Here is a 71,982-nt window from a genome sequence, read left to right on the forward strand (position 1 = left end):
ACGAAGGAGACCAATGGAAGTACTACTAGCAACCCATGATTTAACTACTCGCATGCGCGCAATGGAGTAGTAATGTCTTTCTTCCGCCATCACGTCCACTCAATTTGCATGCACTGTATTAATTGACCATCAATGAAGTGAACGACATTACACGCGTCAAATTATCACATGGGGTGGATCTTGGTACAAAATTGCATCCGCTCATGTACCCGCGTGTGCATGCGAGGGAATGAGTGCGTGCGTGGCGTGCGTGCACATCTTCGCTTCGTGCATGTACCGACAGTATGGCTCAGGGAGGACGAGTACATTCTTCTGGAACCAGCAGCACGTCGCTGTGATCAATCCACACAAGGAGGTCGCGACAATGCCTCTATATGTGCCACGTGGCTTCATGAACTGTAAAAGAGACACTGTGTAGCATGCCATTGGAATTCTAATTTACATGTTTTGCACATACTCGAAGTACTAGTAAGGTACACGTGCATTGCACACATTCGATTTTGCAACCAAATTATGAATAAATACCACACTATAGCATGTAAGCTTTGAGTCATATATGCCAGATGTGGACCTTCGTTTAATTCTTATAGTTCATCTCATTCAAAATCAATTAGTTTTTATAAAAAAGCTAGGGCCTCTTGGATTCGTAGGATTTCCAAAAGGCGGGAATAGGAAAAACATGGGATTATAGTGGAATGTCGTCTTGAATCCTACAGGATTGTACGAGTGTTTGATTGTGCATAGAAAAAACGCAGAATTCATTCAAAGAGGTTTGAGTGGGTGGGATGTTTCCTATGAAATCTAGTGCAAATGAATCATATGAAAAAATTCCTATGGTTTACAATCCTACGAGTCAAACAACCAAGATAGGAAAAATTCCTAAGGATTAGAATCCTCCAAAATTCCTTTGAGAATCCTTTGAGTCAAAGAAGCCCTTAATCTATTTTATGATTCATGGAATTGTGCATTGTAAAGCATAAAGTAAAAACAAATAATGGCAATTCAACTAGAAAAAAAAGTTTGGGTAGTTATGATACGGAAGATTCTAGAACAAAGGAGAACCACTGTTTTTTTTGAGGTTTGTGCATTATGCTTAAGTTCAACCATGGAGTCTGCTAGATTGTACATGTGACAAAATCCGGTGGGGGGCTAGAAGATGGTGTGAGAGGCCGAGTTGAGGGAGACTATGAAGGAGTGCACAAGTGCGAGATCGATATTTAGAGAGAGGGGGCGAGAACGTGTGTTGTTGCGTGCAGTGGCGGAGCCATGAATAATAAATGAGCTAGGGGGCCAAGCATTGCTAATCCTTTATGAGGAGGGCCAATTCATGAACTTAAACCATTTTTAGCAGCAATTGTCTAATGATCACATTCATATTAGCCTCGATATATAGTGATGTTAGGGGGGTAGGGCCCTTGCTGCCCCCTGTCTTCGCCATTGTGCGCGCGTCTGAGAGATGAAGCGGAAGGCATGGATGATGAGAGGGGGACGTTGGATATATAATTAATGTGGGTGTATTAGCTATATATGTAGGGTTGTTTGGTTCTAGGCCTAGGAGTGCCACACTTTGCCATACAATGTTGCCAAACTTGCCTAAGGTTAGTTCTTCAAAATGAGAGCCACAAGTTGGCAAGCCTAAGGGAATCTTGCCACACTTGTTGTGTGTATGTGATGTGGGACCATAGTGTGGCTTGCCTAAGATGTGGCTTGAACCAAACACACACCTAAGTTGGTCAAATTTGCCTAACCTTAGGTGTGGCAAGCTTTGGCAAACTTAGTCTCAAACCAAACAAGCCTATATAGAGAGGTATAGATTGATCGATATGGACGTGGGAAAGAGGGTGAGACCTCACTGGATATATTGATTGATCAGTTTGTGTGGAAAACTATGAAAGACCTAGCTATATACACACACATAGAGGAATATCGATCGTTGCGCATGCACGCGTGAGAGATGTCGTTGGATGAGGTGAATCCGATCGATCGTTGGATAAGGTTGGCTATAAGTGTATTTTTTTGCTTCTCTCTATCTCTTTCTTCGTACTACCTCTGTCCCATAATATAAGAACATTTTTGACACTAGTGTAGTGCCAAAAACATTCTTATATTATGGGACAGAGGGAGTAGTATTTATTGCATTTGCCAAGGAGTGACCTCTTCCAATGAAATGGTGCTTAGATGAGGTGCTAAGGGCATTAAATGGCTTAGCAATCAAGTCCCCAATGCATAGGTGCTTATTAGTTTTTTGTTGCTAAGTTTGCTTCATTTAATTAGTTATAGACTCAAAATTGTCTTTTCACCTAGGTACACGCACGGGTAACTTTAACTTTGAAAGATGGACGTTGGATGAGGCAAATTCGATGGTGCAGAGATGGCAAATTTGAGCACTACTGGCCGTTGGATATCATCTAGATGCCACCAGAGCTCGCCACATGTACAATCTAGAAGACTCCATGGTTGAACTTAAGCATAATGCACAAACCTCAAAACACAAGAACTTCTTCTTTGTTCTAGAATCTTCCATATCAGAATTGCCCAAATGTTTTTCTACATGATTTGCCATTATTTGTTTTTTACTTTATGTCTTACAACGCACAATTCCATGAATCTTAAAATATATTAGCTTTCTTATAAAAACTAGATGATTTTGAATGAAATGAACTATAAGAATTAAACGAACATCTACATCATGCATATATGACTCAAAGCTTACATGCTATAATGTGGGATTTATTCATAATTTGGTTGCCAAATCTCATGCGTGCAATACACGTGTACCTTACTATCTAAATGGTGTTTGTGTGTGTTGTGCGTGTTGAGGTGCAATTTTTTTGGGTACATGTTAAGCTTGTTCTCCCAAAATTTCAAGCCGCGCCTTGTTATGCCGAAATTTCAAGCTAGCGTCTCTGTCTATCGTGCTGCGAAACTCCCGCCTCTTCAACCCGCGCCTTGTTACCCCGAAATATTCAAGATATATCTTTGTCTCATTGTGCTCCGACAACACCCTCCATCTCAACCCGTGCCTTGCTATTCCAAAATTACAACACGCGCGAAAACTCCCACCTCCTGTGAAATCCCGACACGAGAAATGCCCGTGGTACCCCTGAACCGAAAGAATCGCCTCAAATCGGTGGGGGTACTTTTGTAACTTACCCCACATTTCGGACAAGCGCGTCCCTAAGCCATGGTTCCCCACTCCCATCCCATCCGCCCACCCATTCGTACATCGAGGTCGCGAAAACCCGCGAAGCCCCACACGCTCCTCTATCTGCCACCCAGCCGGAGCCTCTTCCCCGACGATGTCGTCCACAACAACACCTCGACGTCCCTCATCCACCACCGTACTGGATGAGGATGCGTCATCGATCTCATCGTCTCGCCGGTTCAGCCACCCCGTCCTCCACCTCCAAGGAGCTGCCCCGACGTTCCCCTCATCTTTTACGCCACCTCCATTCCCACACCGCCGTCTTCACCTGCACCACCGGAAGAGCATCATCATCACCGTTTCCTCGGATGAAGCTGCGGCCTAATCAGTGCCACCAAAGAGGTTGTACACTAATCGCCGCATTTTCTTCTTGATTCGATCTCATGGTGTTGCCGACACTTGGTCCCGAGCCGACACGGCGTGGCTCCATCCACGGCGGCGTTGCCGACCACTTCCTCCATGGCGTCGCTCCCTCGGCGGCGACGTCCACATCAGTAAGAGCTGCTACTGCTTTAGCTCTCGCTCGCACTGCTTCTCTGCTCTTGCTCTCGGTCCCCTGCCTGGTCTGATCTTGCTATTGCTCTTGCTCGCGTTGTTGCTCTCGCTCTTGCTCTTGCTTGTGATGCTGCTCCGATTTGGCTACACTTGAGTTGACTTAATCGACTTTTGGGTCAGTTTATTTTCAGGGGGTGGTGGTGGTGGGGGGGGGGGCTCGCCGGAGTGAAGGAAGAACTAGCCGCAGCGGGGAGGGGGGCTCGCCGGAGAGGTACCCCACTATCTATCATAGGGTTTAGGGTGGGGGCGGTTGTCGCCGGCAGTGGTGGGGTGGTGGCGTGGGGATCACCGAAGAAAAAGCTCGGCATGGGGGGGCCTAGAGGGATGGCCGGGGCGCCGGCGGACCGGAGGTGGGGAGTGTTTTCGAGGCGGGCGGGGCGGCGCACCGCCTGCCGCGGGCGGCGGGGGGCTGCTGTTTGGCCGGTGGTGGCTGGCGGCTCAGGGGCTGGAGGTTGAAGATAAACTACAGGACCTTGATTTCGTAGCAAATGGCTGCAAAATCGACTGACCAGAGATGAAAAAGTCAGTCAACTGACGTGTAGCCTCACCTTGCTAGCGCGTTCAATTTCGATAGTAAAATTCAGTTTCGACAGCAAAATTCAGTTTCGACAATTAAGTTCAGTTTCGACAGTTAAATTCAGTTTCGACAGTTAAGTTCAAAGATGAGCGGCTGATGTATTTTACATCTAGCACTTTGTGGTTATGTATTTTACATCATCTATTGGAGATGCTATTAGAATTCCACTCAGGTTAACGTTGTCTCTCTTGTCCTGCTTCAGCCTCGGCATCGTACAACTCACCGGAGGTGCTCCAATGATGAAACCCTCCATCACAGTGGAGCAGTACCTCGGGCTCCATCTCCAGACGCCTAAGATCTTCTTCCCCTCCTCCGACAGCCAAGTCAGCCGGAGCATCCTCACCGGCCAACCAAATCACGCTGAGATCGACTTGGCTTCGCCAAAGAGGTTGTACACTTGTTGCATCTCTTTTTTACTCTACATGTTATATATATTGTCCACTGAGCACATGTAGTAACGTGAAATACGATTATTTTATCCTACTATATGACAAGCAGTGAGGTACCGGGCAACTTAGCTATCCGTGATGGACTCTCTTGAACACCATCATTATTTATCTCTGCGCGTTTGAGCTGTGCATTTGTCGATGGGCCTGGGAGTTGAGCTAGTAGGGTAGTGGCCTAGGTCCAAAGTAATAGAAGTAGCACAAAAACATTTTTTTAGTGTAGGATTTTCCTTGCTCAAGCCTGCCAACTAGAATCGCCAGTGCTTGAAAAGAAAAGTGAATGAAAAACATAGGAATTGGAAAGTTTCCTATGGTACTACTTTTCATAAATTTGGTGCAAAGGAATGGAGCAAAGGAAAACTGTAGAATTTGTTCCTTTAGTGTCTCCTTGAAAGAAAAACCGTAGGAATTCTAATTTCCACTTGTCCTCCTTTTCTTATTCCTATTCAATAAGCACAAGACTAAGAGATAGTAGCATAATAGCATTATAACCGTACATTTTCTTGTGGTTTGACTTAATCTCACCATGCTTTTTGGCATCCTGTGATCTTCCAATTCTTGTGAATCAAACACCCAGATTGGCAGAAATCCTGTGTTCTTAAATTCTCTGTTTTGCACGTGCATTCCTATCCTATTCCTGTCTATTTCCTATCCCTGCATTGTTAGAATCCTCAAATTCAAACAAGCCCTTACACAATTACTTCTGTTATAGATATGTGTCAAAGAAAACCTTGTGTGGTTTGTCCTGCTCCTGCGGCGCTGTGTTCCACCCCAGCTCAGCTGCTCCAACGACGGAAGGTTCACCACAACAGGGATCCGCTCTCCAGACTGTCTTTCGCCGCCTCAGATCTTCTTCCCCGCCGCCGGCAGCCACGACAACTGCATTACCATCATCAACTGAGCAGATGACCTTGAGGACTACACGGGTCCGCAAGAGAGGTCGCACTCTTCCGTGTCTGCTTACATTATGCATCGCTTAACATGATAACATGCTACATTATCATCGTGTTCACCTATTAGACTCCGAGTCAGGTCCAAACTAATGCTGAAACTTGAGTTTTTAAATGGTTGTGGGGTACATATTGGGGCAGCAACCAGTACTATCTGTCTACTATCTGGTTAATCTCGGGTATCTACTATGAGTTTCATGCTGGGTGCAAACAAACATTAAAGGAGCCATTATCTGTATTTTTTAACTAAAGCTATTATCTGCCTGCTATCATTGGTTTTGGGTCTATCCACAGTTTTCTACCATCACTCTGGATTTGTGCATGCACTCCTTACATAATCTCACTATGTTTTATTCCTATGCATTCCAGTTATTGTACACAATGGAACTGATCATGTAGAGCAAAAGAGACGAGCCTTGCATGGCAATAAAATTTCATGCAGACGTCGCTCCATGGTGGGCGCAAAGGTAGCCCCCCTCCACCCATTTCGGATCGTAATCAAGAGGAAGATAACTGTTCTGAGGGGGATTCAGAAGGAGAAGACAACTCCTATTTACCCCATGAGGTCTTCGCTCTTACTTGGCATGCTGATGTTGGTAATATCATGCATATGGTGCCTTGCATTGCTTACTGTATACATCAAAGATGTCATCTGCTTAGTTTAGACATGCTTTGTGTCAATGCCATCTGTTTAGTTTCTTTATCGTATATGTGAATCATGCAATGCCATCTTGTTTAGCCAGGTATCATATATGTGAATTTTGCAATGCCACCCTGGTTAGCCAGTCATCTTATATGTGAATTATATCATGCCATCATTTTTTTATTACGTGCTAAATTTGTCAACAATTTTAGTACATTCAATTACTCTTCCTGTGCATCAGCCATTCGACACAGTCGTGGAAAAATCTGGAGTGGAAACAAGGTCTTCAGAGCAGACGGCTATCTGACAAAGCGCATGTCTTGCTGGTTACCGATAGCTCCTCAAAGGAGGATTCAGAGACAGATGGCCAGTCCTATCCCCCCCGAGGTGCATGCTCTAACTTGGCAGGGTTATGTTGCTCATATCGTGTATATGGTATCTTGCATTGCTATGTGATTTGCTTAGTTTAGACATGCTTTGTGTGAATGCCACCTGTTTAGTGTCTAATTACCATATATGTGAATTATGCAATGCCATCTTGTTGCAAGACATTATATATGTGAATTATGCAATGTTATATTGTTGCAAGGCATTATATATGTGAATTAGGCAATGCCATGCTGTTTAGGCAAGCGTCATATATGTGAATTATATCATGCCGTCTTTTTTTATTTATCATTGCTTTTGTCGACAATGTTTGTATATTCAACTGCTCTTCCTGTGCATCAGCAATTTGAATTGGTGATGGAGAAATCTGGAGTGAAAACAAGGTCTTCAGAGCAGACAATGCTACCTGCTAAAGCAGATATCTTGCTGGTTATAGATAGCTCTTCAGAGGAGGATTCAGAGGCAGATGACCAGTCCTATTATCCCCCTGAGGTGTATGCTCAAACTTGGCAGGGTTATATTACTCATATTTGAAGGAAATATGCCCTAGAGGCAATAATAAAGTTATTATTTATTTCCTTATTTCATGATAAATGTTTATTATTCATGTTAGAATTGTATTAACCGGAAACATAATACATGTGTGAATACATAGACAAACATAGTGTCACTAGTATGCCTCTACTTGACTAGCTCGTTAATCAAAGATGGTTAAGTTTCCTAATCATAGACATGAGTTGTCATTTGATTAAAGGGATCACATCATTAGGAGAATGATGTGATTGACTTGACCCATTCCGTTAGCTTAACACTTGATCGTTTAGTATGTTGCTATTGCTTTCTTCATGACTTATACATGTTCCTATGACTATGAGATTATGCAACTCCCGAATACCGGAGGAACACTTTGTGTGCTACCAAACGTCACAACGTAACTGGGTGATTATAAAGGTGCTCTACAGGTGTCTCCGAAGGTACTTGTTGAGTGGGCATATTTTGAGATTAGGATTTGTCACTCCGATTGTCGGAGAGGTATCTCTGGGCCCTCTCGGTAATGCACATCACTATAAGCCTGGCAAGCAATGTGACTAATGAGTTAGTTGCGGGATGATGCATTACATAACGAGTAAAGAGACTCGCCGGTAATGAGATTGAACTAGGTATTGAGATACCGACGATCAAATCTCGGGCAAGTAACATACCGATGACAAAGGGAACAACGTATGTTGTTATGCGGTTTGACCGATAAAGATCTTCGTAGAATATGTAGGAGTCAATATGAGCATCCAGGTTCCGCTATTGGTTATTGACCGGAGACATGTCTCAGTCATGTCTACATAGTTCTCGAACCCGTAGGGTCCGCACGCTTAACATTCGGTGACGATTTATATTATGAGTTATGTGTTTTGATGTACCGAAGGTAGTTCGGAGTCCCGGATGAGATCAGGGACATGACAAGGAGTCTCGAAACGGTCGAGATGTAAAGATCGATATATTGGACGACTATATTCAAACATCGGAAAGGTTCCGAGTGATTCGGGTATTTTTTGGAGTACCGGTGGAGTTACAGGAATACGGGAGTACATATGGGCCTTACTGGGCTTTAAGGGAAAAAGAGGAGAAGCCACGAGGGCTGGCCGCGCGCCCCCCATGGGCCTAGTCCGAATTGGACTAGGGGAGGGGCTGCGCCCCCTCTTTCCTTCTCCTCCCCCTCTCCTTCCTTCCCCCTCCTAGTGGGACTAGGAAAAGGGGAGTCCTACTCCCACTAGGAGGAGGACTCCTCCTCCTGGCGCGCCTTACAGGGTCGGCCGGCCTCCCCCCTTGCTCCTTTATATATGGGGGCAGGGGGGCACCTCTAGACACAATAATTGATCATTGATCTCTTAGCCGTGTGCGGTGCCCCCTCCACCATATTCCACCTCGGTAATATCGTAGCGGTGCTTAGGCAAAGCCCTGCGTCGGTAGCATCATCAACACCATCATCACGCCGTCGTGCTGACGGAACTCTCCCGCAAAGCTCTACTGGATCGGAGTTCGTGGGGCGTCATTGAGCTGAACGTGTGCTGAACTCGGAGGTGTCGTATGTTCGGTACTTGATCGGTCGGATCGTGAAGACGTACGACTATATCAACCATGTTGTGCTAATGCTTCTGCTTTCGGTCTACGAGGGTACGTGGACTCACTCTCCCAGCTCATTGCTATGCATCACCATGATCTTGCATGTGCGTAGGAAATTTTTGAAATTACTATGTTCCCCAACAGTGGCATCCGAGCCAGGTTTATGCGTAGATGTTATATGCACGAATAGTATACAGGTGAGTTGTGGGCGATACAAGTCATACTGCTTACCAGCATGTCATACTTTGGTTCGGCGGTATTGTTGGATGAAGCGGACCGGACCGACATTACACGTACTCTTACGCGAGACTGGTTCTACCGACGTGCTTTGCACACAGGTGGCTGGCGGGTGTCAATTTCTCCAACTTTAGTTGAACTGAGTGTGGCTACGCCTAGTCCTTGTGAAGGTTAAAACAACACTAACTTGATGAAATATCGTTGTGGTTTTGATGCGTAGGTAAGAATGGTTCTTGCTCAGCCCATAGCAGCCACGTAAAACTTGCAACAACAAAGTAGAGCACGTCTAACTTGTTTTTGCAGGGCATGTTGTGATATGATATGATCAAGACATGATGAGATATAAGTGGTTGTATGAGATGATCATGTTTTGTTGAAGTTCTGGCAGAAGCCTTATTGTTGTCTCTTTATTGCATAAGATGCAAATGCCAAATAATTGCTTTACTTTATTGCTATGAGATAGCAATAGTTGCAAGAGCAATAGTTGGGGAGACGACCATGTGACGACACATTGATATAGATCAAGATGATGGAGATCATGGTGTCATGTCGGTGACGATGAAGACCATAACGATGCTTTGGAGATGGAGATCAAAGGCACAAGATGATGATGGCCATATCATGTCACATATTTTGATTGCATATGATGTTTATCTTTTATACATCTTATTTTGCTTAGTTTGACGGTAGCATTATAATATGATCTCTCACTAAATTTCAAGGTATAAGTGTTCTCCCTGAGTATGCACCGTTGCGAAAGTTCTTTGTGCCGGGACACCACGTGATGATCGGGTGTGATAAGCTCTACGTTCAAATACAACGGGTGTAAGACAGTTTTGCACACGCAGAACACTCAGGTTAAACTTGATGAGCCTAGCATATGCAGATATGGCCTTGGAACACTGGAGACCGAAAGGTCGAGCGTGAATCATATAGTAGATATGATCAACATAGTGATGTTCACCAGTGAAAACTACTCCATCTCACGTGATGATCGGACATGGTTTAGTTGATTTGGATCACGTGATCACTTAGATGATTAGAGGGATGTCTATCTAAGTGGGAGTTCTTAAGTAATATAATTAATTGAACTTTAATTTATCATGAACTTAGTCCTGATAGTATTTTGCAAATTATGTTGTATATCAATAGCTCGCATTGTTGCTTCCCCATGATTTATATGTGTTCCTAGAGAAAACTAAGTTGAAAAATGATAGTAGCAATGATGCGGACTGGGTCCGTGATCTGAGATATATCCTCATTGCTGCACACAAGAATTATGTCCTTGATGCACCGCTAGGTGATAGACCTATTGCAGGAGCAGATGCAGACGTTATGAACGTTTGGCTAGCTCAATATGATGACTATTTGATAGTTTAGTGCACCATGCTTAACGGCTTAGAATCGGGACTTCAAAGATGTTTTGACCGCCATGGACCATATGAGATGTTCCAGGAGTTGAAGTTAATATTTCAAGCAAATACCCGAGTTGAGAGATATGAAGTCTCCAACAAGTTCTATAGCTAAAAGATGGAGGAGAATTGCTCAACTAGTGAGCATGTGCTCAGATTGTCTGGGTACTACAATCGCTTGAATCAAGTGGGAGTTAATCTTCAAGATAAGATAGTGATTGACAGAGTTCTCTAGTCACCATCACCAAGTTACTGGAACTTCGTGATTGTCGGTGTGCAAAAGTAGGCGTTCTCCTTTTGACCCCTTTACTTGTGCACGGGCAGTCAGAGCCACCCGCCACAGCCATAGATAGTAGGGCCAGGGAGGGAAGCCGGAGAGAAGTCGAAGGTACAAGACAAACAAAGCAACGACAAGGACCAAGGCCACAGAGATAGGATGGACGAAGCAGGTTTCCCCAGCAAGGACCCTTGCCGAGGGGGGGGGGGGGCTCAGCAGCCCCGGCAAGACCCTTGCCGGGGCAGCTCACCCACACCAACGAAGCGAGCCACCTTCGAGCCCACCAACAATAATAAACGCATTGGGGCAGGGCTCGGGAGGCACCTCTGTGGTGGCATGCAGATCTTTGTGAAGACAAAGAGTATTCATGATCAGATGAGGATTGGAAGGCAACGATCCTCGGCAGGGTTCTTGCCAAGGAAGCCCCACAAGACCCCCCGGCAAGGTCCTTGCCGGGGACAACAGCGCGCCATGGCGAGACCCTTGCGGGGCCACCCGGCAACGCCCTCGCCAAGGGCGCCAGCGGGGCCACTACCAGGCCCACACCAGCTAAGTCTCCGCCGCCGTTCGCATGCAGCTGCCGACCCAACCAGCTGGGCAGGCACCTGCGTGGTAGCATGCAGCCCTTCGTGGAGGCTCCACAACCGCGCCACCTCAGCTGCTTGCCTGCCTACATGGCACCACATGCATTGCTGGCCAGGGCGCGTGTCAAAGCAAGGAGGAGCGGCGACGGACGAGACGGGCCTCGCTCCCATCCCCGATAAAGTGAAGGGACACCTAAGCCTCACATTAAATGCACCTTGTCCTATAATACCAGCGATAAGCTCACAACACTGTAGGCCTTTCCACCTCCTGTGTGCCACTGTGGCAACCCCTTTCGCCTATAAAAGGAGGCCCATGGCGCACTGGAAAAGGATTCGGCTCCTTCGAACCAGGCAGCACCCAGAGCTAGTTCGAGAGCTCAAGAACACTCAATACATCCACCAAAGCAGGACTGTAGGGTTTTACGCATCCTTGCGGCCCGAACCTGGGTAAATCCCCTTTGTGCTGATTACTAGTCCCGCCCTTCTCACGACCCCACGCCCCGCAACCGTAGTAGGGATTCTTGTGATCCCATAGGTGTTGTTTCCCGCTGACATCTTTGGCACGCTAGGTAGGGGGTGCAAATTTTGAGAATCTGGTCTGATAGTTGGCCCAACAGTTCATCATCGCCATGACTCCTAAGAAGAATATGACCACGGTGATCGGTTCATCCGGGACCGGACTGCCGTAACCGGTGCGGGCCAGTAGCGGGCCAGTCATGGAGAGAACCCATGGTGCGGCCCGTGAACACCCACATTGCCCTGGCAGTCCAGGCCCGGCGGGTGGCGTTGTTTGTACGACGAGCGACGAGCCACGCGGCGCCGGCCCCAGAGACGGAGTTGGCCCCCCACAAGTGGCGCGGGGCCCTCCAGGGGCATCGCCGTGCCGCCAACTGATGGCGCGGCGACCTCCAAGACACCAACACCAGTGCCCATGGCGCACTGTTCTTAGATCACGCGCGATGAGCAGCTGCCCCGCTGGTGACCTAGGGCGCCGCCCTAGGAAGAGCCCCATGCATCCTTCGCAGGATGAGGGAGGCTAGCGTGCGCGCCGAGGCGCCGACGAGGGTGGTGGACGACTGAGGAGCCGTGGTGAGGCTCCTTCTAACGTGGTTAGAAGTCGAAGCGCATCGTGGTCCACCCAGCTCTCGCCGCCGCCCACGCCAGCAGAAGCCCTAGCACGCGTGCAGCTGCTCCTCGACTTCCCTCCCATTGCGGAGAAGCTTGACGAATGGAGGGCTACCGTCCGGAGTCTCATCGGCATCTCCAACAACGATGAGTTGCGACTGACGGGACCCATAGGCCGTCGCTCCGTCGAGCCACCGCATGCCAGCAGGGGCCGAGCCGGAGGCGATGCGGCAATGGTGCATTCCCCTCTTCCGTCCCGGCCACCGCGGGTGTCGGTCCGTCGCGACAATGCTTGTGATGACATCTCCATAGCGTCGTCCGACCCACGAACCCACCGCGACCAACGCCAAGTTCTTCGGGAGTAGGCTCATGAGGCGGAGGCCACCAAGCTCATGGCCAGGAGAGTGATTTACATATCATCCCCCAGAAGGAAGGAGAAAACTTGCACAAGTACATCCAAAGGTTCAGCTGAGTGCAGTACAACATCCCCGACGTCCATCCTGCCGCTGTGATCAGTGCATTCCACCAGAATGTGCGCAACCACAAGATGCATGAGGAGCTGGCGATGAACAAGGTCAAGGATGTGGCCGAACTTTATGTTCTAGCCGATCGATGCGCTCACGCTGAAGAGGGAAGGAAGTACGCCGACGAATATGATGGCGCGGAAACCGACTGCACGGGCGATACCACCACCCCGGCGAAGAAGGGGCAGCGCCGTAATAGGAAGCGCAAGGGCAAGGTCGTGCTTGACGTCGAGGGATCCAACGACACCGGCGCCACCAAGAAGAGGCCAAGGCGGGCGACCCCGACAAGGAGGTTGCTGGGTGTGTCGCCTGCCGGGCCTTGGCGGCTGCCGACAAGCCAGGAGGCTCCGACAAGCAGTATTGGAAGATCCATCGCACCAAGGGCCATGACCTCCAAAACTGCCGGCAGGTAGAGCTACTCGCCGAGAAGCAGAAGGCCGAGTATGAGCGGCGGGACAAGGAGAAAGGCCAAAATGGTGCCGAGGGATCCGGCAAGAAACGTAGCGGCCAAGGAGGCTACCGCGGCAAAGATAATCAGCACGAGAGGCCCGCCCGGGGCCGCGACAAGAAGCAAGAGGAGGATGATCATGACGAGGACGATGAGTCCGGCGACCACGAGTTCCAGAAAGCCACAAAGGCCATGTGCGTCGATGGTGGCGCCTCGCTGCATACATCCCACCGCCAACTCAAGCAGTGGGCGCGTGAGATCACAGCGGTCGAGCCATCGTTCGACCCACGGAAGCCGCTGAAATGGTCCAGCACACCCAGCATCTTCGACACCGAGGACCACCTGACCGCACTACTGCGATTGGGTGCTTGCCATTGTTGGTTTCACCAACGACCCGCAAGCTCAAGGTGACAAAGATGTTGGTTGACGGTGGGGCCGGCTTGAACTTAATCTCGCCTGTTTGTGGTCAAGAGGCTGCAGATCCCTGATGGAGACCTCGAGGAGACGGACACGTTCCAAGGGGTTAACCCAGGGAGCAGCCAGCCAAAGGGAAAGGTCAAACTGCCCGTGACGTTCGGAGGCGAGCTGAACCACAGGACGGAGAGGATTGCTTTTGATGTAGCCGAGATCCCCTTGCCTTACAACGGGATCCTCGGCCACTCAGCACTAGCCAAGTTCATGGCAGCTTCACACTACACCTACAACATGCTGAAGATGCCCGGGCCGATGAACATCATCACTGTCCCCTCCTACAAGAAAGATGCGTTGATTTGCGCCGACCAACTCTACCGGGAAGCAGTTGCAGCAGCTGCCGCTAAGGCACCTGCTCCTGCCGACGGAGCCCTGAGAGGGAAGAAGACCGGCGAGACCCCTCGCACCCACTCCGGCAAGCGCACCTCTTCGGGGTGTTGCGCTCCCATTGAGGACGTGCCAGAGAGCTCCACCGACAAGAGCAAGAAGTCTAGAGCCGCACCACCAGAGACCAAGAAGGTGCCCGTCAAGGAGGACGGCACGGGGGGAGCTTTTACCATAAGCTCCACCCTCGACGGCAAATAGGATAGCAAGCTCGTCACCTTCCTGCGGGTGAATGTCGATGTGTTTGCATGGCAAGCCTCCGACATCCCCGGCGTTCCCAGGGAGGTGATTGAGCACCACCTTGCTGTCTGTCCTCATGCGCGACCCGTCAAGCAGAAGGTCAGGAAGCAAGCTCTGGAGAGGCAGGAGTTCATCACGGAGGAAATCAGAAAGCTAGAGGCGGCAGGTTTGATAAGAGGAGTACTCCATCCGAAAGTGGTTGGCCAATCTGGTAGTGGTGCGCAAGGCAAATGGGAAGTGGAGGCTGTGTATTGATTACACAGACATCAATAAGGCTTGTCCAAAAGATCCTTTCCCATTGTCGCGCATCGACCAGATTGTTGACTCCACGACTGGGTGTGACCTGTTATCATTCCTCGACGCCTACTCAGGGTACCACCAGATCTTTATGACGAAAGAGGACGAGGAAAAGACAGTGTTCATCACCCCATGTGGTATGTACTGCTTTTTACGGATGCCTTTCGGGTTGAAGAGTGCTGGCTCCACCTTTGCAAGAGCGGTCCAAATTGGTTTTGAACCCCAGCTACATAGAAATATGGAAGCTTATGGATGACATAGTGGTCAAAACCAAGGACAAAGCAACACTTGTGCAAGATCTAGAGGAAACATTTTGAAACCTGCACAAGATCAACCTCAAATTGAACCCTGAGAAGTGTGTCTTTGGTGTCCCGTCCGGCAAGCTTCTCGGGTTCTTTGTGTCATAGCGCAGGATTGAGGCAAACCCAAAGAAGATTAGGGCCATCGAGTAGATTGAGGCACCCAAACGGATCAAGGACGTGCGTCGGCTCACTGGCTGCATTGCCGCCATGAGCAGATTCATCTCCAAATCCGCGGAGCGTGACCTTCCCTTTTTCAAGATCTTGAAGAAAACGGGCCCGGTGGAGTGGACCCCAGAGGCCGAGGCGGCATTGCAAGACTTGAAGAAGTACCTCTCTTCTGCCCCGGTGCTGGTTGCGCCCAAACCACAAGAACCGTTGCTGCTATATTTAGCGGCAACAAATCAAGTGGTTAGCGCCGCATTGGTGGTGCAGAGAGAAGTCGATGAAGAGATAGCAGCAATAGCAGAGTCAACGGTTGGTGGGCCAGAACCCTCCCCGGCAGGGCTTGGTCCCGGCAAGACTGAGTCCCCAACAGGGGCTGACGCCAGTACGGTAGGGCCCGCACAGCCGGGTGAAGAGGCGCAAAGGAAGAAGATGGTGCAGCACCCGGTTTAGTTCGTCAGCTCTCTCTTGCAGGGAGCTAGGTCGAGGTACTCAGGTGTGCAAAAATTGCTCTTCGGCCTCCTTATGGCCTCGAGGAAGCTGCACCACTACTTCCAAGCACACGAGATCACCGTGGTCACCCGCCTCCCATTGCAACGGATACTGCATAACCCAGATGCAACGAGGAGGATAATGGAATGGGCCCTGGAGCTGTCAAGTTTCGGTCTAAAGTTTGAAAATATCTCGACGATTCAGAGCAGAGTCTCTGCGGAGTTTGTTGCAGAATGGACCTCGATGCCCGATGAAGAGGTACCGCAGACCACTCTCCCCGGCAAGGAAACGAGCTGCAATTGGATCATGTACTTTGATGGGGCCTTTTCGCTACAAGGCGCTGGTGCTGGTGTGCTGCATGTCACACCCACCGGAGAGCACCTCAAGTACGTCATCCAAATGCACTTTCCCTGGGAGATGTCAACCAACAACACCGCCGAGTACGAGGGTTTGCTTGCCGGTCTCAGGATCGCGGCGGACCTCGGAGTCAAAAAGCTCATCATCAGGGGCAACTCGCAACTTGTCGTCAGGCAGGTCAACAAAGATTACCAAAGCCCGATGATGGAAGCATACGTGGATGAAGTGAGGAAGCTAGAGGAGCGCTTTGACGGTATACAAACGGAGCACGTCCCTCAGATGGAGAATGACATCGCCGACTACCTGTCAAAGCGTGCTGCCCTCAAGTTACCTGTGGAACCAGGTACCTTTGTACTTCAGCTAACTCAACCATCTGTCGAACCATCAGCCGGGCAGAACAAGCGGAGGAAGCTAGGCCCCGGCAAGTACTTCCCCTCCGAGCCTCCCGGGGCCGCCGACGAAGATACTACCGCAGATGCCAGCCTAGCCGCGGGGCCGCCAACTCTGACAAGGCCTGAGGCCATGACCGTAGAGACGGCCGCTCCCACGGCAGAAGAGATGCCTTTAGTCCTTGCCGTCGAGCCCCAGGCTCCGGCATGGGCGCAACACACTGTCCGATTCCTCCAAGTAGGAGAGCTTCTTGAGGAGCAGGAAGAGGCGGAAAGAGTAGCCCGTCGGTCTGCCCTGTATCAATTTGTTGAACAACGTGTTGTACAAAAGAAGACCAAATGGGTGAAATTGAAGTGTATCTCCCAGGAGGAAGGACTAGAGCTGTTGGCGGAGATACATGGAGGCATATGTAGCTCCAACATAGGGTCGAGGGCCCTTGCCGGCAAGGCTTTCCGGCAAGGTTCTTCTGGCCCACCGCCCTCCAGGATGCGACAACACTAGTAACCAAGTGTGAAGCGTACCAGTTCCATTTAAAGAAACTTTATCAACCAGCTCAAGCCCTTCAAACCATCCCTCTCTCCTGGCCCTTCTCGGTCTGGGGGCTCGACATATTGGGCCCCTTCCCCCGTGCCGTCGGGGGCTTTGAGTACTTGTATGTTGCAATCGACAAGTTCACAAAGTGGCCAGAGGTGGAAGCAGTGAGGAAGGTGACGGCGCAGTCAGCCGTCAAGTTCTTTAAGGGACTAGTTTGCCGTTTTGGGGTGCCCAACATGATCATCACCGACAACGGCACACAGTTCACATGCCATGCCTTCATGCAATACATTGAGGATCTCGGCAGCAAGGTCTGTTTTGCTTCCGTGGCGCACCTATGGAGCAACGACCAAGCGGGGAGAGCAAATGCTGAAGTGATGCGAGGCTTAAGAATGAAACTTTCGACAGGCTGCACAAGAGTGGAAGGTGCTGGATTGACGAGTTGCTGGCAGTTTTTTGGTCGATCAGGACGGTGCCAAATCGAGCCACCGGCCAGACACCCTTTGCCCTGGTCTACGGGGCAGAAGCAGTTCTCCCCACAGAACTCATATACGGGTCACCTCGAGTGCTCGCTTATGATGATCTTGAGCAAGAACGATTGCGGCAGGATGACGCAATGGTCCTTGAGGAAGATCGTCTCCGGGCGGCTGTGAGAGCAGCACGCTACCAGCAAGCCTTGCACCGCTAGCCCGCTACCATAGCCGCAAGGTTCATGCCCAGAGCTTTGAGGAAGGTGACCTTGTTCTTTGGCACGTTCAGTCGGCCAAGAATTCCAACAAGTTGACACCGAAGTGGGAAGGCCCTTATGGGATAACACGAGTCACCAGGCCTGGCGCAGTCTGCCTGGAGACCGAAGATGCCATTCCAGTGAGCAACTCCTGGAACATCGAGCATCTTCGCAAGTTTTTACCCATAAGGCGCGGCTGCTGGGCCTCCCGGCAAGCCACCCTTTTGTACGAGCCTTGCCAGCAAGGCATGTAACCCTTTGTACAAAGCCAGGCGCAGACCCTGAGGCCTGAGCACTAATAAACGAAGCGCTGGCGCCCTAAGTTATAGCATGCATGCTAGGTTGAGTCTCCTCCTCGGTTAGGGTTGATAGTGCTTGGCAGCGGCTAACCCCTAGCTTAGAGGTCGAGTGTGCATCTCTCTGTTTCTTCTCTGTCCTTTTTAGTTTGCAGGACACGTAAGCATTTCTGCCGAGCTGTTTGGAAGAAAGGAACGGACCAGTGCCCTGACCCCGGCAAGCCAAAGTTCCCGGGGGCTGCGAATGCAAGGATCCGTCCACGACAAGCCAAGGTTGCCGGGGGCTGCCGATCCAGATAAGTCTTTTATCCTCTCTCATGCATTTTGTTATGGACTGGGATATGTGAAACTCGTTTTATCTCTAGGCTACCGTGCTCCCCTCTTTCCGCGCCCAAGGATTATCCCCTGGGTCCGAATTTGGTCGTAGTCGCGGCAGCAAGGGAATAGAACATGGAGCCTAAACCCATCTCATCCCTGCCTCCGCCAAGAGCGTGAGAAAGGTCGAGTAAAATGGGGGAACGGTGAGGCCTGTTGCCGGGCGAAAAACGTTTATCTTAGATGGCAACAATGATTCGTTCCTTGCCGTGGGTTTCACCCACGAACAAAAATCCCAGGAAAACATCCCTTTTTCATTAAAAACATCCCGTACAGGTACAGTTCATACGGAATGGAAAACATGGACAGGGAGGTTACAAGTTCTAAATCTAACAAAAGGCCCAAAGGCCTACAAGACTAAAAAGAGATAAGGTGTCCGTAATCCCTTTCTTGTCCCTCTCCTCGGGAAATGAAACAAGAAGGCAAAAGGGCAAAAGGGGCGCCTAGGCGAGGTATGAGCAGCAGAAGGCACCAGGAGAACATCCCGGTGGCCACCCCGAAGGGAGGCTGGTGATGATGATAACGATAGAAGAGCTGGAAGACGAGGCGGCAGGATCGTCAATAGGCTACGAAGGCGTCGGTGCCCGCGTACTCCAACTTGACGGCCTTGCCGCCCGCCCTCTTCCTCTTCCATAGCCTCCCAATGCCAGCCGCCCAAGGAGGCGACTCTGAGAAGTTCAAGGAGCCAGCGACACAAATGATGGGGTCGCCGGTGCCGCCTGGAGCGGCACCCGACACCTAGTCGGACTCGTCATCCTGCCGCCCGCTACCCTCGTCGTTGCTGCCGCTGTCCTCCTCATCACTCCCGCTCGAGGAGGAATCTTTATCGTTGGAGGAGCTCTCCATGCAGCACTTTAGACGAGTGCCAAGGTCTCCAAAAACCTTGACGGAGAGCAAGCCGTCCTCCATCAACTTAAAGAGGAGGACGAGCCTCGGCGTCAGGCTGTGGACGCGGGCGAAGGTCTTCCACCCTCGACGGAGATACATGACGTGAGGGGTGGGGAACTCGACATCGGCCCATATGCCGCTGTTCCCACAACCCCTCATATGCAGCCGCAATGCCTGTGGTGGATCCAACTCCATGGCCCGAGCAAACGGGTTCAAGAGACGAAGACGACGGCGCGCCGACCGGCGCAGCCTGATGAAGAACTCATAAGGGTTGTCCCCGACGTGGCCCTCCATGGGGGGAAGGGCTGCTGGCGGAGGCGAGGCCGACGCACCGCCCCGTCCTCCTCTCCTCGGAGTGCCATGGTGGCCTCGGCCCCGCACTCTCCATCTTCCCCTCGCGGCTGGCTCTGCCACCGCAGGCTCTTGGGAGGGAGCAACGCACTATCGAGCAGAGACCCTCGCCCCCACCGATGAAGCGTCGCCACGCCCCCGCACCATGGCAGAAGGAAGGAGGAAGCAGGAATGGGGAGAAGCAGATGACGGAGGATTGAGAGGCGCCGTTCCTCCCGCTCCCCTCTTTATAAAGGGGCGAGGGCGAGGCTCGGCCGCCCCTCTCGACCAATCCGGCCTGTTAAAGTGACCACGGGCGGGGCCATCGACCGCCCTCCCCACTCAATTGAAGGCGTGTGGGAATTGACCCGCACGCGCGCAACTTCCCATATCCCGCGCGCCTGTCATTCGCTCTGCATCATGCATGCAGCAAACCTGGCGCGAAGGACGGGCGCAATGGGACGCGTGGGGCGGCGGTTCCCGAGTAAGGGCAGTAAATGAGCAGCGGCCCTATGGTCTCGAAGAGACACGCAAGCCACCTCTTTACTGTCCATCACAATATGACGCTAGCATGCTTCGGTCACCCACACCCGCACGACCCCACGTCACGCGTTCGACACAGATCATGGGGGAAGCGCAGCGGACGGAACAGTTACCGCGGTAAAAATCCGCCCCACCCGCCCGCGCACCGTTCTGGGCCTAGCCCAACAACGTGCCACGCTTATGTATGGCCCAGGCCCAGGGGCTCCTGTCGGTGTGCAAAAGTAGGGGTTCTCCTTTTGACCCCTTTACTTGTGCACGGGCAGTCAGAGCCACCCACCATAGCCACACATAGTAGGGCTAGGGAGGGAAGCCGGAGAGAAGCCAAAGGTACAAGACAAACAAAGCAACGACAAGGACCAAGGCCACAAAGATCAGATGGATGAAGCAGGTTTCCTCGGCAAGGACGCTTGCCGGGGTGGGGGGAGGGGCTCAGCAGCCCCAGCAAGACCCTTGCCGGGGCAGCTCGCCCACACCAACGGAGCGAGCCACCTTCGAGCCCACCAACGATAATAAACGCGTTGGGGCAGGGCTCGGGAGGCACCTCCGTGGTGGCATGCAGATCTTTGTGAAGACGAAGAATATTCAAGATCAGATGAGGATTGGAAGGCAACGATCCTCGGCAGGGTTCTTGCGAGGAAGCCCCACAAGACCCCCGGCGAGGTCCTTGCCGGGGACAACAGCGCACCACGGCAAGACCCTTGCCGGGCCACCCGGCAAGGCCCTCGCTAAGGGCGCCAGCGGGGCGACTGCCAGGCCCACACCAGCTAAGTCTCCACCACCATTCGCATGCAGCTCCCGACCCAACCAGCTAGGCAGGCACCTGCGTGGCAGCATGCAGCCCTTCGTGGAGGCTCCACCATCGCGCCACCTCAGTTGCTTGCCTGCCTACATGGCACCGCGTGCATCGCTGGCCAGGGCGCGTGTCAAAGCGAGGAGGAGCGGCGACGGACGGGACGGGCCTCGGTCCCGTCCCCAATAAAGTGAAGGGACACCTAAGCCTCACATTAAATGCGCCTTGTTCTGTAATACCAGCGATAAGCTCACAACACAGTAGGCCTTTCCACCTCCTGTGTGCCACTGTGGCAGCCCCTTTCGCCTATAAAAGGAGGCCCATGGCGCACTAGAAAAGGATTCGGCTCCTTCGAACCAGGAAGCACCCAGAGCTAGTTCGAGAGCTCAAGAACACTCAATACATCCACCAAAGCAGGACTGTAGGGTTTTACGCATCCTTGCGGCCCGAACCTGGGTAAATCCCCTTTGTGCTGATTACTAGTCCCGCCCTTCTCACGATCCCGCGCCCCACAACCGTAGTAGGGATTCTTTTGATCCTATAGGTGTCGTTTCCCACTGACAGTGATGAACTATAGTATGAAAGGGATGACGAAAACGTTTCCCGAGCTTTTCATGATGATGAAATCGATGAAGGTAGAAATCAAGAAAGAGCATCAAGTGTTGATGATTAACAAGACCACTAGTTTCAAGAAAAGGGCAAAGGGAAAGAAAGGGAACTTCATTTAGAATGGCAAGCAAGTTGTCACTCCCGCGAAGAAGCCCAAAGCTGGACCAAAGCCTGAAACTAAGTGCTTCTACTACAAAGGTAATGGTCACCGGAAGCGGAAATGCCCTGAATATTTGGTGGATAAGAAGGATGGCAAAGTGAACAAGGGTATATTTGATATACAGGTTATTGATGTGTACCTTACTAGTGTTTATAGTAGCCCTGGGTATTTGATACTTGTTCGTTTGCTAAAAAATCAGTAACTCAAAACAAGAGTTACAGAATAACACTACAAAAAAAGACACATACGTGACATTTTGGGCCGAACGAATTTTTTTCCTGTCATACTTATGACACTTCTATGACGATAATTGTGACAAAACCTGGTATCATCATAGATGTGGTGGGCTCCTACTTCTATGACAAAAAATCATGACAGAAAATGGGCTTTTCATCCTGGGCGGGCCGGAGACACAGCTGCATGACATTCTTTGGGCCGTCCATGACGGAAAAAACCGTGGTAGAAGCGAGGGCGAGGAAAATTTCAGTGAGTTCCCGGTTGCGGTGGGAGGTCGGGGGCCGAGCGAAGCGCATTTCTCTCGTACACGTATGCGTGTGTGTGCGAGGCGTTGGCTCTAACTGAACCTGAGCGAGGCGTTGGGCTCTAACTGAACCCGAGCGATTGCACTGCAGGCTACGCATTACTGAACCCGAGCGATCGATCGATGGCTGTTAACTGAACCCGATCAAGCGATTCCTTCGCTACTGCTGCTAACTGAAGCCGATCGATGCTGCCTCTGGATGAACAGTGAGCATTGCGGGGGGGGGGGGGGGGGGGGGGGTTGGATGCATAGTGAGCGGTGGGAGTGGATGAACCGGACCCCGTGGTGTTGCCTCTGGATGAACAAGATCCCGATCGATCGAGCCGGTTGGGGCTGGATGAACAGGATCTCGTGGAGGGCTGGATGAACAGGACGACCCCGTGGAGGGCTGGATGAATAGTAGACGGTGTAAGGGTGCCCGTGGAGGGGTGGTTGAACAGGAGCCCATGGAGGGGTGGTTGAACAGTAGCCGGTGGAGTAGTGCGCGGTGGAGGCTGGATGAACAGGAGCCCGTGGAGGCTGGAGGAGGTCTGATAACCCACAAGTGTAGGGGATCGCAACATCTTTCGAGGGTAGAGTATTCAACCCAAATTTATTGATTCGACACAAGGGGAGCCAAAGAATATTCTTAAGTATTAGTGATGTCTACTACACAACCTTCTTCTTGTAGACGTTGTTGGTCCTGCAAGTGCACAAGTTTGTAGGACAATAGCAAATTTCCCTCAAGTGGATGACCTAAGTTTTATCAATCCGTAGGAGGCGTAGGATGAAGATGGTCTCTCTCAAGCAACCCTGCAATCAAATAACAAGGAGTCTCTTGTGTCCCCAATACACCCAATACAATGGTAAATTGTATAGGTGCACTAGTTCGGCGAAGAGATGGTGATACAAGTGCAAAATAGATAGTAGATAAAGGTTTTTGTAATATGAAATAATAAAAACAGCAAGGTAGCGAGCGATAAAAGTGAGCGTAAACGGTATTGCAATGATAGGAAACAAGGCCTAGGGTTCATACTTTCACTAGTGCAAGTTCTCTCAACAATAATAACATAGATAGATCATATAACAAGCCCTCAACATGCAACAAAGAGTCACTCCAAAGCCACTAATAGCGGAGAACAAACATAAAGATTATGGTAGGGTACGAAACCACCTCAAAGTTATTCTTTCGGATCAATCTGTTCAAGAGTTCGTACTAGAATAACACCTTAAGACACAAATCAACCAAAACCCTAATGTCACCTAGATACTCCATTATCACCTCAAGTATCCGTGGGCATGATTATACAATATGCATCACACAATCTCAGATTCATCTATTCAACCAACACAAAGTACTTCAAAGAGTGCCCCAAAGTTTCTACCAAAGAGTCAAGAACGTGTGCCAACCCCTATGCATAGGTTCATGGGTGGAACCCGCAAGTTGGTCACCAAAACATACATCAAGAGGCACATGATATCCCATTGTCACCACAGATAAGCACGGCAAGACATACATCAAGTGTTCTCATAAAAGACTCAATCCGATAAGATAACTTCAAGGGGGAAACTCAATTCATCACAAGAGAGTAGAGGAGGGAGAAACATCATAAGATCCAACTACAATAGCAAAGCTCGGGATACATCAAGATCGTGCCATAGAGGGAACACGAGAGAGAACACGGGAGAGAGAGATCAAACACATAGCTACTGATACATACCCTCAGCCCCGAGGGTGAACTACCCCCTCCTCGTCATGAAGAGCGCCGGGATGATGAAGATGTCCACCGGTGAAGGATCCCCCCTCTAGCAGGGTGCCGGGAAGGGCTCCCGACAGGTTTTTGGTGGCTACAGAGGCTTGCGGCGGCGGAACTCCCGATCTATCTTGTCCGTGGATGTTTTTAGGGTACATGGGACTATATAGGCGAAAGAAGTTGGTCGGGAGGTGCTCGAGGGGCCCACAAGACAGGGGGCGCGCCCTGTAAGGGGGGGCGCGTCCTCCTATCTCGTGGAGTCCTCGAGTATCTTCTGACTTGAACTCCACGTCTCCAGGATGATATTCTTCCAAAAAATCACGTTGCCGAAGGTTTCATTCTGTTTGGACTCCGTTTGATATTCATTTTCTTCGAAATACTGAAACAGGCAATAAAACAACAATATGGGTTGGGCCTCCGGTTAATAGGTTAGTCCCAAAAGTAATATAAAAGTGTATAATAAAGCCCATAATCATTCAAAACAGATAATAAAATAGCATGGAACAATAAAAAATTATAGATACGTTGGAGACGTATCAAGCATCCCCGAGCTTAATTCCTGCTCGTCCTTGAGTAGGTAAATGATAAAAACAGAATTTTTGATGTGGAATGCTACCTAGCATGATTCTCAATGTAATTTCTCTTTATTGTGGCATGAATGTTCAGATCCAAATAATACAAAATAAAAGTTCATATTGACATAAGAAATAGTAATGCTTCAAGCATACTAAGCAAAGTAATCATGTCTTCTCAAAATAACATGGCCAAAGAAAGTTATCCCTACAAAATCATATAGTTTGGCTGTTGCTCTATCTTCATCACACAAAGTACTAGTAGAACGCCCGTGCGTTGCCACGGGCTTTTGAAAAGAAATTGAGATGCTACCTGGCATATTTTGGGCCACTTCTTAGGAGGGGCAATGGGGTTTTTTTTGGGGGGGGGGACCCAAACCAGGCTTTAGCTAGATTTCATTGATTCTCTCATTAATTTAGTGAGGAATAGTATGAAGAAATCCCATGGGCTGAGAATGACCTCCTATGTTGGCCTCCACTAAGCTCGGCCACTCCTACTCATTGAGCTATAATAATCGAGAATAATGTCGTCTAAGCTAACACACATCTTTTTCTTTTGACGATCATCTAACACACATCAAAATATCAAACACAATAATCTTTGAGCACCTACAGCCTGTCCCTTATAGAATGTTCTCAAATGTGCACGGACACGTCCGGTCAGTCACCGAATAGGGAAGAGAAACAAAGGTGACCCAACCGGACCCCTCATATCATCTCTACAAGTCCGGGTTGTCCACAAACTCTCATATTGACACCAAATATGGGGAGGATATGAGGGCTCGCAGACGCACCCGGTCAATACGCCACCTAGGACGCGACCCGCCCCCAGACCACAATTTCTTCCTTTTCTTTCTATCTCTTAATCTCCCTCAATCACATGCAAGTCACCAGATATATAAGGGAGAAAATGAGAAGTATGGTTGCATGCACAGAACAAACAGGGGCTCGAAACAGACGCTGACCGACCGCGACTGTTGACACTTAGGGTGGCGAATTTGCTAAATCCGACTATAGATGCTCTTATTGACAACTCAAATAAAAATGTTTTTTTAGTTGGAATGGGTTGTGGTATTGATGGACATTCAACCGTATGAAGCACAAGAACTACTTTCAATCCTTTTCCAAAACTAAAATGAAGGAGGCCACACAGGAAAAAAATGCATATGCAAGTGAATCAAACCGAGCTCCTGCCCATGTGGTCGACCCCTGGATGCCTGCGTTAATGGAGCAGAAGCTGTGCGCTCACCTGAAGGTTGCTGGAGGGGATCGATGAGAATGACAGCTTCCAGAACCGGAGCGCGGCAGGTCCAAAACTCAAGGGGCCAACACGGGAGATGCAGAGGTTGCCGGCGCCTCTCCGCTCAGTTGTGCTCACGGTCTTCGGCGCTGTCACCGAGATTGGCATCTCGCCCTCATTGCGGTCACTGTCGCTGGTGCGATGCCCCGTCCTTGGCTACTGTAGAATTTAATGAATTACATGTAATTTTTATTGAGGGGATAAATTACAATGTAATTTGAATTAGTAGATACAGAGAAATCCAGATGGAACTGCCCGTATAAGATCTTACCTACAGCTGGGGTTATCAACTTTCCATGCATAACATGATCAAAACAAATATGATGTAATCATGCATAAGTATAGAAAAGCCCACCTTTTTATTCCTTGAAAAATCAATTCACAATTTCACTCGACCATTTACATATGTACAATTTGCTATTTTTTGGAAAGGATGTACAATTCATGTTACATCAATCATATGACAAAAATGGACCAGAAAAGTAATTTTGCCTCCATCACAGGACTTGCTGAACTGCTCTTATGTTTCTCTTCCTCCTAATCTTCAGTTATTTACAAAGGTCTTCCATCAATCTATACAAAACAGAAGGGATAGCAAATAAGACCTCAGCTACATGGCATCACCATAAATCGCAGGTTCTAATGGGAAGCACTGTATGCAATCAAACTACCATGACAACATCCTGATTCCATGGGGAAAATGAATCAAAAGCGCATACCAAAGCAACAAGTCGGATCTAGGTAATTGCTCATGCGTTGCAACGGGGGCATAAGCATAACCAATTATACCAAACATGTACGAAAAGATGGTCAAGTTCTTTCTTTACCATTATATCACCCTCCTCCTTGTTCTTCTTCCACCCACCATCGCCATCTATCAGTACAATCTCATCGCTGCACTCAATAGCCCATCCAGCTCATATGATGAATAGTATGAAATATAAGTAGTTCTCAGTAAAGAAACTTAATGGCAAGGTACATCGTGGTATGATTCAGACGGAAGGCACACACATGAGAAACTGTTAATATAGAAAGGGAAAACACACGTAATTTGTCAACAACTGTCAAAAGCTTTGAAGAAATTATTAACAACCTAAAAGGCCATCACCTATGTATTCACTTTTTCTTCTGAAGAAAGGGTTGTCATTGCACACAAATTGATGCAGGCAAAGAAATATGTATTTACAATTTTATTTTCCTCTACAAATCCAAGTACACATCTGCGTGGAAATATCAAAATCAAATAGCACAGATAGCTTCAACTATAGCATTGCTGGATGTTGTAATTCAGCCTTGTTAACACGCATATAATAAAAATACAAAGGTCTTTACCATAATTCCTCCTTGCTACTGGCACCCAAACCGGCATGGGAAACAACACTTTAAAGCCCACGGCCATGACACAAAATCTCCAAGTTGTTTTACACGAACTCGATCAGATTGGACATACGATTCTCCAAAACAATGTATATTTTCTGTACTCAATCTATACCTCTATACCTATACTAATTATTGACTCCCTACAAATTCCTACGTTAATTAGATTTTATGAGCAGTTAATCTAGCGTGGGACCAAATTATTACGGTGTTGATTAACCCTTTAGAAATTGCTACCATAGGCAAAGAAAAAAAAACATCCAGATCCGTGATTCTAAAATAAAGAGATCTAACCTCCGTGTATTTCTAGGCACCATACAAACTCCGTGTAAACTCACCTTTTTTTGCGGGAAAAAACTCACACGTTAATCCCAACTAGTATAATGCCCGTGCGTTTCCACGGGCTTTTGAAATATTTTGCTCATTGCCCCCTACCCGAGTCGCCGCCTCCGCCGCCGGCCAACCCTCTAAACCGTGCCACAATCTCTAGCGCCCGCGACCTTCCGCACCACAATCTCAATGGTTAGCAATATTATGAAGAAAAAAAGAAGAATCAAGATGGTTCTCCGAAGAAATCATACCATCTCTTGTTGCACATCATGTTCATGGATCGTACGCATGCTCTCTTCTCTCGGCATCATTAGCATATTTTCAGACTACAAAATCTAACACTCGTGTTTTGAATAATCAGTAGTACAAATCAATTTCAAGAACATGTCATGGGTGAATCATTTGGATACTATACTTTAAAAAATCATTCATGCATGGGAGAGATTTGGCAGGTTACACCGAATGCCATTTAGAAAGCCATACCAAATAGAGAGATCCAATTTTACTATAAAAGAACTATGTTACACACAAAAAAATGTACTCCCTCCGTCCCAAAATAAATGACTCAAAAGTGACTAAACTTTATACTAAAGTTAGCATAAAGCTGACTCATTTTTGAGTCACTTATTTTGGGACGGATGGAGTAACTTGTAAGCTCAATAATACTACCTTCTACCTCAAGTCTTCACATTGATACTGTGGTTCTTGCTTGCGCATACCATTTTGACAGCCATTAAAGGAAGATTTTTAAAATAAGGAGCATGCAATCTAGGCTGAGGATTATATGTGGTTCATGATTCATCATCATCTTTCTTCTGATGTCAATCTAGCCAAGACTGATGGTGGTTTTTGCATTGTTGAACCTTTAGATGCACTGGTAAGTGCATATATAATGAAGCTGCAACAATACAAAGTTAAATTGGTTCTTATAAAATGATTAAATAATCTACTCAAGGCATGTTTGAAGATGAAAATTATTTGCAGAAGACCCGTCCGAATTAAATTTTGACATGTTTTGGTCTACAAAATCTTGTGCACCCAGCCTACAGCAAGCCAATGCATCATAAACCAGCGACAACAGCTCGACATGTCTGATGGAAAATCAACGTAACACCGAAACAGGGCGGTACAGACAAGACATGAACCACATCAATCCCTAAGCATACTAAGCAAACAGCCAACTCTAAGCATACTAAGCAAACGTCCGAGCTAAGCATCAAAGTCATTTCCCCTATCGCACAGCCAACTTTACAGTGCCTAATTAAGTTTTGCATCTATCGCACAGCCAACTCTACGGTGCCTAATTAAGTTTTGCATACCCTTTGACCCCCAGCGACCAGGAAAAGGAAAGAAAAAACGAATGAAAGGAGACGAGTGGAGATCTCGGGGCAAAAAATTAAAACCTGCTCCATGTGCCATTATTCAACACTTTTTAGTCCTACATTTGCAAATGTCAAAAATAAGATTACACTGAGTATTTGCCAACGCCTAGAACCTAGGCGCGCCTTTTTTAACTATGATTTTTTTGGACCATGAAATTTGGTCGTACCCTAACAATGTTCGTCATACCTATTTCAGCTACGCACTTTCATTTCATCAGATGAAAGTATTTTTTTTTGGTTGTTCAGAAAGCACAAATATTTTTATTATGAGGTGTATTTTAAATAAAAATTTGAGAATATTTTTAAAAAATTATCATTTTTATGGTGATGAACATTTTTTTGAAATATTATATTTCATTTGTAATTTTTTGAACTGTTTTTTGTGCTTATACATCCCACAAGCAGTTAAGCAGGCAACAATCCGAAGGCCAAATCGGCAGAGCACTAAGAGCAGCCGTACGAACCGGCCAGTCGTCCAATTCTCAATTCTTTAACTTAGCTGACGCCTGACGGCGCTGTCCGATGACTCCAACCCTCAACTGGTCGGTGGGAGGAGCAGAATATAGAAAACAATTATGCTTCTCCCCTGCTCGGCTACTCCCGGCCTAGCTGCTGCAACGAACGGTGGCGGCGGCGCCGCGGCCGACGGCACCACCTGGTCCCTGCAGGGCACCAGCCACCAGCAAGCAAGTATCCAGCCAAAACAATTAAAAATCAGTATATGAAATAATTGGTTGGAAAGGTGATTAAAAAATTAGAATATAGAAAAAATATATAATGAATTAAAAACATACCCAAAATTTCATGTCGAGATAATGTTTGTCTATCAATTGTTTTGTTTTTTGTGCCATTTGGATGTCATCAAACATAATCTTCCGTACGACCAAATTAAAGCAATCTCGGTCCATGCCTCCATGGGTAAATCATCCTTTAGCATTTGTTGTATTTTTTTTGAGAGACAAACTAATTGGATATGGCTTTGAACTTGGGATCCATACTTTCCTTATAATGATAAAATAAAGAAAATAGGTAAGAAATACATATGCCACCTTATACATGTCTATGTGTTTACTGGACATTCTACTACAAATTATCACAAATCAGTCGGCATCAACAAGGCAATTATGTCACACAGGTAACTACTAACTACATTTTGGTAGATGGTATTAGGCAACCAGCACACAAGTAGAGACAGTACTAAAACCTATATGCTCAGAATTGGATGATGATATTCTAGAATTGTTGTTGTCTATGTATGAGAAACCAGTAATAATAATAAATCAACAACAACAGCAGATGTACGTTGGCGGTTGCTAAGGTGATATCTAAATTACACAACCAACTATCTTTAGCTTAGATATTCACCTAAGAGGGGAAATCAGGGATAACCCATGAAATACTACTTCATCCTTATTCATACAAACCTGAAAATGTTGGCAAAATGTGCTACTCTTGTTACCCCAGAAGTTATGGTCATTGACAGAAAACTGACTAAAAGATCAGTGCCACCTTTTTTGTTCATTTACTGAATAAAGTGTAGCATCTATGAATATTTCAAGCTTGAATCAAATAGGGAGAAACATAACTTACAGTCTGCACGTCGTTATCATCGACTGTTACGCATGTCTGAGAGCCAAACCTCCTTCACCTTCACCTGGGTTCTATCAGACGCCTTTGGCACCTGCACGCGCACACACAACAGAGACATCAAAACGAATTATCCTACACTTGAACAACAACATTATAGTTTGGACGAAATTCTATCCATCGATGCCAAAGTTCAGTACCATGCCCACAAAAACATAATACAAAATATATGACGCAGGCAAGACGCTGCTGCAGCTGAAGCTGGCAAGAGAAAATAATTCTTATTAATTAGTGAAGTAAACACATATGACTCAGCCATGCTAAACCATTAGCATAAAATGAACTATTAGCTAGACTGATAAACTCATATGATTTTAGTTCTAACTGGTCCCGAATTTCCAGACAGTTACCTTCGTGTTGTCAAGTGACATCTCACCTCCAAGGAAAAACTTGTTAGCCTCATCATTCCCACTGTAAGCAAGAACCTATAAATTAACAGAATAAAAATGCATAAAAAACAGGAGCAAGCACGTTAAAATGCAAGGCAAATTGATGTATATATTTCCTTGCAGCAAAACAACATGACAAAATGATGAAGTATCACAGTGGCCCAGATTTTTGCATTCTTTCTAAAACAGAACATGGATCCCTCATTGCAAGAACTAAAGCGTGGAAGAACTAAATAAAAGTAGGGGTCACAACATGTAAAGTGTTTATCCTCAGCGTGCTAGTAATCCCAATTCGGTAGCTACTGTCAGTTTAATTATTTGTTTGAAACATTCTCCCATGTGGTTGGCTAATGCTGCCCAGTTCTACTTTTAAGAAATGGTGGTAAGTTATGAAATTTTAATCCTAGTAGAACGCCCGTGCGTTGCCACGGGCTTTTGATAAACAACTAAAATTAAGATGCTACTCGCAGAACAATGCCATCTCAGCTAACTCATCTTCTTTTTGGACAATCAGCTAACTGACATCTTAGTATCAAACATAACAATGTTATTGACAACTAAAAAAATTGATTTTTTTAGTCGGAATGAGTTCATGTTTTATTCATTCATCTCAGCACAACCGGAGTCCAAAAAATGACGCATACAATCCGGCAGGTACCTAACCCAAGTTTTACATAACTTATTTGCACAACCATGGTTCGCTAGCAGATGAGCAGCTCCATTAGCCAAGCGTCTCACCCATGCCACCCTAAATTCCTCCCTTGGTCACATGCACTATTTTAGGCCAACTCTAATGCATTGACCCAAACGGACACAAAATTTGTGGGTGCTACTCCATTTCAAACAAAGAGGTGTTGGTATAGCCACCGAGGCCGGCCAGGGCATCCTCCCCCGCCACGTCCTCTGCATGGCGCCATAACACATGGGTGGAGCGCCGCCGTGCCTAGCGTCAGAGGGGCGGCACGAGCAAGCATTGCATCGGGGAACCTACAGGCGCCCGCCATTGCACACTGCATCGGGGAACCTGCAAGCACCATTGCATGCGATCCAGCCATCGAGCGCCGCCTAGGTGGGCAACGCTAGAGGGAGTGCCGCCTGGATGGACGATGCTCGTGCATTGCTACGGGTTGAAGCCAAACGCCAGTTGAAACAGAATAATAAAATATAGACACAATGATCAAATTATTCTTTTAATTCAGTAATATGTGTTAAGCATGATGGCATCTGGTTTTTGTCATACAGCGACAAATACCCGTGCATTGGTACGTGTCTTCAATAAATAAAGCGTTAGTAAGAGAACACAAGTTATTGTCGGTCTCCTATCCTCCGTTTTCTTTGTCTATCACTTGGCTTCCATTCTCCCTTTCTCTCTCTCCCTCACCACATGCTCCTTGACACAACAAGCTATATTATTAAGCACAATCAGAACAGTATATTATTGATGGTTAATTGCAGAGTTAAACCGAATTCATTTCAAGGCACCTAAACTGATTTCTAAACCATCAAATATAGAGTTGATTACAAGGTGAGCAAAACAAAAAACAAAATCTACCAAGAGAAAAAAAATCTTAAACCTAAAAGCTATACAGGAGTAGCTAAATGTAAGGACATCAAGACCCAATTCTTAAAAAGAGATTTACGAGCTGCATTTTGGTACCTGTGAGATCATAGGAGTAGGCCGTCCATGCTGGCAGTTTCCGTCCATGCTGGCAGTTTCATTTTCATGGTTGAAGATCGTCGCATTGCATCACTTCAAGAGGTTATGGGAGAACATCCGTAGAATCCCTGAAGCAATCCCAAGCTCTTGTTAATGATGTAGTAGATCAAGAAATGATATCAGGAATGGATAAAAATATCGAGCATCAACTTCTGTAATAGAAAAATATTCCAAAGGAAAGCTCTTAAAAAATCTTATTTGCTCACACTAAGAGATAAAACTATGTTGAGTTTTGTTACTGTCAAGGTTGACAATTATAGACTCATCAATAGCAATACAACAAAGATTAGCAAATTCAGTCTTAATTTATAGAAGGACAACTGTAAGTCTTGTATATAGAATTCATTCAACAGGTTTAGGACCCTAAACGTAAGAAAATGTATTGGCATATCTTTAGCACTATAAATGAAGATAATTTTATGGTCTATTTATGCCACCTGATAAATTAGAAATGAGCTTCTTACTTGTACCAACCGGATGTGAACTTTTGTCTAGAATTTCAGTTAAGCATGTGCTGTACTTAGTGGAATATCAGTGTGAACTCACGCATGTGTGCGCGCACACACACACAAACACATACACACAGAAGGAAGCCCTCGTTTGACCCAGAAAGGAAATCTTGCCCACGCACTCCGCAGGCGAGCTCGTCCAATCTTGCCGCCACTCCGTCTCCCTGGCTGCAGTTCTACGCCTCCATCCCTTGCCACTCCACATCCCCCATCCCCGAATCGCTTTCGTCAACAGCCACCCGTCGCCGCCACCATCGACGAGGTTACCTTCATCACCGCCACCACAGCACGATGCCTCGCCATCATCTCCATGCCCCCATCAGTCGCATCCACTGATCAAATAGTAGGACCTACAAACTGGTTATACACTCAAAAACTGAGCAGGCAAGATTGGTGAGAGCCAAACCGGATTCAAACTCCCAAGCAAAGAAGGGCACCTCTGCATCAGTTCCATAGTCACACGATACGCAACAGATAGAGATTTTCCCATCAGATGAGTAGACAATGTTGCGAACCTCCCCAGACCATTCTGCAAAATGCCACCCCCTGACGCACCCTGCCATTTTTCTGCTGGACGCTCCCTTTCCAGCTCGGTTTCTCGCCATAGCGGTACATTTCTTGCTGGAGCCCTCCCCTTTAAAACTGGATGATGCCCACCTCACCTTCGCCATGGTGCCCTCTCTGCTTCACATAAGTATATATTCTGATTGTTTGAAATGGACCAATGAATATATATTGTTATATCGATGTCGATGACATAGTCGCATATCTACCTGAACCAACTCATGAGTTTGTTATTCTAAAAAAAACAATCGGAATAGTTCAGTGCATGCTTTTGTTATATATTTGTCATCTTTGCAATGATGGATTTCTTGTTCTTTATACTGTAACGAATTTTGAAATGCAATGTCTAGTTTTCAAATAAAGTAAGTTTGTTGACACATTAACACAAACGCATAGGTCAGACTGGAGAGACTGGTTAGTGAAAAAGGAAATGTGGAATATGAACATTAAGGGAGCCAAGCATGGGGTACTGGGGAGATGATCAAACCTGACCTAAACTGTACAGGTAGGAAAAAACAACAAATATTACCACAACCACGGTGCAAGGCCAAAGACGAACTATAATAATCAGCATGACACTACGAAATACTATAATTAGAGATGAGATATATCTTCGCAGAATAACAATCTTTGGCAGTGAGCTCAATGTCTTTCCCTGTTCTTTCATCTGGTTTGGCAACCTCGGACAATGTTCACATCCTGTGAAGTAGAGGAAAGTCCCAATCAATTAGTACATATTCCTGTATTCCATGATTAAATATGCTAGAGTATATATATATATATATAAATGTTTCCTACAAGCAGTGGTAGTTACCACCACTTGCGTTTTGTATGTTGTATGTAGTATCTATCGAAACCGAGAGTATGTACGTGTAGTATGTAGTATATAACAATGATTAGGTAGTATATATATTAATTTTTAGGTAGTATGTATCATTTTTTGAGTATGCTCATTTTTACGTACAAATATGTACGTATTTTACAAATATAACAAAAACTATGGGCTCATATGCAATTTTTTCATGTAACTTGCTTTGAAATATCTTAAATATAGTATATGAACATATTTAAAATAATAAAATAGTATATATAGTACCACATGGTAGTATATGAGACATGTGGGGTAACTACCACCGGGTGGTAGGATGGATTTTCCCTATATATATATATATATATATATATATATATATATATATATATATATATATATATATATATATATATATATATATATATATATATATATATATATATATATATATATATATATAGGATTCCTATACTGTGAAGTGGAGTACAAGGAGTACAAGTGACATACCCGCTGGTCAAGAACAGGCCAAGGCAGAAGCTCCCAACCAGGTGCAGAGCAAAATTCATCGCTTGGCCATGGCCCCCGTGCAGATGGTAAGTGTGGTGTGGGATATGCAGCCGCCGCTCGCCTCAATGGCGAGGTGTCCCACATTACGGAGCCACGCCATTGTTCATGGTCCACTTTCCTCCGCTCTTCGTCCGATTATATTCCACTAAATAAGCAAGAAGTGAAATGAGAATTCACTTCGAGTTATAATATTCCAGAAGTACACATCTCCAGATATTTACATCGTAGAGGCACACATATTTGAGATGAGACACCAAATTCCATAAAGAAAATAAGGTCTTGTTACCCTTAGAGCTCACTATACAGATCATAAAACTGTAAACTACCCCAATTTCTCTGCTGCAATGTGCACAAAATATTCAGTTCAGAACTGACAGATTCCAATTGTGTCATGTCCTAGTTCTGGCAACTCTCCTTTTCTTTTCTTCATTGCCACAACACATGGCATTTATCTTAATCATACGAGCACACATATCAGTTGTAGAACCAATGTGTACACATATCAGTTTGCCATGTGATCTTCTCCACCGGAACCTGAATGCATACTTCTCACTGGTGTCTGGTAGCTCTGAACAAACTACACTTTCTCATCAGAACTCGAATGTATACTTCACTCTAAATTCAGAAAGATGTACTCATACCAGATTATCAAACACCACGCATGCATCAATCGAGACCACACATGCACCCATCAATTACATGAGCTATTCAACTAATTCTGAAAACTGCACAACTTAAGCGACAGTATGAGGGAGCAGAAACAAACTTACAACTGTAGAACGGCCGGCTCATTCCTGATACATTTATGCGCGTGGCCAGCGGATGCCCGGCTGGAACCTGCCTGGGCAGCCTGGATCGGGAAGATGGCTGGTTCTGCTACAGCAGCCACCTGCCGCCGCCGTGCCCTTTAGCCCCAGCAACAGACCTAAGATGAGTTCGGCGATAAAGATGCGGGGTAGACTCAGGCCGCCACTAACGCTTACCCTTGCTCGTCGTCGACCTCCGGCCGCGTCCGCCCTGAGGGCACCGACCTCGCTCCCTCAACCCTTCTAGCCACACGCGCCTACTGCGGCCGCTGCGGGAGAGAAAGGAGACCCCAGGCACGGGAGGGGCGTGGTGACCAAGGGAGTAGGCAGCCGCAGCAGCCATGAGGGAGGGCTCGTCCTCGTCCACCTGAAGCAGTAGAGACTAGTAGTATGCCCGTGCGTTGCCACGGGCTTCTGAAATATATTGCTAAAGGTTTATAAAATAATCCATGGAAAATATCACAGAAAGAAACAATATAGCATGAACACAATTGTATAATAATTGAAGTCTACTTCACTTGTAATGTAAACTGATAACAAAAAGGCAAATTGACGATGTATACACATAAATCGATGATTCAACTAAAAATATATTACAAATTATTCAAATCTACTTGATGCGCTTAAGAAATTCTCGCACAATATCAAGAAAGTTTTTTCTTCATTCGTACGATGCTTGAGCAAGTATAATAAAAACTGTTTTCTCAACTCATATCCATCATGCAAAAACAATAGTAAAATGCTCATGCGTTGCTACGGGCTGCTACAGACAACAATGCATATAAATGAATCAGAGAAACAATTAAAGTTGCATTCAACGTATAAGCTTATTTTTTTCCTCATACGTCCGAATGTGTTCGGACATCAAACGGGCTACTACAACCGTCTTGATAGTCCGGGTCCCCAAATCCGGCCCATATGTAAGAAAGAAATGTTGTTATCTAGACTATTCGTGATGTTATTTTCAACATGTGAAACCAACGCAAAACCCCACCACCACGACACACCCTCTCCTTTTCTCATCGGACCCTCCCCTATCTGCTCTGTTTCCCGCCGTAGTGGGTGACGTCCGCCTCACTTTCACCATGACACCCTCTCTCCTTCACACCATACTTCCTCATAGACCGTTAAGGAGGAGTCCCCCGTAATGCCTGCCCCGCTCTCCGCCGTTAACGAGGAGTCCTTGCCAACTATCCCACAGGTGAGGCTTTTCCTGGCCGAACTCCTCTACGGTCTGCCAAAAAAACACACGCAAGCCTTTTCCTTGCAAACCTTCTAAGATCAGGCGTAAAACTCTTATAAGATCAATCCAAGACCCCTTTCCTCCGCTGCTCTCCCCCATCCCTCCTGCATGCAGAGCTAGCTTCTAGGACAGACTAAGAGCTGTATGTAAACTCATGTCTACGTATAGTGCCCAGATTGGAGATCGAACAGGGGTCTTCTACTCCGGAGGCAGCGGAGTTTGCGGAGTGCACCGGCGAGCGTGCGGTTTGTTGGCACTCGACGGTGACACAAGGATGCATGTGCTGATGCGCGGTTTTACACTCAATTGAATTCATGATAGAATTCTCAGTGGATCGGATTGATCCCTACAATCAGAAGAACACAATTGCATCTTCTTCTTTTGGTGGATGGAATTTTCTATAGATGCAGTTGTTTCTTCTCCACACAACTTGTAGATTTATCATCCCACCAACATGTATCGATCCATCATCCCCGAAGGTATCTCATTTGATTTTCAGATTATCCAATTGGCATCGGCTAGCGCCAATGATGTTGTTGCTGATGTCACGAGGTTCTGTTTGTGGCTTTGCGATCAGCTTTTGCACATTCGGTTCTTAGATAACGCAATATGCGTAGCCTCTACATCGAGTGACTACAGTGTTGGTTGTGTCAGGCTTTTTCTTGCCGCTAGATTGCTGATCCACAATGAGGCTTCTCCTCTCATAACGTACTCTGATTTGTTAGTTAGTTGCTATGATCTGATGGTTAACTCTGAATTGGTTGCTATTTGTTCTTTTGTACCAGGGTTGCAAGGTAGAATTGGAGGAGAATTTGTGCACCAGCCTCCAACTCCTTGATGTTGTGCTGATTATATGGAGCACATATATTTGTGATGAAGTACTCACTCTTGGAATTTGTTTAGAGGGAAAGGCCTTCTTATATATAGTACATCTCATGCCTCGCTAGATTGGTTTCCATCTTCAGAGTGAAAATATTTCTGGTGTTCCAGTGTTATAATGGAGATAAGGTATTCTCTTTTTTTCTTGCAAGGGACGATAGAAGGCATTCAACGGTTTCTTCTCTCGGGTAAAACACTGCTTCCCTGACATTGCATAATCTGCAGAGAAACAAATTCAGTGGCCGCCCATCTTTGGTCAGGTGCTTTCCCTTCTTTGGTCAGAAATTGCTTAGTGTCTGTTACATAGTATTTACATAAATCATAGTATTTGCATAGTCATACTTGCCTTTCTACCAGACCAATGTTTCTAAGCAATCTGAAGGTATTATCATCATTTACTAACATTAGTGCATCAAGGGGAGACATTCTGTACTATATATATCTTGAGCGGCAACAAACAATGTAAGTTATCTATGGCTTTCATGTGAACCATTATTCCGAGCTCCATTAGTAAGTTCCGTTAGTTTATTTCTAAATAATTAGAATGTACACAGCCTTTCCTCCGTCCATGCTGCTTTTTTCATCCAGTCTCGGTTATTCTCCTCGATTCAGCTGCTGAAAGAAATACCAGAATTGATCTTTTAATTCTGGTCATTGGGCACCCTCTAATTCAGTGGCCGCCCATCTCTCCTCAAGTGCATGCTGCCATCTTTTCTTCCTTGCTATTTGATACCAAGCCAGCACCGCTGGTAACAATATGTTAAAAAAAATATTTATTTTTCTGAACCATTTATATTTCAACAGTCTGCTTCAGTACTATTTCAGATGGTGAATAAATTAGTGAAGAACGTTTCTTATGCATGTAGGGGGTCACCTGGTAATTTTCTTAGGAACGCGATTTTCCTATTCCACAGTGAAATCTGAGGATATCTTTAAACTACAACAAATGAACTGGTGATGCTGACATTGTGTGACCTCTTACGTTGTCTTTTTGGGCCATTTACTAGATGGCACACGCATTAGCATCATTTTTTTTAGTTTAATATGCCAGCTGAGACGAGTTTGACTACCTTCTCACATACTATTCAGGGCACTGAGTAATGAATAATTGGATCTGAAAGCTCATATATGAAGCTCCAATCTTGGTAGTGGCATAAATGGAAGATGAGATCTATGAATAACAAATCCAAGAATTACCTGTAGTTTCTATGATTTTCAAAGTTTGTAATCTCTTCAAGATTTTCAGTCGTTCAAGCTCAGAAATAAAATATATGTGCACAACAATTCTGTCAGCTGTTTACACACAAGCCGTAGTTTTGAAGCAAAAAAGTAAGGCAATAACCGAGCTGAATGAGCCAAAAATGACATGCCATCGAAAGTTTTTAAGTTATTGCTACATCACATTTTATGATTTGGTGTACCTCTGAATTTGGATCTATTTGTTAGCATTTATAAAAGAAAAAGAAAAATTTTCTTTGCCTATATTAGCAATCATAAATTTGCATGTTTCCAACAAAATAAGTGGTCAATGTTGTATTTTTATATTTTATATCTCTGAATTTTTTTATCTAATAAATGCATTAGTATGTATATATTTAGCTTATTTAGGAAAGACTAGCCCGTGCGGATGCACGGGTTGACGACTAGTTCTCCCTAATTTTGCACAATTTTATAATTACAAAACAAAGGTATCTCACTGCTGCCTCTGCACCAAAAACGAACAAAGACCGAATATGAATGTTAACTATCTAGTTGCAATGTTAGTACCTTGGAGCGCACCTGAAAATCCCCACTTCACTACTCGGTTGAAGGAACTTCATCAATCCATATTGCATTTTATTTCTAACGAAAATTTACCTTATATAATGCGAACAGTTTAGTAAATCCACCAAAACAGAAAAATTAATGTCTTGGAGAAATAGGCAAGCATAGACAAACAACAACCCCGCGGCATACCTTGACTTCACCTATGTCTTTCGCAAGTGCCCCAATGTTCTTCTATTGCTAGAAACGCGTACTGGCAGCTCGGATCATATTCCATCTCTCCAAACAAGGGAACGTACTGCAGGGTAAGCAAGACTTATATTACTACTTGAGGATGCACGTGATACAAAAAAAGAAAAACATGGTGTTGCAGCCTCTGGTATAGAATGCAATCGCTGTACAGACCGGTCGGGCTAATGTATCCGATAGACGGCAATTAATATAATCCAAACCCAGCCTGTGCAAACTTCAAGAAAGAATATAAAACTTGTGTGCATACCCAATGATGGTGTTACTACTGATGTTCATAGCCACTGGTGGTGATAAAACATGTATAATGAGAGCTGTCATAGAACCGCAGCAGGAAGTAACTATTCCTACTCCTGCAGATTAGACGAGGAAAAACAAATTAGATGAGTATTTCACATGTCAGGAAGTTGTCACTACTCACAAGACATCATATCATGCATCAAAATAAATATCAAAGAACAACAGCGAGAAGAATGAGTGTTCATTGGGTGTGCCAAAGTGCCTGCACCAAGGGATTACATGGGATTTACTGGTCAGTTGGGACAATGTTTTAACTTTGTCACGATAAACCTCTCTTGCTTTTAATATATGGGACAAGTTAAGACAAGTGAATAATTATACTGCGAGCTTACAATTATAAGGCATGAGCAAGTATTAGTTCTGAACTTCTGATACAAGGCAAACAGGGAAACATCCATGACTCTATTTTTTTCTAATCATTTATATATCCTATTACATGATTAAATGTGAAAAGTATTTTTGTTATCAATCTACAGCTATAAAAGATGCAAAATTTGAACCAAATTATGATCTCATATCTGCAATAAGAAAAATGGGTCGCAATTTTTCGTTTACTTCAACATGACATATCCTTTCAAACTTGAGTTCAAGCAGTCACCGGCAAGATCCTGATAACAAATCTCGTACAAACTCTCTAACTCTTGATATAGATCCTGGTCAAACAATGGTCATCGAGTAAGACAAGAACGAGCTGCAAATTACAATATACAACATTCAGATATGGGTTTTTTTTAAGAAGGAAAAAAATTTAGCAGAGGAGGAAAGGGAGATGTGCAACTGACCTTGTGCGTGCGATGTAACTCCCCCGTATACGCTCGTGGAACCAACGGCCCACTGCATGCATCCAATAAGTTTAACCGATGGGAAACATTTTATGAGGAAACAAAGGCTTCTCATATCAGCATCTCAGCAAATGTTCATCCAGTGCTCCAAAAAAATGTCAATGGCAGATCTATATTGCATTTTGGGGTGAACAAAAATCCAAAATAGAGTAAGAATATACGTCTATGTTACTACTGATAGAAAATTTATAAATTTGACAAAAAATGGAACTACAATAAAATAACAGGTGCATAGTGCGTTTAAATTCTTACCAGAAAATATATAATCAAAGAAGATGAAACCAGAGACTCTATACAAATTATTGATGGTACAGAACCATCAACCATAAAACATTTGCATGTCACAGCTCCCAGTTCAATCAAATTCATGTTAGAACTGTAAGCATGTTTTTGTTACAACCTGTCAACATATCAAGCAACTCGTTCCTTTTCTTCGGTTTTTAATAAGCACAAATCATGAACTCTACACCTCACCTTTTGTGAAGAGAAGGATCCACAGAGCTCTAGAGCTCTATACATTCTTGTTGCGACGTAATATTAGTCTGTACTAACATAATCAAAAATCTCAGCCACAGTGTTATGTCATCAGCGGCAACGGCTTTTCTTTGCAGGCTTGTGCTCATTGCAAATCCATAATATAGCAGGCAATTGAAACAATCCATGATTAGCTTCTAAATCCATAATTTCGATGGGAAAAACCGGGAACAAAAAGCTACAAAATTTATCAATCTTTGCCTTTCGCCAAACAGAGGTACTGCAGGGCATATATAGATTAGTGCAATAAACTTGTACTCTCTCTGTATTAGTTTGTTTCTTGCATCAGTGCGTCAATAAGAGTCATTATACATGGCACAATGGCAAACATAGCATCATTTAAAGCATGGCTCGCAAAATTCAGGGATATGCATAGGAAAAAGGAATAAGTAAAAAATCAAACCTGCATTAGCGCATCGTTCTGACTGCAGAGCACGATACCAAGTAGATGAGCACCCTTGAGGCCAGGACAGGGCGAGGATCCTCCTAGGATCAAAATGAGGGTGCATACCGGCACCTCCAGTAGCATGTCCGCGCAGCCACCGCTCCATCCACTTGCAACTTGTCGGGTCGACGCAGCCGCCGCTCCATCCCCTGTCGCAAATGCTCGGGGATCTCTGTCCTTTTTCCCACAATACATTTCCGTCTCCCTGGTGACGCTCCCCTGCCTGCCATGCCCCAACTCATTGTTTTCTAGTTGAGTTAATTTTGAAACAGAAGATTCAAAACAACGGGCAGCCAAAAATAGTACAAGAAAATAACACATACCTCTCTGGAGCTCCAAGTGGGTTGTGAAGTACATGCTTTGGGCATATAGATAAACTCTCCAAAAATGGTTGCAACACAAAAATATTACATATTGTTTGAGAACAAACTTCATAGCTAATACACGCACGACAATACCAGTAAAGTTTAAACAAGGAAAAGACGGTCTTTGTATTTTGAGCTCTTTTCGAAGAAAAAAATGTATTTTGAGATGAGAGAGAAGTTGATAGAAAATTACACTCATAGCACTGTATCATGGAAATCTAAAGAGAGGCACCCCAAAACATCAATACATTTATTTCATATCCCTAAACCTGAGCAACTTTGATAAATTTATCGCCAATTAAAGGACATTATCCATCTTCCCTGCACTGAACTTACTACATCAGTTGGTGGGGAATGTGATGGTCATAGATTAAACTACGAAGCAGAATGATTCCATGTTTCAACAATTCAATTCCAGGTTCTGTATTTTTTTTTTTAAATTTTGAGTATTTGAACATTGTAGCTGGAGGACAAACGCATGAGATTGCTGTGTACTACAAAGGGGTCAAGTCACGATATTATTCAAACACATCTTGCCCACTTTGCCCAATAGGAACTTCACATGAATGAAGTACAAATAATCTTATTCCTGTGTGTCGCTCTTAAACAGCACAAGCAGTAATCAGTAACCCCATGGACAGAGACAGTCCTGAAGCTTGTCTATGACAAAGCTATCACGCAGGACCGATTTAAAACAACGCATACAAGCAGATAAACAAAATCCCGGCCATCTTGCCGAAATTCTGCATTTACCATGGGCTTGACCAGAGACCTCACAATTGCAAATGCTGGCGTGTGCAGCCACCTGCGCATCGCCAAAAACCTGTTAGTAACCACCAAATGGTCCGTGTTTAGTGCGGAATCAAGGAGTAGCAAATCAGTCTCAGGATCCCCTCGGAAGTCGGAACCCTGATAGCTACCATCCCAGATCGCGCCTGAAATCGCCCCGCCGCCTTGGAGCAGGATGACAAGCTTATGACGGAATCAGATCACCACCAAAAAAAAAACGAAGCACAGGTGAGAGGTGGGTCACCTGGAAGCGAGCGTGGCGGGGGATCATCGGCTGGTATTCACGAACACCAGGAACATGTTAACTTATTTGTTAAAAGAGCTCTGCTCTGCAACACCATAATATCAAATTAAGCTCTACTCTGCAACTAATAGGTGTGTCGATACCAAATACAGTAAGGGGATAAGGACTCTGTATATGAATATCTTTTTTTATGTAAATGTTCAAAAGTTGGCCCTCTTAATTCGACACAGGAAAATAAGGCCATTTGCAGATAATTTTACCAAAAGTTCTGTAAAAGTTTTCCTTCCTGTGCACCACATGCTGATCAATGAAAGAGATAACACAGGTAAAGGCGATGATGGAAGTAAATGCCATGTCGCCATACCTGCAGATGACTCGCAACATTTTCCCTGGTGAGCTTCTCCATGTTCATAAGCTCGAGTAATCGTTTGGGTACAGCCTCTGCGAACAGCAGCAAGAGAAAGGACACAAGCATAAATGGGTCTGCAAGAACATTCAACATAAATCAAGAGGCAACGTGGGGAGGTGTTTTTTCTTTCTTACTGTTGATCCCGAGCTGGTTTACGGCGGCGACGAACTTCCGGTGCAGCTCCACTGACCACAGCACCCTCGGCTTCTTCGACCCGGCGGCGGCGTCGTTGTCCTCGCCGTCGTCTTCCTCCTCGCTGTGCGGCTCCTTCCTCTTCTTGCCGGCCCTGTTGCTCTGGTCACACGACCTGTGGCTGTCACAGGTCGCCTGGCCGAGCTGGTGGTACAAGTCGGCGCTCGGCGGCTTGCTGATCTCCTTGCAGAGATCATGGTTTTTGTTCGGCTCACGGTTGCTGAACTTCCTCCTGACGACGTGCAAAATAAGTTAACATGTTCCTGGTGTTCACCTGGAAACGAGCGTGGCCGCGGCGGCGACGAGGTTACGCTGGGAAACGAGGCGGCTCATCGGCTGGCTACTCGCGCTTGATCTCCCATAGAGTGACCGAAGGGAGAGGTATAGGAGGCAGGTAGAGGGGGAGGGGCAGCAGAGGAGTAACGTTGGGGGCGCCCGAGGCGGCGAACCCTAGACGAGAAGAGGCCGGGGTATACCTGTGCTCCTCCTTGATCCAGGCCTTCCAGGGTACGCCGTCGGGCGTTTCCCGGAGTTCGGCGGCAGCGGGATTCAAACCGCCCTGCCTTGTGGAGGCGGCGGCGGCGGCGTGCCGGCGTCTCCCCCTCGGACGGCGGCGGCGGCGCTGGCAACGATATATGGGATCGATGGGATCGAGAGACGCGGCGGCGGCGACAACGAACGATGGGATCGAAAGGAGTGGGGTTGATGGAGTTGTTTTTTTTTTCTGGGTGTGGGTTTTTTTGTTGGCTGCGTGTGATGGGGGAGGGACGAAAAAAATCTACGAAAAAAAATCTACGGAAATGTTAACGCCCACACGTGTGGGCGTTTGCACATCGCCCACACGCCTCCATCACCATTCATTTTGCCACGTATAAATAGATGACATCAACAGAATTTTTTTTGGTTTCGGCTTAAAAATGTTGTATCTCCTAAATAAAAAAGCGAACTAAAAATCTGTTTTCACCATTAAATCCGTCTCGACGAGATCTTCAAAACTAGACCCCATGTTGATATGTTTTGACGAATTTTTTTTTGCCAAAAGTTGCCACGATGTTTACACTGCAGTTGCCATAGGGCTTAAACTAAAGTTGCCATGTGGCAATTTTAATTTGTAGATCATGGCAATTTTGGTATTTTGATGATGGCAACTCCAGTACTTTGACCATGAAAATTATTTTTTGTATGAACCATGGCAATTTTACGTGCATGTATCATGGTAGTTTTAGTTTATGGTTCATGGCAAGTCTAGTTTCTTAATTTCCCGTTTTATAAATGTCAAAATTTACTTTTAAATGTAGAAGAAAATAGCTGAAACATATCATGGCAACTTTAGTGTAAACATCATGGCAATTCATATGCAATAGACATGGCAACTTTTAATCCATTTTTTTTCATCAAAACATATCAACATGGGATCTAGTTTCGAAGATCTCATCGCGAGGGATTTAATGGTGAAAACGGATTTTCAATCGGATTTTTCGTTTAAGAGATAAAACATTTTAAAAACTGAAAATCCAAAAAGATTCCTGCATGCATGCATGCGATGACATGGCAATCTGTTTACATTAGAGACGTGTGGTGCGTCTCCCTTCCTGCCACACGTGTGGCAGTTAGCGCGACCCAAAATCTACGAAGGTTAACATACAAAAAAAAACCGAACGAAAATGGTGGGACGAAAATTGACCGGCGGAGACTACCAACTGCTCCATTAGGAGTAGAGATTTAATCATGCACAACCCCGATGACGAGCCAAGCAATTGTTTCATACTTTAATAATCTCAAACTCTTTCAACTTTCACGCAATACATGAGCATGAGCCATGGACATAGCACTATATGTGGAATAGAATGGTGGTTGTGGAGAAGACAAAAAAGGAGAAGATAGTCTCACATCAACTAGGCGTATCAACGGGCTATGGAGATGCCCATTAATAGATATCAATGTGAGTGAGTAGGGATTGCCATGCAACAGATGCACTAGAGCTATAAATATATGAAAGCTCACCAAAAGAAAACTAGTGGGTGTGCATCCAACTTGCTTGCTCACGAAGACCTAGGGCATTTTGAGGAAGTCCATCATTGGAATATACAAGCCAAGTTCTACAATGAAAAATTCCCACTAGTATATGAAAGTGACAATATATGAGACTCTCTATCATGAAGATCATGGTGCTATTTTGAAGCACAAGTGTGAAAAAAGAGATAGTAGCATTGTCCCTTCTCTCTTTTTCTCTCATTCTTTTTCCTTTTAGCCTTTCCTTTTTTTCTTTTTGTAAAATCCGAAGTCTCATCCCGACTTGTGGGGGAATCATAGCCTTCGTCATCCTTTCCTCACTAGAACAATGCTCTAATAATGGAGATCATCACACTTTTATGGATTTACAACTCAAAACTAGAACAAGATATGACTCTATGTGAATGCCTCCGGCGGTATACCGGGATATGCAATGAATCAAGAGCGACATGTATGAAGATTATGATGGTGGCTTTGCCACAAATACGATGTCAACTACACGATCATGCAAAGAGCAATATGACAAAAGTAATGCGTGTCATATGAACGGAACGGTGGAAAGTTGCATGGCAATATATCTCGGAATGACTATGGAAATGCCATAATAGGTAGGTATGGTGGCTGTTTTGAGGAAGGTATATGGTGGGTGTATGGTACCGGCGAAAGTTGCACGATACAAGAGAGGCTAGCAATAATGGAGGGGTGAAAGGGTACGTATAATCCATGGACTCAACATTAGTCAAAAGAACTCATATACTTGTTGTAAAAATTTAGAAATCATCAAAAACCAAAGCACTACGCGCATGCTCCTAGGGGGATAGATTGGTAGGAAAAGACCATCGCTCGTCCCCGACTGCCACTCATAAGGAAGACATTCAATACATAAAATTGTGCTCCAACTTTATCACAAAGCGGTTCACCATACGTGCATGATACGGGAATCACAAACTTCAACACAAGGATTCTTTAAATTCGTAATCACCCAACTAGCATGACTTTAATAATAGTACCTCCATATCTCAAAACAATTATCAAGCATCAAATTGATTATAGCATCCAATTCACTTTCTATGATAGTTTTTATTCAAATTACCATGCTGTTTAAGACTCTCAAAATAATATAAGTGAAGCACTAGAGCAAACGACAAACTACTCCGAAGGATATAAGTGAAGTTCAATGAGTAGCTAAATAATTATGCAACTATATGAAGACTCTCTCTCATGAAGAATTTCAGATCTTGATATTGTATTCAAGCAGCAAGAAAAACAAAATAAAATGACATTGCAAGGATAGCACAACTCATGTGAAAAAGCAAAAACTTAGGCTCAACCGATACTAACCGATGATTGCCGAAGAAGAAAGGTGGGATGCCTACCGGGGCATCCCCAAGCTTAGATGCTTGAGACTTCTTGAAATATTATCTTGGGGTGCCTTGGGCATCCCCAAGCTTGAACTTTTTTGTCTCCTTAATTCCTCTCATATCATGGTTTCTCTTTTTATCAAAAGCTTCATTCACAACAAACTCAACAAGAACTCGTGAGATAGGTTAGTATAAGCCAATGCAAAACCTTATCATTTTCTACTGTAACAAATTACTAACATTATTATTCAACATTTCATACTAAATGTCTCTGCATATTCAATACTCCTATCCTCAAATAGAATCATTAAACAAGCAAACATATGCAAACAATGCAATCATAACAGCAATCTGCCAAAACAGTACAGTATGTAAAGAATGCAAGAGTAACAATACTTCCCTGACTCCAAAAATTATGAACTAAAATTCCCACTGTAATAAATTTATCAGAGCTTAATATGCAAAAATATTCAATGTTATACCATTCTCTGACTTTTCTAGGGAATTTTCGCAACGGCGGTAAACTTTCTGTTTTCAAACAGCAACATGTATACTAGCAAAATAAGCATGGCAAAGGCTATCCTTGAATTTTTTATTGAAAATAAAGAAGCAAAACATTAATCTAAATAACATAAAGCAAAAACTAACAAAAGAAAATGATGCTCCAAGCAAAACACATATCATGTGGCGAATAAAAATATAGCTCCAAGTAAAGTTACCAATGAACGAAGACGAAAGAGGGGATGCCATCCGGGGCATCCCCAAGCTTAGGCTCTTGGTTGTCCTTGAATATTACCTTGGGGTGCCTTGGGCATCCCCAATCTTAGGCTCTTTCCACTCCTTATTCCAAAGTCTATCGAATCTCTACCCAAAACCTGAAAACTTCAACCACACAAAACTCAAACAAAACTCGTAAGCTCCGTTAGTATAAGAAAATAAAACCACCACTTAGGTACTGTAATGAACTCATTCTAAATTTATATTGGTGTAAAACCTACTGTATTCTAACTTCTCTATGGTTCATACCCTCCGATACTACTCATAGATGCATCAAAATAAGCAAACAACACAATGAAAACAGAATCTGTCAAAAATAGAACAGTCTGTAGTAATCTGTATCAAACGTATACTTCTGGAACCCTAAAAATTATGAAATAAATTGCTGGACCTGAGGAATTTGTCTATTAATCACCTGCAAAAAGAATCAACCTAAAATCACTCTCCAATAAAAATGGCAGCTAATCTTGTGAGCGCAAAAGTTTCTGTTTTTACAGCAAGATCACATAAACTTCACCCAAGTCTTCTCAAAGGTTCTATTTGACACTTTATTGAAACAAAAGCTATAAAACATGATTAATACAGTAGCATAATCATGTGGACATACAAAAACAGTAAGTATAAATATTGGGTTGTCTCCCAACAAGCGCTTTTCTTTAATGCCTTTCTAGCTAGGCATGATGATGACAATGATGCTCACATAAAAGATAAGAATCGAAACATAACGGGAGCATCATGAAGCATATGAGTAGCACATTTAAGCCTAACCCACTTCCTATGCATAGGGATTTTGTGAGCAAACAACTTATGGGAACAATAATCAACTAGCATAGGAAGGTAAAACAAGCATATCTTCAAAATTTTCAACACATAGAGAGGAAACTTGATATTACTGCAATTCCTATAAGCATATGTTCCTCCCTCATAATAATTTTCAGTAGAATCATGAATGAATTCAACAATATAACCAGCACCTAAAGCATTCTTTTCATGATCTACAAGCATAGAAAATTTACTACTCTCCACATAAGCAAAATTCTTCTCATTCGGAATAGTGGGAGTATCATAAGAGACTTGAACACTAAAAATTGTTTCCACATTAAAAGAGTAATGTTCAGAAAAAGTGTAATCATAATCATGAAAAGATTTGTAAATATAATCATCACTACTTTTTATAGCATAAGTTTCATCACAATAATCATCATAAGTAGCAACTTCGTTCCCATCATAATCGATTGAAACCTCTCCCAAGATAGTGGAATCACTAAATAAAGTTGACACTCTTCCAAACCCACTTTCATATTCATCACAAATAGATTCAACATCCTCCAAAATAGTGGGAACACTACTTCCTAAAGTTGACACTCTTCCGAACCCACTTTCATCAATATAATCATCATTGGTAGGAGGCATGTTATCATCATAACAACTTTGCATATCAAAACTTGGGATGCTAAAAATATCATCTTCATTAAACGCAGCATCCCCAAGCTTGGGACAAACATTAATTTCAGCAAATATATTCTCAAATATTTCATACTCATCAAACATAGCTTCCCCAAGCTTGGGCCCTTTCATATCATAAGCATAATCACTCTCATCATTAAAAATATGGATAGCACCAATAGTAAAGCAAATATCATCATCACAATGAGTAGTAGGAGCAACATCATTTGGGAGGGATACCTTTTTACCTTTGCTGCCCCTTCTCTTCCTTTTCTTCTTCTCATTATGTGTGGGTTCAACCTTCTTTATTGATGGGATTGGTTGAATAGAAAGCTCCTCCTCGTTACCTGAATCATCATAAGAAATAATAGGAGGAGGTTGGGAAGTCTCTTCCCTTTCATTAGTATTATCTTCATCTTCTATTTGCTTTCTTTTCTTTAGGTAATTGGGAATATAAGGATTTTCAATGCAATTCTCCGCACAAAACATATAAATCTTTTCTAGATCAACATCAAGGAATTTCTTATGGGAAAATTCTGGAAGATCCTTAAGTAAATGTTTCAATTCTTCATAACCCAAAAGTAAACTAAGTTCATTGTAATGTGCAGGGAAGATCAAATCATCACAATTATTGGACACGATTCGATCATGAAACAATTTGCATTGGAGATGTAAATGACCATGTTCATTGCAAAGTTCACAAGTACGGCAAAGGAATTTTAAATTTTCAGCACTCACATCTAGACTTTCTTGCAACCATTTAGTTTATAAATGCTTATGCCTCTTGCAATAAATATCTTCTCTATTAGGTGTGTTCATGCAGACATGCACTCCACAAAAGTTGGCATGCTCATAGGAGATATTTTCATCATGACTAGAGCAATCATCATTAATACTATGGATATTCAAGGAGTTCATACTAACAACATTGCAATCATGTTCATCATTCAAAGATTTAGTACCAAGCATTCTAATGCATTCTTCTTCTAGCACTTGAGCAAAATTTTCCTTTCCATCAAACTCACGAAAGATATTAAAAAGACAAAGCATACGAGACAAACATAACTCCATTTTTTTTTGTAGTTTTCTTTTATAAACTAAACTAGTGATAAAACAAGAAACAAAAAGATTCAATTGCAAGATCTAAAGATATACCTTCAAGCGCTAACCTCCCCGGAAACGGCGCCAGAAAAGAGCTTGATGTCTACTACACAACCTTCTTCTTGTAGACGTTGTTGGGCCTGCAAGTGCACAAGTTTGTAGGACAGTAGCAAATTTCCCTCAAGTGGACGACCTAAGGTTTATCAATCCGTAGGAGGCGTAGGATGAAGATGGTATCTCTCAAGCAACCGTGCAATCAAATAACAAAGAGTCTCTTATGTCCCCAACACACCCAATACAATGGTAAATTGTATAGGTGCACTAGTTTGGAGAAGAGATGGTGATACAAGTGCAAAATAGATAATAGATAAAGGTTTTTGTAATCTGAAATAATAAAAACAGCAAGGTAGCGAGTGATAAAAGTGAGCGTAAACGGTATTGCAATGATAGGAAATAAGGCCTAGGGTTCATACTTTCAATAGTGCAAGTTCTCTCAATAATAATAACATAGATAGATCATATAACAAGCCCTCAACATGCAACAAAGAGTCACTCCAAAGCCACTAATAGTGGAGAACAAACATAGATATTATGGTAGGGTACGAAACCACCTCAAAGTTATTCTTTCGGATCGATCTATAAAGGAGTTTGTACTAGAATAACACCTTAAGACACAAATCAACCAAAACCCTAATGTCACCTAGATACTCCATTGTCACCTCAAGTATCCGTGGGCATGATTATACGATATGCATCACGCAATCTCAGATTCATCTATTCAACCAACACAAAGTACTCCAAAAAGTGCCCCAAAGTTTCTACCAGAGAGTCAAGAACGTGTGCCAACCCCTATGCATAGGTTCATGGGTGGAACCCGCAAGTTGGTCACCAAAACATACATCAAGAGGCACATGATATCCCATTGTCACCACAGATAAGCACGGCAAGACATACATCAAGTGTTCTCATAAAAGACTCAATCCGATAAGATAACTTCAAGGAGAAAACTCAATTCATCACAAGAGAGTAGAGAGGGAGAAACATCATAAGATCCAACTACAATAGCAAAGCTCAGGATACATCAAGATCGTGCCATAGAACGAACACGAGAGGGAACACGAGAGAGAGAGATCAAACACATAGCTACTGATACATACCCTCAACCCCGAGGGTGAACTACTCCCTCCTCATCATGGAGAGTGTCGGGATGATGAAGATGGCCACCGATGAAGGATCCCCCCTCCGGCAGGGTGCCGGGAAGGGCTCCCGAGATGTTTTTGGTGGCTACAGAGGCTTGCGGCGGCGGAACTCCCGATCTATCTTGTCCGTGGATGTTTTTAGGGTACATGGGACTATATAGGCGAAAGAAGTCGGTCGGGAGGTGCTCGAGGGGCCCAAGAGACAGGGGCACGCCCTGTGAGGAGGGGAGGGGGGGCCCTCCTATCTCGTGGAGTCCTCGAGTATCTTCTGACTTGAACTCCACGTCTCCAGGATGATATTCTTCCAAAAAATCACGTTGCTGAAGGTTTCATTCCGTTTGGACTCCGTTTGATATTCCTTTTCTTCGAAATACTGAAACAGGCAATAAAACAACAATATGGGCTGGGCCTCCGGTTAATAGGTTAGTCCCAAAAGTAATATAAAAGTGTATAATAAAGCCCATAATCATTCAAAACAGATAATAAAATAGCATGGAACAATCAAAAATTATAGATACGTTGGAGACGTATCAATTAGCAGTTGAGTTGTCAGTTCAACCACACCTGGATAACTTAGTATCTGCAACAAAGTATTTAGTAGCAAAGTAGTATGATAGTAATGGTAACAGTGGCAAAACTAAAGGTAGCAGTATTGTAGTGATTGTAATAGTAGCAACGGTAAAGTAAATAAGCGAAGCACAATATATGAAAAACTCATAGGCATTGGATCAGTGATGGATAATTATGTCGGATGCGATTCCTCATGTAATAGCTATAACATAGGGTGACACAGAACTAGCTCCAATTCATCAATGTAATGTAGGCATGTATTCCGAATATAGTCATACGTGCTTATGGAAAAGAACTTGCATGCCATCTTTTGTCCTACCCTCCCGTGGCAGCGGGGTCCTAGTGGAAACTAAGGGATATTAAGGCCTCCTTTTAATAGAGTGCCGGACCAAAGCATTAACACATAGTGAATACATGAACTCCTCAAACTACGGTCATTACCGAGAAGTATCCCGATTATTGTCACTTCGGGGTTGTCGGATCATAACACATAATAGGTGACTATAGACTTGAAAGATAGGATCAAGAACTCACATATATTCATGAAAACATAATAGGTTCAGATCTGAAATCATGGCACTCGGGCCGTAGTGACAAGCATTAAGCATAGCAACATCAATCTCAGAACATAGTGGATACTAGGGATCAAACCCTAACAAAACTAACTTAATTACATGGTAAATCTCATCCAACCCATCACCATCCAGCAAACCTACGATGGTATTACTCATGCACGGCGGTGAGCATCATGAAATTGGTGATGGAGGATGGTTGATGATGATGACGGTAACGAATCCCCCTCTCCGGAGCCCCGAACGGACTCCAGATAGGCCCTCCCGAGAGGTTTAGGGCTTGGCGGCGGCTCTGTATCATAAAACGCGATGAAACTTCCTCTCTGATATTTTTCTCTGCGAAACAGAATATATGGAGTTGGAGTTGAGGTCGGTGGAGCAGCAGGGGGCCGACGAGACAGGGGGGCGCGCCCAGGGGGAGGGGACGCACCCCCCACCCTCGTGGATAGGGTGTGGGCCCCCTTGCCTTTATCTTTTGCCAGTATTTTTTATATTTTCCAAAACTTATCTTCGTGGATTTTCAGGTCATTCCGAGAACTTTTGTTTCTGCACAAAAATAACACCATGGCAGTCTGCTGAAAACAACGTCAGTCCGGGTTAGTTCCATTCAAATCATGCAAGTTAGAGTCCAAAACAAGGGCAAAAGTGTTTGGAAAAGTAGATACGTTGGAGACGTATCAACTCCCCCAAGCTTAAACCTTTGCTTGTCCTCAAGAAATTCAGTTGATAAACTGAAAGTGATAAAGAAAAACTTTTACAAACTCTGTTTGCTCTTGTTGTTGTAAATATGTAAAGCCAGCATTCAAGGTTTCAGCAAAGATTATGCACTAACCACATTCACAATAAGACTTAGGTCTCATGTTTACTCATATCAATGACATAATCAGCTAGCGAGCAATAATAATAAAACTCGGATGATAACACTTTCTCAAAACAACCATAATATGACATAACAAGATGGTATCTCGCTAGCCCTTTCTGAGACCGCAAAACATAAATGCAGAGCACCTTTAAAGTTTAAGGACTGACTAAATATTGTAATTCATGGTAAAAGAGATCCAGTCAAGTCATACCCAATTTAAATACATTATAACTAAGCACTTTTGGAGGTATCTCAGGCTATCAGATTCTCAGCCCTCCGTTCTCGCGATCAAATGGTTCAAGGTCGTCGGATCCCTCCAGCGCACTGTGGAGCGTGATTAGCGATTCGGAAAGGGCCGCTACTCCCGTAGCATTTTTGGAGGCCCATGGTTCTTCCGGGTTCGTGTACCCGTTTGGCCCCATCGAGCATTCCCTTCCCCAGTCCCGACTCACTCGACTCAACCCTAGCCGCCAGTGTGCCGTGGGGGTCGCGCCGCCCGCCGACGAGACGAAGCACCTGGCCACGCTGCCCCTTCCCAGACACCCCGGTCGAGACGCCCCGTGCGAGCGCCATTGCGACGAGCACCTGCTCCATCTCCCTCCGTTGCTCCATTCAAGCACCGTCGCGATCTCGACATGCTCCAGCGAGGCCGCCCCGACCGAGCTCCTTCGCCACCAGGAAGACCTTCACCTCCGTCTTCCTCTGCCGCCACCAGCTCTTTCTTCTATCCGCCGCCCCGGTCAAGCGCCATCGCCAGCAGGACATGCTCCAGCAACGCGACCCCGACCTAGCTCATCCACCTGCACGTCCTCCACCCGGGAGGTCTACTTCTTTATGCTGAGAGAGCTAGAGGTAGTACAAGAAAGCTACACACTGATTTGCAAGAGGACTTCAAATTTCAGGTTCCATCCTTTTACGATATTCTTTGTATGTGGTAGTTCTATTGCAAGTGATTGATTGAAGACCTCTTTTTTTCTTGACACTATGGAAAGCCATTAAGTTTCTAAAATTCTTAGTTGGACATAATGAATCTTAGACGACCCAAGTTCTTTTGTGTGATTCCCGATGAGATCGTTGTCTACTGCATAATAATAGAAAAGAAGTTGCAAATCTGATGAAATGGACACTGCATGTTCTGTAACTAGACTATGCCCGTATCATACGCTTCTACTTTCAGACAAGAGAAGCTGCTTACTGTGTTTCATTGTTCTTCTGATGTCCCTTTGAAGAAATACAACATAAATTTCTTTTGCCAGGTTTACTTGACATCATTATAGTGTGCTCTTGTTGAACTGGTCTCATGATGTCTATGATGACGTGCAGGAGGGGGATGACCCACACGGCCATGAACATGTTCTGCCTGTCGGCAAAGCAACTCCAGGTGCTTGCCATCCCTCACCGAGCCCTCCCTTCGTGCCTACGGCTGACAGTTCATTGAGGAGGCCAGCATCCTTTTCGAAATGTATCCCCCCTCCTCTTGCTTTAACATTTATCAAGGTGAGAAGCATCCCCATGTCTCAGTTTTCTTCTTATTTCAGGTTTTGACAACGGAAGATTATTCACTTTTTACTGTTACTTTCACCAGCAAACCAATGATCACTATATGATATTGATATATCCTCAAAGTTTATCTTAATTTTGAGCAATACACTTTTTGTTTATATGCAGAATCTATGGAGTGTGCTTTTGCATGTATTGACCTTGCTTATGAATTGTTTGTACAACTCATTCCATGTAAAGCTAATGCTTTAGTTACATAAATATCCAATTTAAGAATTATATGCTCGCTTTTTCCTAAAAACATTTTTCCTAATGTATCGTGACAGTGCATGTATGATTGATGGGGAATGGTTATGTATCATGACCTATCTTCCATAATATATTTTATATGAATGTGAGTCATGTTCTTTTTATATTGACATAAATGCTTAGTTATTCATTTTCCAGTATTTTATTTCGTGTCTTGATTCTGCAAAGCTAACATATCATCGCAATGGAGTATGTACCTCTAGAATTTTTGTCTGGATCTGTTTAGATTTGTATACATAGTCTTTCCGGTTCATGTTGAGCCATAGTAGTATAAAGTATTAACATCGAATTTTCCGGGTTATGTAATTTTAGCCTAACCTAAGATGGAGTACAACCAGTGGCTGCATTTAATTTTCCATTTCATTATTATTTTCTACCTATCCTTATTTCTTTTATGAAGTACCCATGTGCTAAGTTGTAAGCTAACTTTTGTGTTAACTGTTTATTTCTTTTTGTCCTTCAAATCTTTTTATTGTGACTAGAGGTACCTCCTAACTCGGGTGGCTGAATCTCCTTGTATACTATAACTTCAAGTATAGCTATGGTACCTTCATAGTTATAGTCTTACAAAATAGATATTGACCATTTTCACTTATTTCAATTATATATGCGTGTACATTCTAGCCACTGTTGTTGCTTTTGTGATGGCACTAAGTGTCTGTCAAAATTGGAAATTACCAAATGTATGTGTACCTTGTACCTTAATGGTAGCTACTGCAACATGTTTGCGCTAATTATATTTTGCTATTGGATTTGGCAATGGTTTTGTGTATGTCACCTCCAGAGATATCTTGATGCATCATTGGTCTTCATTTTCACGCTTGTTTACGTTGATGCAAATTAACTTCTGATTTTTGTGTCTCCAAAAAATAATAAAAAACACATACCATTTTATAGACAAAATAGAAGGGCGCAGTAACACGCGCCATAATGATCTAGTATAAACTAATAGTAATACATGCAAATGACAGTGTGCTCTCCAGCGGGTGCTTTTTAATAAGAGGGTGATGACTCAACATAAAAGTAAATAGATAGGCCCTTCGCAGAGGGAAGCATGGATTTGTAGCGGTGCCAGAGCTCGATTTTAAAATAGAGAGACAAATAACATTTTGAGCGGCATACTTTCACTGTCAATGCAACAACTATGAGATGGCGATATCTTCCATACTACGTGCATTATAGGCTGTTCCCAAACAGAATGGTAAAGTTTATACTCCCCCACCACCAACAAACATCAATCCATGGCTTGCTCGAAACAACGAGTGCCTCCAACTAACAACAATCCTGGGGGAGTTTTTTTTTAAATATTTTGATTTTCTTTGATCTTTTTGATCATGGGACTGGGCATCCCGGTTACCAGCCATTTTCTCGTGAATGAGGAGCGGAGTCCACTCCTCTTGAGAATAACCCACCTAGCATGGAAGATACAGACAACCCTAGTTGATACATGAGCTGCTCGAGCATACAAAATAGAATTTTATTTGAAGGTTTAGAGTTTGGCACATACAAATTTACTTGGAACGGTAGGTAAGTACCGCATATAGGAAGGTATAGTGGACTCATATGGAATAACTTTGGGGGGTTCATGGAGTTTGGATGCACAAGCAGTATTCCCGCATAGTACAGGTGAAGGCTAGCAAAAGACTGAGAAGCGACCAACTGAGAGAGCGACAACAGTCATGAACATGCATTAAAATTAATCAATACCGAGTGCAAGCATGAGTAGGATATAATCCACCATGAACATAAATATCGTGAAGGCTATGTTGATCTTGTTTCAACTACATGCGTGAACATGTGCCAAGTCGAGTCACTCAATTCATTCAAAGGAGGATACCATCTCATCATACCACATCACAATCATTTTAATAGCATGTTGACATGCAAGGTAAACCATTATAACTCATAGCTAATTAAGCATGGCATAAGCAACTATAGTCTCTAAATGTCATTGCAAACATGTTTATTCATAATAGGTTGAATCAGGAACGATGAACTCATCATATTTACAAAAACAAGAGAGGTCGAGTTCATACCAGCTTCTCTCATCTCAACCAGTCCATTATATATCGTCATTATTGCCTTTCACTTGCACGACCGAACATTGTGTATAATAATAAGAGTGCACGTGCATTGGACTAAGCTGGAATCTACAAGGATTCATTTCAAGAGAGAAGACAAAGTAATATGGGCTCTAAATTAAATCAATAATCATGCATATGAGAGCCGCTAAACATTTTCAATATGGTCTTCTATCTCGACCCCCAAAGGAAAGGAAAGAAAAGAAAACTATTTACACGGGAAAGCTCCCAACAAGTAAAAGAAGAACGAGAAATCTTTTTGGGTTTTCTTTTAATTATTGCTACAGGCATGGAAATTAAACTAACTTTTTTTGGGTTTTCTTAAAGTTTATCAAACACACAAGAAGAAAGCTAGAAAAATGATTAACTAGCATGGATAATACAATGAAAGAGTATGAGCACCGACAACTAGAATAGTGTGTGAACATGAATGTAAAGTCGATGAGAAATACGTACTCCCCAAAGCTTAGGCTTTTGGCCTAAGTTGGTCTATGCCCATGGATCGTGGCTACTCTCCCCGGTGTACCGAAGAGTGTCCTCGTACTGCCATTGGCTGGCGATCTCCTCCGGATCCCACTGATAAGATGATGGATGATAGGGGTCCTGTGGTGGTTCCGGCTCAGGCTCTGGAGCTGATGCCTGGCCTCGCTGGGCGTAAACAGCCTCTGGCAAGACAAGGTAATGACCTGCAGTTAAATCAAACAAAGAAGGTGCAGGCAGGGTAATAATCTCATTGTGTTTCTTATTAAATCTCAGGTTATACAGGAGCATCTTATCATCATTGTAAACAATAAACTCATGCGCTACCATGCTCCTGTAATCTAAAAAGGTAAGAGGCAAAGATGTCTCCTCTTCCTCATCATGTCTAATAGGTATCTCGAAATATTTAGCAAGGCGTGCATCATAGATACCTCCAAAGATAGGGCCTTTTGTACGGTTTAAGCTTAACTGTTTAGCAATAACGGGACCCATACTAACAGTGTTATCACCGAATAAGGCAAGGAGAAGAATAATAATATTAGGAACATTGAAGTTTCCACTATTTCCACGACCAATTAAGCATTGACTAGAAAATATGGCAAACTAGCATAAAACAGGAAAGTGTATGCTAGTGATTCTTGCATCGGAACCCTTCTTCGGTTCCCCTACAGTAATAGTATCAATGAACCCCTCCACATCTTCATGATGTGGTTCATCTAAGCTACCCTCAAAGGGTATTCTACAAACCACGCACAAATTACGTAATGACATTTCCTTAGCCTCATCATATAAATGAAAAGATACTGAAGGAGGTGAATTCTTAGAATGATAATAAAAGTTTTGCATGAAAGTATTGGTAAGTAAGAGATACTGTTCGATCCGGTCATGGAAGAAGTCGATGAGGCCAGCATTTTCAGCCAAAGAATAAAAGTCTTCATAAATCCCGGCTGCTCTCAAGAAATTATCACATGGCCACTCACAAGGCCTTACTTCCGCTATCCGAGGAAGATTATACTTGGCCTTTTCTTTCTCCTTAGCTTGCTTATCTTTGGAGGCTTGGCTAGAAGATCCCCTCAAAAGCCACCTCTTCATTTTCTGAAAATTCTGAAATTTTTAGTAACTTCAAAATAAAAGTAAATCAAACCGAACAAGATTGATAGCAACTACTCCCACAAGTGCCTAGAGCCTATATCATGCATTAGAATTACTTGGGACCTCATAAATTTAACATGCAAGCTCAAGAACAGGGTCACAAGGCAGCAAGAATTCGCAATGAATAAAGCACTAGAACAAAAACTAATTGGACCAATGGAGGAGTCACATACCAAGCATCAATCTCCCAAAGCAGTTTTGCGAATGGTGCTTTGAGCAAGGAGATCGAAAATCACAGTAAAATGAGCTAGAACTCGTGCTTGAGCTGGATGGGGATTTTTTTGGCAGGAAGATGGAGTGTGTGGGTGCAGGAATAAGTGGAGGGGGTCCACCGTGGGCCCACGAGATAGGGGGGCGCGCCCTCCACCCTCGTGGCCAGGTGCTTGACTCCCCTGCAGTGTTCTCAGTGCCTAAAATCCTCAAATATTCCATAAAAAATCATACTAAATTTGCAGGGCATTTGGAGCACTTTTATTTTTGGGATATTTTTTATTGCACGGATAATTCAGAAAACAGACACAATATACTATTTCTAATTTATTTATTCTAAGTAACAAAAAGTAAAGAGAGGGTACAGAAGGTTGTGCCTTCTAGTTTCATCCATCTCATGATCATCAAGAGGAATCCACTAACAAGGTTGATCAAGTCTTGTTAACAAACTCATTCCGAATCACATAAAACCGGAGAAATTTCAAAGTGACACTAGGTTACCTCAACGGGAATCTGAAAATCCCCAATAATAAGAATATCATACTTTTTCTTTGCAGTAGGAAGAGGAAATTCAAAACCTCCAAATATAATTGATGGAATTTTCCCAATAGAGTTTATACTGTGAACTTGAGGTTGTTTCCTCGGAAAATGTACCGTGTGCTCATTTCCATTAACAGGAAAGGTGACATTGCCTTTGTTGCAATCAATAACAGCACCTGCAGTATTTAAAAAGGGTCTACCAAGCATAATCGACATACTGTCGTCCTCAGGAATATCAAGAATGACAAAGTGTGTTAAGATAGTAACATTCGCAACAACAACAGACACGTCCTCACAAATGCCGACAGGTATAGCAGTTGATTTGTCAGCCATTTGCAAAGATATCTCAGTAGGTGTCAACTTACTTAATTCAAGTCTACGGTACAAGGAAAGGGGCATGACACTAACACCGGCTCCTAAATCACATAAGGCAGTTTTAGCATAATTTCTTTTTATGGATCAAGGTATAGTGGGTTCCGGGATCACCAAGTTTCTTAGGTATTCCACCCTTAAAGGTATAGTTGGAAAGCATGGTGGAGATTTCAGCTTCAAGTATTTTTCTCTTATTTGTAATGATATCTTTCATGTATTTAGCATAAGGGTTTGTTTTAAGCATATCAGTTAAGCGCATGCGTAAGAAAATAGGTCTCGTCATTTCAGCAAAACACTCAAAATCCTCATCATCCTTTGTCTTGGATGGTTTAGGAGGAAAGGGCATGGGTTTCTGAACCCATGGTTCTCTTTCCCTACCATGCTTCCTAGCAACAAAATCTCTCTTATCATAACGTTGATTTCTTGATTGTGGGTTATCAAGATCAACAACAGGTTCAATTTCTATATCATTGTTATTACAAGGTTGAGCATCTACGTGAACATCATGATTAGCATTATTATCAGGTTCATGTTCATCTCCGGATTGTGTTTCAACATCAGAGATAGAAGTATCATTAGGATTCTCAAGTGTTTCCACATTAGGTTCACTAGAAGCATGCAAAGTCCTATCACTTTTCTTTTTCTTCTTCTTAGAGGAACTAGGAGCATCTAGATTATTATTCTGAGAATCTTGTTCAATCCTCTTAGGGTGGCCTTCAGGATACAAAGGTTCCTGAGTCATTTTACCAGTTCTAGTAGCCACTCTAACAACAAAATCATGTTTATTATTTAGTTCATCTAGCAATTCATTCTGAGCCTTAAGTACTTGTTTAGCTTGAGTGGTAACCATAGAAGCATGTTTACTAGTTAGTTTAAGTTCGCCCTTAACTCTAGACATATAATCAGTCAAGCGTCCTATCATCTAAGCATTATTTTTCAATTGTCTACTAACATAATCATTGAAATTTGCTTGTTTATCCATAAAATCATCAAATTCATCTAAGCACTGGCTAGCAAACCTAGTAGACGACATTTCAACTTTATCATATCTATAGAGAGAATTTACCTTCACTACATGTGTCGGGTTATCAGGACAATGTGTTTCTTTGACAGGCGGTATATTAAGACCATGTATTTCTTCAAAAGGAAGTAAATTCTTAACATCTTCAACTTTAATGCCTTTTTCTTTCATTGAATTCTTTGCCTCTTGCATATCTTCAGGACTGAGAAATAAAACACCTCGCTTCTTCGGAGTAGGTTTAGGAATAGGCTCAGGAGTTGGCTCAATTGGTTCAGGAATTGCTTCAGGAATTGGCTCAGGAAGAGTCCAATTATTTTCATTTATCAACATATTGTTCAATAATAATTCAGCTTGGTCGACTGTTCTTTCCCTGAAAACACAACCAGCACAACTATCCAAGTAGTCCTTGCAAGCATCAGTTAGTCCATTATAAAAGATATCAAGCATTTCATTTTTCTTAAGAGGGTGATCAGGCAAAGCATTAAGTAATCGGAGAAGCCTCCCCAAGCTTGTGGGAGACTCTCTTCTTTGATTTGCACAAAATTATATATTCCCCACAAGGAAGCTTGTTTCTTATGAGCAGGGAAATATTTAGCAGAGAAGTAATAAATCATATCCTGGGGACTACGCACACAACCAGGATCAAGCGAATTAAACCAAGTTTTAGCATCACCCTTTAATGAGAACCGAAATATCTTAAGGATGTAATAGCGAGACTTCTCATCATTAGTAAACAGGGTGGCTATATCATTCAACTTGGTAAGATGTGCCACAATAGTTTCAGATTCAGTGCCATAGAAAGGATCGCATTCAATAAAGTAATAATCTCAGGATCAACAGAGAATTCATAGTCCTTATCGGTTACAAAGATAGGTGAAGTGGAAAAAGCAGGGTCATGTTGGATTCTAGCATTCAGAGTCTTTTGTTTCAGCTTAGCTAGTAGTTTCTTAAGATCTGATCTATCATTGCAAGCAAGAAAATCTCTAGCAGTTTCTTCATCCATAACATAACCCTCAGGAACAACAGGCAATTCATAATTAGGAGGAGAACCTTCATCATCGCTTTCATTAGTAATTTCATTTTCAATAATTTCATTCTCCCTAGCCCTAGTAAGTTGTTCATCAAGAAATCCACCTAATGGCACAATAGTATCAAGCATAGAAGTAGTTTCATCATAAGTATCATGCATAGCAGAAGTGGCATCATCAATAACATGTGACATATCAGAATTCTTAGCAGTAGTAGGTTTAGGTGTCGCAAGCTTACTCATAACAGAAGGAGAATCTAGTACAGAGCTAGATGGCAGTTCCTTACCTACCCTCGTAGTTGACGGATAAATTTTTGTTCTTTGATCTTTCAAGTTCTTCATAGTGATCAGCAGATATAAATCCCAAGTGACTCAAAGAATAGAGCTATGCTCCCCGGCAACGGTGCCAGAAATTAGTCTTGATAACCTACAAGTGTAGGGGATCGCAACAGCTTTCGAGGGTAGAGTATTCAACCCAAATTTATTTATTCGACACAAGGGGAGACAAAGAATATTCTTAAGTATTAGCCGTTGAGTTGTCAATTCAACCACACCTGGATAACTTAGTATCTGTAGCAAAGTATTTAGTAGAAAAGTAGTATGATAGTAATGGTAATAGTGGCAAAAGTAAAGATTGTAGTATTGTAGTGATTGTAACAGTAGCAACGGTAAAGTAAATAAGAGAAGCACAATATATGAAAAGCTCGTAGGCATTGGATCAGTGATGGATAATTATGTCAGATGCGATTCCTCATGTAATACCTATAACATAGGGCGACAGAGAACTAGCTCCAATTCATCAATGTAATGTAGGCATGTATTCTGAATATAGTCATACCTGCTTATGGAAAAGAACTTGCATGACATCTTTTGTCCTACCCTCCCGTGGCAGCGGGGTCCTAGTGGAAACTAAGGGATATTAAGGCCTCCTTTTAATAGAGTACCGGACCAAAGCATTAACACATAGTGAATACATGAACTCCTCAAACTACGGTTATCACCGATTATTGTCACTTCGGGGTTGTCGGATCATAACACATAATAGGTGACTATAGACTTGCAAGATAGGATCAAGAACTCACATATATTCTTGAAAACATAATAGGTTCAGATCTGAAATCATGGCACTCTGGCCGTAGTGACAAGCATTAAGCATAGCAAAGTCATAGCAACATCAATCTCAGAACATAGTGGATACTAGGGATCAAACCCTAACAAACCTAACTTAATTACATGGAAAATCTCATCCAACCCATCACCGTCCAGCAAGCCTACGATGGAATTACTCACGCACGGCAGTGAGCATCATGAAATTGGTGATGGAGGATGGTTAATGATGACGACAATGACGAATCCCCCTCTCCGGAGCCCCAAACGGACTCCAGATCAGCCCTCCCGAGAGGTTTTAGGGTTTGGCGGCGGCTCTGTATCGTAAAAGGCAATGAAACTTCCTCTATGATTTTTCTCTCCGTGAAACGGAATATATGGTGTTGGAGTTAAGGTCGGTGGAGCAGCAGGGGGCCGACGAGATAGGGGGGCGCGCCCAGGGGGAGGGGGCGCGCCCCCACCCTCGTGGACAGGGTGTGGGCCCCCTGGCCTTCATCTTTTGCCAATATTTTTTATATTTTCCAAAACTTATCTCCGTGGATTTTCAGGTCATTCCGAGAACTTTTATTTCTGCACAAAAATAACACCATGGCAGTTCTGCTGAAAACAGCGTCAGTCTGGGTTAGTTCCATTCAAATCATGCAAGTTAGAGTTCAAAGCAAGGGCAAAAGTGTTTGGAAAAGTAGATACATTGGAGACGTATCAAGGTCGATGGTGAATGAACAGTAGCCCGTGGAGGCTGGAGGAGGTCGACGGTGGAGATGAACAGTATCCCGTGGAGTCCCGTTTTGCGGTACGCCACACCCCTCCCGATGAACAGGACCCCCGTTTCGACCGTAGCGCTCCAACACAAGTCCTTTTCGTCCGTTTTGCGGTACGCCACACCTCTCCCGATCAACAGGACCCCCGTTTCAACCGTAGGAGGTCCGTTTCCTCTGTTTTGTGGTACGCCAGACCCCTCTCGATGAACAGGATCCCGATTCGAACGTGGCCGGTCAAACACAAGGCCGTTTCCTCCGTTCTGTGGTACGCCAGGTCTCGTTTCCATCGCCTGTTCCGTCCAAGCCAGTTGGCTCCCACACGTTCTGTTGCCTCCCGATGAACACGACGCATTCCGTTGCCTCCCCATGAACACGACGCGTTCCGTTGCCTCCCCATGAACACGACGACGACACATTTTCTCCGTTCTGACCCAACCATGTACACGATCCCTAGCCGTACGTATGCGCGAGTAGGCGTTCGAGACCCCACCCGTATGTATGTACGTGACCGTATTTACTTTCTTGCACCCTGGCCGTTGTACGTACGTGTACATGCTACGTGCGCACCTCTACTACAACACATGTGCACCTCTACATCGACCAGTATGTACGTACACGTTCGCGACTACAATGACAACGCTACGTACGCTTCGACCAGGTGGGTCCCGACTGTCAGGCAATTCCTTGTGTGCGAAGATGTAGCCGGTGGGTCCCAGCAGTCAGGGGGCGAATCGTTTTTTTGCCCGGACGCACTTCTTGGCATGCAAAGATGTAGCTGGTGGGTCCTAGCAGTCAGGGGGTGAATCATTTTTTTGCCCGTAATATGGACGCACTTCCTTGTGTGCGAAGATGTAGCTGGTAGGTCCCAGCAGTCAGGGGGGAAACGTTTTTGTCGCGAAATATGGTGGCCCATCTGGTGGGTCCCCGCTGTCAGGTGGAGGAATAATTATTTTGCGCGTAATAAGGAGGCACTTCCTTGCGGCTGCCGTGGACCCAGCTGGCAGCCTCTCCACGTACAGTACTCTTCCGATGGAAGTCGGTCGTTGACCACGTTGACCACTCCACATCGAGAGCACCACGGTGGTGGACGACGGCGAGGCCTTGGAAGGGGACGACGCGGAGACGGGGAAGACGCGGCAGTGGATGCCCACGTGGAGAGGAGTACGAGGGTCCACTGGTTTGGCCGCGGTGTGAGGCTGCCGTCGCTGCAGAATAACAGGGCGTGTGGGTGAGTAGAGGGATGGCCTGGCCAGCGGTGGGAGTAGTAGGAGGTGGTGAGGCCTCTACGGCATCACAGCCGGCCATGGGAGGCAGGAGCATGCGGCACGACCGGCGCTGCTTTGGGCAGCTGGAGCAAGACGACTAGAGGTTGAAGAAGCACTACGGCCGTTGGATGGACATCGTACGGTCACTGGAGCTAGAATCGTTCATATTGACTAAAGTTGACAAAGGCCTCCGTCCCAGTCAACTTAGTAGGCCGACAAGTCAGCCTCCCACCAAGGTGGGTCCCACCTAGAAGGGGGAGTATTCATTTTTTTGTGCGTAATAAGGAGGCACTTCCGGTGGGTCCGAGCTGACAGCGGGGGGAACATTTTTTTCACGAAATACGGTGGCCCGTCCGGTTGGTCCCAGCAGTCTGGGGGAAATGTTTTTTTCGTGAAATATGGTGGCCTGTCCGGTGGGTCGCAGCAATCAGGGGGGGAAATGTTTTTTCTCACGAAATACTGGTGGCCCGTCCGGTGGGTCCCTACTGTCAGGTGGAGGAATAATTATTTTCCGCATAATAAGGAGGCACTTCCTTGCGGCTGACATGGACCCACCTGTCAGCCTCTCCATGTATAGTACTCTTCCGATGGAATTCGGTCATTGACCACATTGACCATGCCGCACCGAGAGCACCACGGCGGTGGACGACGGCGAGGCCTAGGAAGGGGACGACGCGGAGCCGGGGAAGACGTGGCAGTGGATGCCCACGCGGAGAGGAGTACGAGGGTTCACTGGTTCAGCTGCACTGCCGTCACCGCAGAATAACAGGGGGTGTGGGTGAGTGGAGTGGAGGGATGGCCTGGCCAGCGGTGGGAGTAGTATGGGCGCGGTGAGGCCTCCGCGGCAGCACAGCCGGCCACGGGAGGCTGGAGCAGGCGGCACGACTAGCGCTGCTTTGGGCAACTAGAGCAAGAAGACCAGAGGTTGAAGAAGCACTACGGCCGTTGGATGGACATCGTACGGTCAGTCGATCTAGAATCATGCATATTGACTAAGTTGATAAAGCCCTCCGTCCCCGTCAACTTAGTAGGCCCACTATACTGGGTTCCAGCTAGCAGGGGGAGTATTCATTTCTTTGTGCGTAATAAGGAGGCACTTCCTTGCGTGCGAAGATATAGCTGGTGGGTCTGAGCTGTCAGCGGCGGTAACGTTTTTTCACGAAATACAGAGGCCCTTTCGGTGGGTCCCAGATGTCAGGTGGAGGAATCATTAGTTTGCACGTAATAAGGAGGCATTTCCTTGCGTGCGGCCGTGGACCCCGCTGCCAGCCTCTCCACGTACAGTCCACTTCACATGCATATCGGTCGTTGACCACGTTGACCACGCCATGCCGAGAGCACCATGGCGGTGGACGACGGCGAGGCCTAGAAAGGGAACGACACGGAGCCAGGAAAGACTCGACAGTTGTTTCCCACGCAGAGGGGAGTACGACTGTACGAGGGTTTATTGGTTCGTCTGCCGTCGCCGGAGAATAACAGTAGGTGTAGGTGAGTAGGGGGATGGCTAGGCCAGCGATGGGAGTACGGTGGGGCGGTGAGGCCTGCGCGGCAGCACAGCCGGCCGCCGGGAGGAGGGAGCAGGCAGTCCCGCCGGAGCTTGTTTGAGCGGCTGGAGCAGGAAGAACAGAGATTGAAGAAGCACGACGGCCGTTGGATGGACATCCAACAATCACTGCTTGTGCGTCAACCTTTTTTTAGGAAAGCCTCAAATCTGTGAAAAACAACATACATGCCATCTGCCATTATTTCTAATTTACAGCCCATTTGCTAATTCTTACGGTTTTTTGAAGCTCATATTCTTTTTGTTAGCATTACAACCCATGTTGTGGCCACGGTTAAAAAATTATACGAAATTTTGCATATGTCAGTGTGGTCTGAACTGTTTTAATCCCGAAATTTCGAGTCACATTCAAACTGATGTAAAAAATAAATGTATATCAATATAAAATCCTATAAATTGTCCACGCATAAAAATCAATGCAATTTAAAATCTCGAATTGAAAAAAAGATATTTGAAACTAATTGCCGGTTTGATGGTTTTAAAAATGTACATCTCATTTCTCATTACTGATAGGCCATTTTCTCGGCCATCCGAATGAAGCTGTCCTTGCCTTGAAAGATTTGCAGCCCAACAGGCCTGATAAATGGACTTACTTGACAAATCACAAAAAACTGGGCTAGCCATTTTCAGAAAAAAAAAACTGCTGGGCTGGTCTATGGTAAACATAAAATAAAAGGCTGTCTAGATAGGCCAGAGTGTCCCGCACAGCCCAGTTGACACCCTGCTTCCGTCTCAAAAACAAATTAGATAAATGCCACTCCAATTATGGCGATTCATAAAAATGCCACTACAATTTCCAAACTTTGAAAAATGCCAATGCAATTTTTGCAAACTTTGAAAAACGCCACTGCAGTTTGCAAACTTTGAAAAACACCACTGCAGACTTCGAAAAATGCCACTAGAAATGGCATGAAATGGCATTTTTCAAAGTTTGGAAATTGTAGTGGCATTTCTTGGAAACACCAGATTTGGAGTGGCATTTATCAAATTAATCCAAAACAAAAATAACTGGGCGAGCTGCTGGGTCCTTGGTGTCAGCCGCTCATTGTGCAATTCTCTCATTTATTGACTACGTTGACAATGGCATGGGACCCAAATATCAGAAATCCACTAGGAGGAGCCATTTTTTATTGGCTTGAAATAAGGAGGCACTTGCTTGCGTACTGCCATGACCTTGGCGGGTCCCTGCTGTCATCCTCTCCACGTACAATCATCTCCTGATTGTGTACGCGTCAACTTGGTAGGCCCACAAGTCAGCCTCTAAACCCGTGGAGGAAAAATACAACCCATTTAAAAAAATAATAGCCCATTCCATACGTTCAAACGAAAAGTTCAACATTCAGAGCAAAGTAACAGGTCTGATCCACATATAGAGTACTGAACATCCACGTTGACAACCATCATAGCCAAGTTAACTATCTACTCCCACTAATACTCTAGTAGCATACAAGTACTAACTTACTCTTAGCTAACTAGATGATGCCGGCCGCCATCTGCGGTACATGCTCACTAGTAGAAAAACACCTAATAGTCCCGGTTCGTAAGGGCCTTTAGTCCCGGTTCATGAACCGGGACTAATGGGTCGTTACTAATACCTCCACCCATTAGTCCCGGTTCATACACGAACTGGGACCAATGTGCCTCCACGTGGCCCTGTGCGCCTAGCCCACTCAGGGGGCCTTTGGTCCCGGTTAGTGGCACCAACCGGGACCAAAAGTCCATGTTTTTTTAGAAAAGTGGCTGCTTTAGGGGTTTTGGGGTTATTTTTAGGTTGTTATTAGCTAGCTAATAGAGAGAAGTGTCCTCTCTTATATCTTCATCCTTGGTTTACCAACACTGCTGCTATATATGTTCATTTCACCCGCTGATATAATAACTCATGCATGCTCGCCTCATACATCATCATATATAATAACAAGTCCTACTAATCATGCATCATCATACAACTTCTACTCGTTATTAATAATAAGTCATACGATCATCATCCTCGTAGTCATCGAACCCAACCCTACATAATTGTTCTTAGCACATGATCATCAGTATCAGGTAGGACATGACCTAAACACCCTTAAGGTAAAATAGCATAAAACAATATAGACCCTGACTCTCCAGTATGAAGAATGGCGATCATCCTGTCTCCAATTTTTGCCCTTCGCTGATTGTTGCTTCCAAGAAGCTCTTTACGACTGTCCATACATTTTTTCCATTCTTTGATTGTCATGTCTCCACTTCTTTTAGAAACCCGGTATGGACAGTTCAGATTCGTAGGAAGACCTGGTTGTATGTTCAAAACATGAAGGCTACCGTGTGTATACATCAGATGAGGCACACAATCATTCGGGATTATCTGTTGAAAAACATAGTAATAACTTCGTAGTTAGCAATGATGTACTAGTTTTAGAAGTGTGCAAAAAGATGCACGGATGTCATAATAGTAAAAAATCTTACCAGGGTTTCTCCATGGTAGTTACCGTAGTTCAACACATGCACTAGTGGCACGTATTGACCATAATGTTGAGGAGTTTGATTGTAGATATTGCAATTCTCAATATCAGTACAAAATGCGACCAGATGATTTTTCTCCTGATAAGTTAGTTCGGAGCCTTAGGTGTAGTAGGTTTTGTCTACCATCTTCCGCACATTCTTTGAAGAATGAAAATAAGCTGTCAATGGAAATAAGTTGTCAACTATTTTGAAATAAACAATATAAATTACTTAATAACTATGTTAAGCTCACATGGGGGAAGAATTGGAGGTGTATCCACAAGGACGAAAATCGAAGGTCTCTCTTGCGCGATTGTAGGATCACCAAGATCCATGGTGACAAGCATACCCTCATCAAAACCATACATCTTGCAAAGTGCTTCCCAGTTTTTGCAACCAAAATGGGTTACACTCTGAGCATTGTACAACTTTACTTGAAAATCCACACCATGATGGGTACTTAGGATATATTTTTTGGTTTCCATACTTTCATGGTCTTCAAAACCCATCCTCTTCAAGACGTAGCGTCTTGCAAAGCATGGGATAAGCTAGTCGAATTGGAAAAGATGAAAAATACACGTTAAAATAGTTGAAGTCGTGCTTAATTACGAAAAAAACTATTGTCGTCGTTGCATACCGTATGAACATCGAAGGTCTCCTCGAGCTTAATGCTGAAGCGCCGATCTTCGTCCAGCTCAATGAACCTGTCGCACATACCTCGGTCGTTGTGGCACCAGTCGCACTCCCCCGAGCGGTTTTCATTGTCCGAGTACGACATTTCCGGCCTAAGTTCATAATTCAAATATTAAATATAAGTACTAAAAAACCTAAATTAGATCATTATTATTAATCACGGGGTGACTATCGGTGATGGTATGTAGCTCCTCCTTTCATTCCCGAGTGCATTATTACAACAAATTGTCTAGCACACGGGAATGAAGGAGAAGCTACCCCCACGACAGCATGGATGATGGAGGGGGCTCCTAGATTTCTGCGTGGAGTGCTCTTCAATTTTAGCATTCAAAGTAGGAGTACTTTTCCAATATGAGCATTCAATAAGCAAAACCAAATCGTAAAATAAAGTAGTATTCAAATTAGCATGCATTCAATTATAACCAAAAGTACATCATCTCTTGTGTCCGTACATCGTCGAATACTCCTCGAATACTATCATACATATAGCATCGCTAATTAATACAGCTAGAACCGTAGCGCCCGACGGGTATCGTCGCGGGCGGTGGACATCCAACGATAAGGAACGATCACAGGATCATAGCTCCAGTGAGATCCCTGAAGAATCTGCCAGGTATTGTCGAACCTGCCCTCCAACGCAACCATGTAGCGACATACGTGCTCGTCCTCCTCGCTGACACGGTGACGTACCACCTCCGCGGTGTCCGGAAGCCTCGGCACCGTCACTGGCCCACGCGACCACCACCAAACAAGGATCGGGTCAACAACGGGCTGCCTCCTCACCAACCTACGTCCCCCAGAAGGTAGCACCTCCCAATACCAGCCCGGCGGAGCCCAGTCCCAAACATGGCCCTGATAAAGCAGGCCTCCACCGCCGAGTCGACGACGACAAGGATGCGGGATAGGCATCGCCGACGTCGATGCGGGAACTACATACTTCTATATATAGTTAAATAAAGTAGTTTTATTAATTAAATCAACTATCTAGTTCAACTACTAAGCACTTACTATAAATAAATAAAGTAGCACTTACTATAAATAGATAAATTAGCACTTACTACAAACTACTTCTATATATAGTTAAATAAAGTAGTTTTATTAATTAAATCAGTTATCTAGTTCAACTACTAAGCACTTAGTTACTATAAATAAATAAAGTAGTACTTACTAAAAACAAAGTAGC

At 44.5% G+C, this 71,982-nt stretch overlaps 1 protein-coding gene and 2 long non-coding RNA genes across 6 annotated transcripts; all 3 read right to left on the bottom strand.

Annotated features, from left to right (window-relative positions):
- Positions 1 to 29,769: 29,769 nt before the first annotated feature.
- LOC123087880 (uncharacterized) lies at positions 29,770 to 36,477 on the bottom strand. Of its 4 annotated transcripts, XR_006441553.1 has the most exons (9): positions 36,258 to 36,477; positions 36,045 to 36,179; positions 35,215 to 35,419; positions 33,770 to 34,595; positions 33,288 to 33,689; positions 32,764 to 32,891; positions 31,068 to 31,142; positions 30,661 to 30,751; positions 29,770 to 30,072 (listed from the first exon to the last, which is right to left on the bottom strand). It is a non-coding gene; the product is annotated as an uncharacterized lncRNA (long non-coding RNA). The 4 variants fall into 4 exon arrangements; XR_006441555.1 differs by lacking the exon at positions 33,288 to 33,689 and having other exon boundaries at positions 33,848 to 34,595; positions 36,258 to 36,476; XR_006441554.1 differs by lacking the exon at positions 33,288 to 33,689 and having other exon boundaries at positions 36,258 to 36,476.
- Positions 36,478 to 37,127: 650 nt separating this feature from the next.
- Positions 37,128 to 41,019, bottom strand: LOC123082893 (uncharacterized). The gene is made up of 4 exons (XR_006439144.1): positions 40,466 to 41,019; positions 40,159 to 40,264; positions 39,970 to 40,059; positions 37,128 to 38,948 (listed from the first exon to the last, which is right to left on the bottom strand). It is a non-coding gene; the product is annotated as an uncharacterized lncRNA (long non-coding RNA).
- Positions 41,020 to 43,268: 2,249 nt separating this feature from the next.
- Positions 43,269 to 45,186, bottom strand: LOC123084196 (two-component response regulator ORR22-like). The gene is made up of 5 exons (XM_044505919.1): positions 45,181 to 45,186; positions 44,812 to 45,113; positions 44,278 to 44,567; positions 44,099 to 44,175; positions 43,269 to 43,819 (listed from the first exon to the last, which is right to left on the bottom strand). Exons 1-5 carry the CDS (start codon positions 45,184 to 45,186, stop codon positions 43,772 to 43,774), a joined length of 723 nt encoding a protein of 240 aa, XP_044361854.1. The 3' UTR covers positions 43,269 to 43,771.
- Between the last annotated feature and the right edge of the window lie 26,796 nt (positions 45,187 to 71,982).

Source organism: Triticum aestivum, chromosome 4A (genome assembly GCF_018294505.1).
Source record: "Triticum aestivum cultivar Chinese Spring chromosome 4A, IWGSC CS RefSeq v2.1, whole genome shotgun sequence".
Taxonomy (NCBI): Eukaryota; Viridiplantae; Streptophyta; class Magnoliopsida; order Poales; family Poaceae; genus Triticum; species Triticum aestivum.

Bases quoted from the DNA above. Each gene is read 5' to 3' on its own strand.
- LOC123084196 (XM_044505919.1), bottom strand. The intron at 44,568-44,811 runs GTATACCCCGGC...GCACGTCGTCAG, and splicing joins TGGATCAAGGAGGAGCACAG to GAGGAAGTTCAGCAACCGTG. The intron at 43,820-44,098 runs GTATGGCGACAT...ATGGTGTTGCAG, and splicing joins ATGTTGCGAGTCATCTGCAG to AGCAGAGCTCTTTTAACAAA.